This window comes from Microtus pennsylvanicus, chromosome 2 (assembly GCF_037038515.1).
Source record: "Microtus pennsylvanicus isolate mMicPen1 chromosome 2, mMicPen1.hap1, whole genome shotgun sequence".
NCBI lineage: Eukaryota > Metazoa > Chordata > Mammalia > Rodentia > Cricetidae > Microtus > Microtus pennsylvanicus.
Genome location: NC_134580.1, coordinates 126,535,029 through 126,606,058, shown reverse-complemented (window position 1 = coordinate 126,606,058; position 71,030 = coordinate 126,535,029). Strand labels below are relative to the sequence as shown.

Below are 71,030 nucleotides of genomic sequence, written 5' to 3'. Positions count from 1 at the left end.
TTTTTTCTTTTTATTTCTAAAATTCAATTAGTTGAATTTACTTTTCATTTTATGCGAATGTTTTTGTCTGTGTGTGTATCTGTGTCAAATGCATGCAGTGTCCCAGAGGCCAGAAGAGGGCAGCAGATCCCTTGAAGCTGGAGTTGCAGCTACATAGGTGCTAGGAACTGAGCAAGGGAACTGGTGCTGCCAACTATCCAGCCACCTCCCTACCACCTATTAGTTACGTTTCTGTCTTAGTTAGGGTTGCTATGGGGTGAAGAGACACCATGCTCATTTAATTGGGGCTGGATTACAGTGTCATAGGGTTGGGTCCCGTAGCATCATGGTGGGGAGCGTGGCAGTGTGCAGTCAGACACGGTGCTGGAGGAGGAGCTGAGAGTTCTGCATTTTGACCTCAGGCAGCAAAAGGAGACTGTGTACCACACTGGGCATAATCTGAGCATATGAGACCCCGAAGCCTGCTCCCACAGTGACACACTTCCCCCAACAAGGCCACACACTTCCTAATAGTGCCGCTTCATATAGGCCAAGCATGCAAAGACATGAGTCTATGGGAGACATTCCTATTCAAACCACCACAGTTTTAAAGGATAAAAATTATCTAATTGTTACGGGAGGTCCTCCCACTCCTCCAGCCTATCGCCGCTGAGATACCAGCCCCTTGGGGCGTGGTCTCTCTCCCTTTAAAAAAGCGGCCACTTCCCTCTCCTCTCTCTCTTCACTTCCTGCTTCGCCGGTGACTTGACTTCCTTCCTGGTTATGCAGAGGGCTGACAGTGATCTGTAAGTTTTTTCCCCTTTAAATAAATACCACCCTATTAATCATAATTCCAAACTGGTGTGGCATTGTTTGTGACTTACGCCTTCATTTGGCGCCCAACGTTTGGTTTTAGAACCTCTCCCGGCTCGCAGCCGCGAGTTCGGCTTGGCGGCCGCAAGTTCGGCTTGGCGGGCGCTTGTTCAGCTTGGCGGGAGCCCTTGCTTCCTCAGCCGCTGCCTGTGGATTTAAACTCCACAGGCCCGCGTAGTCTCTGCCTGCCTGGTTTGCTCTTTTCTGAGTCGTTTTTAAATCTCCCTTGCAAGCACAGCTCTTAAGTGGCGCGAACCAGAGCACGCGGTTGCTGAAAGCTGCAACCCCTCAGGGTGACTCTGTCACGTGGAGGCATAAGCGGCTTCCAGGTTGCTCTTCTCTACCCCTGGATTCTGGTTTCTGGTTCCATCTCTGGAATTGATTTAATTACATTTACTTTGTTGAGCAACTTACATTTTCCAGTTTTTAACAAATACTAGGCGGACTCTGAAACAGGACCGTGTTTTCGTCGAGACTTGGCAACAGCGCCACCTGCTGGATAATAGGTAATATGGCAGTTCCCGTTTCTAACGCGAATTTTACTGTTCTGGTTACCAATACAATGGGTTATATCATGCAAGGTTTATATGACTATGGGGATAACTTAATTTACTGGTTACTAGGTTTTAGTATTCTTTTGCATATTTTATCATTTAGGAAGATCATGGCACTCCTAAGAACCATACAATCTTTACTAGAAACTCATGCAGGTCAGGAGATTAAGGATTCAAAAGAGACAATAATAAAAAGACTTGAAATGATTGAAGAAATGATTGGAGCTGGTGAACAGAGTAATAAGGCACAAGGACAGGATACAATGCCAACACCAGCTATTAGAACTGGCTTACCAAAGGTTTTAGCAGCATACCCTATACTTAATTCTGACAAAGCGTCAACTGCTAAAGGCTCAAAGGGAGTCAGAGAAGCTAGATGGACGCCAATAGCAATGAATGATCTAAAAGAAATTAAGCAAGCTATTGTTAATTTTGGCTTGCACTCTGCATACGTAAAGGAAATGATAAGGACTTGGGCTTCTAATGCTAGAGCTACCCCCCATGATTTCCATCAGTTAGTGTCTGCAGTTTTAGATAATGGACCTTCCTTGATGTTTGGAATTTATTTCAGAGAAGAATCCAAACATATGGAACAGCAAGGAAGAGCAAAAGGTATTGAGGTTTCCCAAGACCAAATTCTTGGTGCAGGAGAATATGCTGATCCACAGGTCCAAGCTCTTTATGATGATGAAGTACTGTGTCTATGTCACCAAGCAGCTTTAAATGCTTGGAATAGGATACAAGATCCAGCAAAAAGGGTTGAATCATATACCAGAATTAGGCAGGGACAGAGAGAACCCTTTATTGACTTTTTGCAAAGATTAATTAAGGCTCTGGACATAGGGGTAACAGACCCAGAAGCTAGACGAATACTTCTTGAATCTCTAGCTTTTGAGAATGCAAACATAGAATGCAAAAAGATAATTGGGCCTTTAAAGTCTAGATCAGCACCTATGGATGAATGGATTCAGCATACGATGAATGTTGAGACGTTTAGCTATAACGATGAATCTTGGGTAGGAGAAGCGATTTCCACAGCAATGAGGAGACATCAAACTGCCAGGTGTTTTAATTGTGGTAAATTAGGACATCTGAAAAGGGATTGCAGGCACAGAATTTCTAGGAATATTATCTCCTCTGGGAATGACAAAGATAGGAGACCTAGGCCTTCAGGTATATGTAGGAGATGCGGTAAAGGCCGACATTGGTCCAATGAATGCAGGTCAACAACAGACAAACAAGGCAACCCGATACCGTCGGGAAACTCCTTGAGGGGCCTCTCGCAGGCCCCCAAGCCAACAGTGGCCCAGTCATTCCCAGTCACAGTGGAGAACGTGCCTCACCAAGAAAATTAAAAGCTCCAATTTCTGCTGTAAAAAGTAATACTGGTCTAAATGATGAAATCCATGTGGAGGATGAGTCAAAAAACCCAGTTGGACAGAGTAAACGTATATTTTGGCAGACTTCTATTAATGATCAAAGACCAAAGCTAAGAGTCTGTATAAATGGCACTTTTATTGAAGGCTTATTAGACACAGGTGCGGATGTAAGTATCATTACCCCAGAATCTTGGCATCCGAATTGGCCTCTTCAAGAGGTAGATGTTCAGTTCCTGGGAATTGGAACCCTATCTCGTGTAAAACAAAGCACAAGATGGGTTGAATGCATAGGGCCCGAAGGGCAAATAGGAAGACTAAGGCCATATATAGCCAATATTGCCATAAATTTATGGGGCCGTGACCTGCTACAGCAATGGAATACCCAGATTAACATTCCTGTAGTTCCAGGAACTCATAATTCTGGGAAGTATATGATGAGGTATTATGGAAAAAGGTCACTAGCCATTCAGGCTGTACAAGAACATACAGCAAATACCAAACCTTTAGAGGTACCAACAGCCCTACCTTTAAAATGGCTAACTGAGAAGCCAATATGGATCAAACAGTGGCCTCTAGCTGAAGATAAACTACAGGCATTGGAACAGCTGGTGCAGGAGCAACTAGATGCTCACCACATTGAAGAATCAACCAGCCCTTGGAATTCTCCTGTGTTTGTTGTAAAAAAGAAATCTGGTAAATGGAGAATGGTGACAGATCTAAGAGCTGTCAACAAAGTAATTCAACCTATGGGCTCACTACAATCTGGAATTCCTTTGCCTTCTCTGTTACCAAAAGGATGGCCTCTTATAGTTATTGATTTGAAAGATTGTTTTTTCACTATACCGTTACAAGAAAAGGATAGAGAAAAATTTGCCTTCACAGTGCCTACTTATAATAATTCTCAGCCCAATAGGAGATATCAATGGACTGTCCTCCCACAGGGTATGCTCAATAGTCCTACACTGTGCCAATATTTTGTAAGTAAGCCATTGGAAATAATTCGTAAACAATTCCCCAAGTCCATTATTTATCATTACATGGATGACATCTTGTTATCTGATTCAAATAAAGATACTTTAGAAAGGATGTTTGAAGAAGTAAAGAAAGTCTTGCCTAGGTGGGGATTACAAATTGCCCCTGAAAAGATTCAAAGAGGAAATTCTATTAATTACCTAGGTTACAGAATAGGGTTAGAGAAAATTAAAACGCAAAAGGCACAAATTAGGAGAGACCGGTTAAAGACTCTTAATGACTTCCAAAGATTGTTAGGAGACATTTCCAGTCTACGACCAGCTGTTGGGATAACACCTGATCTAATAGTTCATTTAAACAAAACCTTAGATGGTGATAAAGATTTGAATAGTCCAAGAGAACTGACAGCTGAAGCAGAAAAGGAACTGACAATGATTGAGGAAAAATTACAGGAGGCACATGTGGATAGGGTGAACCCAAATCTTAGCTGCATCCTAGTCATATTGCCTTCCAGAATTTCTCCTACAGGGATTCTAATGCAGAGGGAAGATATTATTTTAGAGTGGATATTTATACCTAATAAACCAAGTAAAAAATTAAAAACTTATGTGGAAAAAGTCTCTGAATTAATTATAAAAGGTAAGCTGAGACTTCGTCAACTAGCAGGTATAGACCCAGCAGAAATTATAGTGCCTTTTACTACTGAAGAAATAAAAAAGTTATGGGAAGACAATGAACCGTGGCAAAGAGCTTGTGCTAATTTTTTGGGAGAAATTAATAGCAACTATCCCAAAAGTGGTAGACTTAACCTCATAAAAAGAACTTCTTGGATTCTTCCTAGAATTGTACGTGATGCTCCAATAACTGGAGCCCGTACGTTCTATACTGATGCAAATAAATCAGGGAAAGCAGGTTACAAGTCAGATGAATTGAGTAAGGTGGAACAAAGCCCTTATAATTCTGTCCAGAAGGCAGAGTTATATGCCATTCTTATGGTGCTAAGGGATTTTAAAGAACCTCTTAATATAGTTACAGATTCACAATATGCAGAAAGAGTTATCTTGCATATTGAAACCGCTGAATTTATACCAGATGACACAGAGTTGACTTCATTGTTTATCCAGGTACAAGACATAATCAGGAACAGGCTTTGTCCGATGTACATAACACACATCCGGTCCCATACAGGTCTGCCTGGTCCTCTAGCCCAAGGCAACGCTGAGATTGATCAATTATTGATTGGAAGTGTGTTGCAGGCCTCAGAATTTCATAAGAAGCATCATGTCAATAGTAAAGGCCTAAAGAAAGAATTTTCCATTACTTGGCAACAAGCTAAGGACATTATAAAGAGATGTCCTACTTGTTCTTTCTATAATCAAACACCGTTGCCTGCAGGGAGTAACCCAAAGGGCACTAAGAGAAATGAAATCTGGCAGATGGATGTGTTCCACTTTATAGAATTTGGTAAATTAAAATATGTACACCACACCATAGACACGTATTCAGGTTTTCAATGGGCTACTGCCCTGAGCTCAGAAAAGGCTGATTCAGTAATCACACATTTATTGGAAGTTATGGCCATCATGGGTATACCTGCGCAAATAAAGACAGATAATGGTCCAGCATATGTATCTAAGAAAATGAAACGCTTTTTTGATTATTATAATATAAAACACATTACAGGTATACCAAATAATCCTACAGGTCAGGCAGTTATAGAAAGATCAAATCGTACTATAAAGGATATGCTGAACAAACAGAAAGGGACCGAAAATACCCCCAGAAATAGATTACATAATGCTTTATTAACCTTGAATTTTCTTAACGCTAATGAGAAAGGAACGACAGCAGCAGAGAGACATTGGATAATGGAAAAGTCTGCTGAACTAAATCAACCGATTTATTTCAAAGATGTGCTGACCTCTCAGTGGAAGCCAGGAGATGTGCTACGTTGGGGAAGGGGTTTTGCTCTTGTTTCCACAGGAGAAGAAAAATTGTGGATACCATCAAAATTAATAAAGTTTCGATTTGAAGAAGAGAAACCTCTTGGAAAGGAGAAATGACAACTCATCCACAATGATTATATTCATACAGGTGGTAAGAAAAACATATAGAATGGGGGCAGGGTTCTGTTCTTATCTCCACAGGAAAACACTCATCTTTGAGAAATTCAAGGGACCCTGGATGTTTGGATACTGACAGATGGAAAAATACCTGCCCGATAGGAAATATCAAGAAAACTGAATGGGTTGTGTAAGTAATATTAAACCATATTTCTAAATTTATAAAGCTGGTTTTGAAGTTGGACTCTGGCTCAGTCCCTCTCCAATTCCAAGCCTGTTAGTAAGAGAAAAACCCAGAGTTTCTGGAGTTTCTGTCTCATGTCAAGAGCCATGATGTGGGACAGAAAGAAATATGAGTTTAGAAAACATCTTTGCTTTTCTTCATATCTATCATACTTTTCATTGAATATATCTATCATGTCTTTCATTGAATATATATATATGTCTATATGATTAATGCTTAAGTTTTTCATAATGAACAATGAGTTTTTCCTGAAGTGACATTTGAAGTTTCCAGGAAGAAGATGGGGCCCCATAACAACAACTCCACCTGGTTGATATGACGTCATGATACTGATAGCGCTACAACAAGACCTGCTTTGGGTACCAGCTGCACAAGACAGTTCCAACTTGGTTAGCTGAAATGGTGCACATCTTATACAACATTTTGGCCAGACCTGCACAAAATACTCAGAGACTATTGGCAATATTAAAAGACTTGATCTTGAAATTTAACCATCATTTTACTTTCACAGGATCCCCCAGAAAGAACGTCGCCCCCATGACAGCTGGAAGTAATTCTAGAGGACGACGTCCCCTCTCCCAGTAAAGTTTGCCCTTGGGTTTAGGGACATCATTTAGGGGTTGATTATAATTAGTATACGATTGAGGGTTGGGGGAGGAATTTTATAAGCTCAGGGATCATTTTGAAAAAAAAAAAAAAAAAAAAAGAGGGATGATGGGATAATAGATTTGTAATTGTGAGTTACTGTTTTTAGACAAATATATTGGTATAGATTCTTGTATATTGATACAAAGTTAAATTATATTGACTATTGTATGCATGCATGTTTCTACCTTGTTTAAAACATTTTTATGTCTTGACATATATTGTATTGTATATATTTACCATATTGCTGTGTACATTTCTACCTCTGATTAAGATACTTATATAATGTTTGTGTATTGATATATATTTACCTACTGCAATGTATATTTGTACATTGTTTATATTTGGAGGTCATTGTCCTCATTTGTTTCACAGTTGTTTATTGTCTTAATCTTTAAGTTAGATAGATATTGAGAATTATATAGACTAATAGTCATCTAAGTTTGTCATTTATAATTAGACTAATCAGGTTCTTTAGATATATAGAGATTATACTCAGTATAGATAGATAGTCTTCAACTTCTTCAAAGAGCTGTAGAAAATGGCCTTTAATCTAACTCAGAGTTTTGTGGTAGTGAGACACAATTGCTCCTGGCAACACCACTCTATTCCCGAGAGAATGTTGAGCACCAAAGACACTCCACCTGGAGCCTTTCCTTTTGGCAGAACTGGCCTTGGGGCAAAGAAATGCCCATACCTCAACCACTGACAAAGATACAGAGCATGCATCAATGGATAAAACAGGGCTGTCTTATCCTGCCAAGACAGGGTAAGATAGTTTTGAAAAGTTGCTTGCCTTTGAAAATGGTGTGTCAGTTATGTTAGGCCTTAGCCAAAGTTGGTTGCTTCAACACTGCTAATGTGACTTTGGGTGATTGCCTAGGTAGCTAGTTGTCTCTGTGATTTGTTGCATGTTTTGGAAGTTGTTTTACTAAACTTCCTAATTAACCAGGTAACATTATTTCCCTTCTCAGATCTTCGATGGGGTTGAAGACTATATAGATGTAGTTACTTTTCTCTCATGACTTGGCCAAGTTATTTATTATACAAGACCTAAGCTAGTTAGAATAGGATATTTGTACTTATTGTATATAATTTCATAGTAGGTTTAGAACTCTCTTATTTAAACAAAAGGGGGAGGTGTTACGGGAGGTCCTCCCACTCCTCCAGCCTATCGCCGCTGAGATACCAGCCCCTTGGGGCGTGGTCTCTCTCCCTTTAAAAAAGCGGCCACTTCCCTCTCCTCTCTCTCTTCACTTCCTGCTTCGCCGGTGACTTGACTTCCTTCCTGGTTACGCAGAGGGCTGACAGTGATCTGTAAGTTTTTTCCCCTTTAAATAAATACCACCCTATTAATCATAATTCCAAACTGGTGTGGCATTGTTTGTGACTTACGCCTTCATCTAATCTTGAGAAAGCACGAGGCTTCAAAATATGTACAATGCAGATTGCCTGTAGGGAATAAAGTAATGTAAATTCTGCTTCCAATATTTATCATATTTTATAGTAATGATTTAAAATCCCCATCAGGTCATATAATGGTTAATATTGTCAGTGTGACAAGACCTTAAATCATCTAGTAGACAGCCCTCTGGGCATGTCTGTGAAGGAGTTTCTAAACTGTTTAACTGGTGTGGGGAGACCCACACTAAAGGTGGGTTGGGGTCCCAGGCTAAATAAAATGTAGAAAGTGAGCCATACACCACCACTGATCTCTGCTTCCTGACTGCAGTCAGAATGTGACCTGCTACCTGACACTCCTACCATCATGCCTTCCCCGCCATGATGGCCTGTACCCTCAAACTGCAGCCAGAACAGTAACCAGCAGTGGTCATCTCAAGAGCATGGGTGTTTATTATCTATACTTGCTGTGCTGTGCAATGTGCAGTGGATCTATTGTTACTGCAGCGTAAACAGTTGTGTATCCTTTCACTAGGCACACCGCCACTCTCGTGCCTCCCTCTTCGATATGATTGCTCTTTACACGTGTTTAGTGTGTGTGTGTGCACGCACACGTGGACACCATGGAACACATGATATGGAGGTCAGAGGACAACTTTCCAGAGTTGGTTCTCTCCTTCTTCCATGTGCATCTTGGGACTTGAACTCAGGTCAAACAGGCACCTATATCATTGAGCCATCTCTCCTGGCTCACACCGCCAGTTTTGTGCCAATACATTTAATAACGTGCAAAGGGACCAAGTTACTGGGCAAGGCATTCTGGAAAATCTCTTCGTATCTTTGGTGGGAAGTTCCTATAGGTCCAAAGATTCAGTAACAATTACCAGATAAGTCCAGTTTTGCAGAGGAATTATTGTGTGCATGTTTATGAACATGTACTTGTGCATATATATATGTGTGTGTGTGTACGGGCATTTATGAGCTTGTGCATGTGTATATGTGTGTATGCATGTACCTCTGCTTGCATGTGTATGTGTGTGTTTGTGTGTACATGTACATGTGTGTATATGTATCCTCATTCATTTTATCAGTGAACATGTTGAAGGCTCCTTCACGTGGCTTCTGATTGGAACATTCCTAAGCTTTCTATCACATCTTTATGAATAATTGTCACTCCAGCTACTTCTGCCGTGGTCCACTTTTGCCCCGACTTCTTGGCCTTCAGAGGATGCTAGTATAGAGTGACCTGGAAGAAATTCTTTGAGGAAAGTATGCAGCATGTGAGTGTTGTGTGATAGTTGGTTGCACCGTGACACCTTAAGACTGTGTTAATAAGGTTAACCTTGAATCAGGGGGCAGAGCTAGTGACTGGCTGACTGGAATTAGTCATAGAGAAGCCAGGAATATGGATAGAGAAGACACACAGGAAGGAGTAGGGAGGGACTTAGAGATTTCATGGTCTCTTCAATCTGGAAAGTGTGGCGAGAGGTCAACTGGTTACCCCTCTGCTGCTTCGTTGATCTATCACATTTTCATCCTGATATTGGACTCCCAAGTCTTTACAAAAACAACACACGAGCCGACTGGCGAATCCTGTGGTGAGCGCTCTGGGGATGTCATGGCACACAGCGGGCACGAAGGCTCTGGTGGCACCCAGCTCCAGTTAAGCAGAGAGGTAAGAAGCTGCAGAACAGGGCTTTGCTTGGTGCTCCCTCGTTCCCAGATCACACATCTGTTTCCCATTCTTTTTCTCGAGTCACCTCCTAAGTCACAAGCCACCCATCCTAAAGCAGTCTCGGAAAAAGACGGGGTGAGATTGGGAAGAGGACTACTGTAAAACAGAAGCTGGTTTGTAAGCCAGAGGGATCGTAGAACCTGCTGGGACTATCAGGCCTAACTTCCTACCTGCATGTTGGCTAATTCGAACTAAATCAGTTTTGTCAACCAAGTTTGAACCCACCGAGCCAGCCAATTCTGGAAGGATAGTTGATACTGTCATTGTCTGGCTTCAGCGGCCAGTTTTGGGATTATGCACACATGCTATGAAATGTTGTGAGGGTCAACTTGCAGATCTCTTCTTGAGTTTCTGTCACCTTCTGCTCATTGGTCTCGAGTAGGGTGCTTGTTGGAGGCTCTGGCCTGCCCAGTAAGCATTCACTGTGCCTTGCTTCCAAGCCTCTCTCCTCTTAGGTTTTCTCTTACAGAGCGGATATTTAACTTTGTTTAATATACGCTCTCCATCTATCTTAGCTACTGTTCCATTGCTGTGAAGAGGCACCATGACCAAGCCAACTTATAAAAGGGAAACTTTAACTGGGGCTTGCTCACAGCTTCCGAAGGTTAGTCCATGATCGTCATGGTGGGCAGCTTGGTAGCAGGCAGGCGTGGTCCTTGGAGCAGTACCTGAGCGCTTGCATCCTAATTCACAGGCAGACAGGAGATCGAGAGTAGAGGTGTGTGGGGGGAGGAACTTTTGAAACCTCAAAGCTCACCTCCAGAGACACACTTTCTCCGGCAAGGCCACACTTCCCAGTCCTTCCAAAGCAGTCGACTAACTTGGTGTCAGGCATTCACGTGAATCTCTAATGGCTCCTCTCATTCAAACTACCGCACCATCTTTATGCTAACACCTCTTTTCTTCTCCTTCTCCTTCTTGTTTTTTATTTGGTTGTTCTAGATAGGGTTGTAGGGCCCACAGACTACCCCTCCTCCAGGGGTTCATCTGGAGAACAGTTTCTGCCCGAATGTCTTGTTGAAGTTTTCGGCTAAACATCCCATTTGTTCTTGGGTTCCCTCTGCCCTCACTGGTGGTTAGCTTAGAAGTTTTGTTTACTCTTGAGCCTGGTAATTTCCCACCTGCCTGGGGGGATTTCCATTGTGCAGCAGCTAGGTATATAAGTTTTTTTTTTCTAAGTTTGAATAAATGGCATTCGACATTCTCTTCTCACGAATGGCCCACGTCTCTTGTGTGTTACTTTAATCTCCAGCCACTTGCCCGGCTCGTGCACAGCATAGTAGCATGAACTGTACGGTAGAGAGTAACACAGGCATTACAAGGCTTTCTCTGTGTAGCCCTGACTATCCTGGAACTCACTCTGTAGACCTGGCTGGCCTCAAAGTCAGAGATCTGCCTGGCTCTGCCTCTTGAGTACTGGGATTAAAGATGTGCACCACCATTGTCCAACCCCACTAACATTTCATAATAGGCCTTAAATTAGTTATAAAGTATACAGTTAGGACTTAAAAAAAAAACTATTAGAAGCCGGGAGGTGGTGGCGCACGCCTTTAATCCCAGCACTCGGGAGGCAGAGGCAGGCGGATCTCTGTGAGTTCGAGACCAGCCTGGTTTACAAGAGCTAGTTCCAGAGAAACCCTGTCTCAAAAAACCAAAAAAAAAAAAGAAAGAAAGAAAAAAGAAAAAAACTATTATAATAACTTCACCTTGAAAAGGGAACCTAGTCCAGTCATGTAAATTATAAGTGTTGATATTTAAACATTTGTTTTTCTCAACTTGTGTGTGTGCGTGCGCGTGTGTGCACATGCATACTTTACTTTCCTGCCTTTCTTTGTTTCTTTTACATTTATCTCTTCCTCTTTCCACTCTACAGCCTCCTTCATTTCCATCTCTGCTAGATTAGAATTCATTCATTCCATATTAGATGTGGCTGATCTCACAGAACTATAAAGTGTAGATCGGTACTCCCCAAATTGTAAAAGGATTCTAGGAAGCTCGCTCTGACCTGTCACCTTCTATGCTTGGGTTGCCCAGGGTTTTGCTGTGTTTTGGTTTACTTAGCCCGGTGGCTATGACAGGTGTTTCCTGTCACTAATGTTGGTTTATGTTCATCCACTAGTGAAGCAATGTCCTCGCTCATCACCCCCACGTATTTCAGGCCCTCCTTCCTTTTGTTTCTTCTTGTTCTTGTTCTCCCCTCTCCTCTTCCTCTCCCTCCTTCTCCCCCTCCTTTTCCTCCTCCCTTTTCTTCTTATTCTCCGAAGACAGGGTTTCTCTGTGCAGTGCTGGCCCTCAGGGAACTTGCTCTGTAGACCAGGCTGACTTTGAACTCAGAGATCCAGCTGTTTCTGCCTTCCAGGTTGTGGGATTTAAGGTGTATGCCACTACCACCCGGCATATTTTTCTTATTTTTGAAGTAATTCATTGTTAGGGTCTAGACTGGGAAACTTCATTAATTTTTATTTGGCTGGAAATGTGCCTCATAGATATTCTGGAGAAATGAAATTATTCTGTATATAAGATACGGTTATGCTTCTAAGGTTGACAGCCAGTTCCCATTTCTGGGTTGAAAGTCTCTATGTCTACACCCTCATCAGATACTTTGACCAGGCTGTGTGTAGGCTATGGTTCCCGTTGTGTCTAACCTGCTTGCACTCTACGTATGCCCATGATTTCTGAAGTCTTTTGTTGATAGCAGAAATTTTGTAGTTTTTAACTCAGCCTCTCTGTGTTCTCTCTTTTGGAAACTCTAAATGTGTGTGTGTGTGTGTGTGTGTGCACGCGCACGCGTGTGCATGTGTATGTCCCACATTCTACGTCTTGTGTCCTCTTTCTCAAAGTTTCTATCATTTTGACTCTGCTATATTTTTGACTTTGATGGGGAAATTTATTTTGTTCATAGTTACTACTAGGCTAGAGCTAGGATGTGTTTCTTAATCCTGTTTTGTATTTTCTAACTTACTATCCTTATTTCTTCTCGGTCCCATTACACCTACTCTTTTGTGTTGTTATTGCTGTTTTGAGGCCAGGACTGATACGTGACTGATATGTAGATCAGGCTGATTTCAAACTCACAGAGATCCACCTGCTTCTGCCTCCCAAGTGCTGGGAGTAAAAGTGTGTAACACCATATCTGGCCACTCTTGGGTTTCTTGTTTGGTGTTTGAGACAGAGTCTTGCTGTGAAGCGTAGGCTGGGCTTCAACTCCTGGGCTCAAGGTCCCCTTTGACCTCAGCCCCCTGCACAGTTGGCTCTGACTAGTCGTTGTTATTGCTTACAAACTATTGCTGCTATCCTTTCACTGGCAGCTCGGAAGTTGTGAACTGGTTTCAGTTTTCTAGGAGTTATGCATATATTTTCACCTACAAACCTGCTCCTCCCACCATCTAGAGCTGCAAGGGAGTCACACCATGCCTTCATCCGGTAATTTGGCATGCTTCTTCTCCCAGACTTTCAGCTAAAAGCCTGAAGGTTTCCCCAAGCCCTCTGCTGCTCTTCACCTCTGTCCTTTTGTAACCACTTCTCCATGTAGCTTCTCCATGCATCTCGAGATGCACTTTTTTCTTTCTTTCCACCAAATATATCTGTCACCCACTGGGGATTTCTCCCCAGTTTCTTTTCAACCTCAGAGTCCATATGTCCCAATTTATCATGTTTTAAAGTAAATCCAATTATTCATGCATAAAATGAACTATTTATTAACCATATACATTTCAGATACTCACTCGACTGTATTAACTATGTGTCTTGAGCATTCGAGAAGCGATCCCTCATCTGCTACCCACAGTCACAATTCTTGAGGTCAGAACTGCCAAGCTGCCTTCTCTCAGGGCATCTAGTATTAAGGTAGTTCTCCAGGACTCCTTTTGATGGTGGCATCCTTTAAGGAATGCCTTATGTTCTGGTTGTTTTGTCTAGCGGACACAGCTAGTTTTGAAGGCAAGGGTGGACGTCTACCACCTGGGGGCAGTGTTGGTCATTTTTACAATTCCTTGGTGGCTGGAAATGTCAACTTGTTTAGCTCCTGATAGGCAAACATACATCCTCTAGGGATTTCCAGCTGAGGTCGTTAGGGTTCGGCCATGTTTAATCTCTTGCTGGGACTGCCCAGAAAACCGGCAGGCATTTCCTGGCTCATCCATGTCTGTGGTCTGTCTTCAAGTCATGCCCACACTATATAAATCTTCCTACTTGGGTTTTGGCTGAAAGACTAGGAGGCCCAAAGGTTCTGAGGCTGCAAGATGACGGCGGTTCCAGCTTCCTTTACCACTTGGGGCAAGACTTTGACCTGGTAGCTCAGATCTGTCAAAATTTCATTCTCTGGGTCAACTCTTTCCCTTTATAGTCTTTTGTCACAGAGGAGCCCAGGAACCTTGGAATTTGTTGTAAAAAAAAAATCTTCAAGAAGAATCTACCAGAGAGTTGAGTAGTGTACCTGGGGGGCAGGTGAGGGGTTGGGGTGCAGTGAGTATTAGAACCTTTGACTCAGAAAAAAATCATGTGTTCAGGCTGCTGCATAAGCGTACCCCCAGTACAAAACTATGAAGGTCTCGACTTCTGGAGACATTCAGGTCTTCAGAATAAGGGAGTGACATTTTAGTTTGACACGGGACCTCAGGAGGCAGAGGCAGGTGGATCTCTGTGAGTCTGAGGCCAGCCTGGTCTACAAATGGAATTCCAGGACAGCCAGGCTGTTACACAGAAACAAAACAAAGAGAATAGATTGATGTGGGATGCTAGTGAGCTAATGTGTTCCCATGCACAGGTGTAGCTCAGTGGGAGAGTATGTGCTTAGCGTGTGTAATGCCTGGGTTCCACCACACACCACCCCTCCCCCGCCCCAGTGCTAACAGAGTTAGCATGTTTTGGTGTTGTCCAGCTTCGGTGAGCATGTGACTGGAGCTGGGGCTGATTCACCATGGAATGTCTCATGCAATACTCTCCGAGCCTCAGGGGCAGAAGTGCATGAAGACGAGGAATTCAGGCCCCAGAGAGGCATCACTCAGTCACACTCCCTGAAGTTGTTTCTGCTCTTTACCTCCTGCTTCCTCCTGCTCTGGATGTTCAGCTCTCTTGTCCTGTGTGTATCTGAGCATTGTTGGGCTAACCTGCAGAGTGTAGACAGCTTATATACTCCCACAGTGTTGTACGCTGAGACCCTGGGGCTGCTACCATTGGGTGGAGACCATCAGGCCTCCAGTACCATAGGGCACATGTATATAAGGTGACCTCACACCTTCACATCATCACGGAGCTTGTGAGAAACTGGAAGCCGCCCAGAATGCTGGCTTCTGGCTCTCTCCTTCCCTTGACACCTTCCCATGGTCTGTCATGAACTCCTTGCTTTGGTTTTGCTTTGCACCCCTATGATCTGAACATGAATTATGACCTCATCTAGTGGAGGACCTTTGCCTGGTGGGTGCCCCTCAGCTCTGGGTGCTGTGTACAGGAGTGCCCCATAGATGTCCTATGAGTGTTGATTGAAAGAAACGTGGGCTGGGAGTAGGGGGTGAATAAGATGGAGGACATGCAGGAAAGAAGAGGTAGGAACTTTAGAGGTTCTTTGCGGGTCACTGACTCGAGAGTGAGCATATTTGGTGACTCCATGCTAGGCCTTAATAATGGAGGGGGATCATAACGAATCCATGAGTAACCAAAATGGTTGATCATTTCTTTAGTTTTGCAAGGTGCTGGAATTCGGGACTTCTTGTGTGCCAGCAAGTATTTCGCCACTGTGCTATATCCTTAGCCTAGGATTGATTCTGACATTGCATAAACAGCACAGGAAGCCATTCTTTTGCACTGGCACAGTAGATTAGCTAAAATTCCCAAAGAGCCGCACATATGACTCAGCCCCTAAAGCATTTGCTTTGCGAACGCAAAGACATGTGCTTGGTTCCTAGACTCCCATATAGAAATGCCATGCATGGTGGTGTGTGCTTATCATGTCGGAGCTGGGGAGACAGGAGAAGTCCTTGGGCTTGCTGGCCAGCTAGTCTAGCCTAACTCCTAAGTCCTAGGCCAATGAAGGACCCTGTCTCAAAGGGGATGAATGATGCTCTGGAAGATGACAGAAGTTACGCTCTGGGCCTCCACGTGCAGACTTGTACACATATGCATCACTCCTGCCTGACCGTGCACACGCACACACCCACGGCCCTACACACGCTTAAATGGAGTTACTCATGCTAAAGTTCATGTCACAAAGATGAAACGGGGCTGCTAATCTGATCTTCAGAGGAAGCAGCCAGCAAACAACCATGTGTCCCACCCCAGGCTATTCTTAGCGGGGTTGGTGGTGAAGCTCCATCCACATTCTTCCTTGCACACAACAGGAAGCTGAAGGGGCTTGGGGTACACCACTGTTGTCATTTACCCATTGTTCTCTATTCCTGTCCCTATTTTACAAGAAAAGGGATTTTGAAAAGATTCTACCTTTTGAATTTTGTCTTTGCTTTTCTCCAGCTCTTCTCTGTCCATATAACCTACTTTCTTTGCCTGGCCCATTGGGAAAACTGGTGTATTTCAAGGAAAGAGAGATCAAGAATTGAAAATAAAGCTGGTTGAGATCTTTACGTTATTGTGATTTTGTTCTTTCATATCTAAGTGGATTGGAATTCTTCGCCTCTCTTTATGATGTGGAGTGGGAGCCAAGATAGATAAGCACACCTCTGAAAACTACCCAATGAGCCCTGGAGGCCTAGAGTTGCCAGTGACCCCTGCCTCCTTTCTGGCTTTGTTGCCGCCAGGCAGAGTGAGAACAAGTGCATCTAGCTCCAGGGCTCGAAGGTTAGGGAATAATGCTGCTGGAAGAACCAGTGCTGAGAAGCAAAACAAGCCCCAGGTTCCCTTCCTGCAGCTCGTGGCCTGCACCATGAGGCTTCCAGGCCTGGATTCTGCTGACTTCAAAGCCAGACTCTGGAAGGGGAAAAGTGTGGCCAACACTGCCTGAATGACCCACGTTCTCACAAGTGAGAGCCCCGGGAAAGAAACTTGTGGACACAGGGTGGGTAAGGCTCACCCTTCTTCCAGTTCCAGAAGGACAACCTAGGCCTTAGGCTGTCTTCTGGAGGAAGGGCCCCACGTGGCCTCTCACTTGGGCAGTAGAAAGTGCAATTTCGCCCCATCTGGCTGATTCTGCTTCATGTGCACATCCAATCAAAAGAGGAAACAGGGGCCGTGTGGTGTTTCTTTATTTGGAAATAAAGCCAGAGGCCAGATTGTAGCTCAGTGTTACAGTGCATGGTAAGCATACAGAAGAACTTGGGTTTCCTCCCTAGTGAAAATTAGAGAGAGAGAGAGAGAGAGAGAGAGAGAGAGAGAGAGAGAGAGTCATACTTTTATTATCGTTAAAAGACATTTCTTAGGAAGCAAAGATGGTAGAGGGTCCCGTGGCACATGGTACAGAAGCCGTCTGTACTGTCTCATTTATTTGTTCGACAAATATCTACTGACTGCGCAGTATGTGCCGGAAGATTCTGGGTGCTGGAAGCACAGAAACTGGCATCTTTTTTCCTTAGCTCTCCCACTTCCAAGAAGAGAGAGAGAAACACACAAAAAGCTCCTATCCACATGCTACAGAACAAAGTGAGGTCAGAGGTTGGACGTGGGTGAAAGTGTTGAGTCCATGGAGGTGACAGAAAAGACCTGTGGCTAAAGGGCATTTGAAGAGGTCTGAAGGAAATGGAGGGAGGTAGTCTGCGTGGATTGTGGATTTCTAGGACAAAGTGACCCTGGCAGGACAGCTAGTACATGTAAAGGTCCTGAGGCAGCAGTGTGCCTGCTGCTTGGAGGACAGGAGCCCAGTGTGGCTGCAGCCTGAGAAGAATGAGGGTAGAGAAAACACATCCGGGAGGAGGCAAGGCTGGAGCAGGTAGACCCTTTCCCCCTTTCTCTTACACTCCTTCCCTTTCTCCTTCTCTTCTCTTTTCCGTTTCGAGACAAGGTCTTGCTACATTGTCCAGCTGGCAAGAGGTCCTTCTTCCTCAGATTTCCAAATAGTTGGAATTATAAGCATAACCCTCTGTCCCTGGCCAGCATGGCGTTTTTCATAATGGACTGTGCACATATGTCTTCTGGGAATGTGGAAACGTGCCGGGTGTAAACCTCAAGCCTGTGACGGGGTCTGGCATTCCGCATGTCTCAGACTTCACAGAAACGGACCATGCTGTTATGAGTTAGGGGAGGAGACGCTGGCGTGTTCAGAGTTCAGATAGACCTCATCTGACCCTTGCTTTCCTTTTCCATCCTACTTTTCTTTCTTTTTTAAAATCCCTGATAATGGGGATGGAACCCAGGGCCTTGCACATGCTAGGCAGTAGCTCTACCACTGAGCCACAGCTCCAGACAGCTCCAGCCCTTAGCTTCTATTTTAAACAAGCTGCATTAGGTGACTAGGCCATAGAGGGAAGGAGTGAACACAGCTAGAAGTCCACTGAATGATAATTAGAAACAATGTTGAGACAGGCAGAGCTCTGTGAGTTCAAGGCCAGCCTGGTGAGTTCCAGGACAGGCTCCAAAGCTACAGAGAAATCCTGTCTCAAACAAACAAACAAACAAAAAATGTTGAGCATGGTTCATGTGGGGGATGAGTGAGGTAGGGGGTGAGGGAGGGTGAGGGGTATTATTCTGAAGTTGATCCCCTGAGCAGGGTGGGTGGGGATGCTTGCTGCCATGGTACTACTGCTGTGTATGAGAGAGGAGCCCAGGATAACAAGGGGATAAGCCACTTGAAGAATGAGAAAATATATTCTCCTTCCAGATCAAAATCTGGAAGCCCAGTATTTGAGAAAGAGTCTTCAGGATGTTGTATATCCAAGAAGTTGATTAGACATTTGAATAGGGGCTGCGGATGCACTCAGTTGGTAGAACATTTGTCAAGCATGCTTGAAGCCCTAGCTTTGGTTGCCAATATCCCGTTAACAAAGTATGGTGACATATACCTGTGATATTCAAGAAATACAGGTAGGGAGGAAGGCTAGAAGTTCAAGGTCATTCAAGTCTGAGGCTGACTCTACCCCCAAACACCAAAACCAAAACCTAACATCTGAATACGAACTGAAATTGGAGGAAAAGTTCTGGTTCCAGGTTCCAGCTTAAAAGTCAGAGAATGAGAGTTAATTCTTGTCTCCAGGGACCTGGAGGGAAAGCTGGCAGTTGGAAATTGACATGCTAGCACTTTGAGGGTGAGGAGAGAAAATGCAACCAGTGCAGGAATGAGATGTAGAAGCTGGTTTAAAAAAAAAAAGAGCTTCACATTTTAGGAGTATCTCTATGTCAGCTAGCAATGGCTGCGTTAGAAAGCGAAGGCTGTTTGAGATTTCTTCCAACTGTGCAAATTGCCTGGAAGATCTTTTGTGCTGAGGGCAAGGCCCTCAGACCTGGTATAGAGCCTCAAAGGGGATGCATCTCTGTGCAGAGCTGGTCCTGGCTATGAGCTAGCGCTATCCCTCCTCTCTGTGGACTCGCTGCTTCCGGAAGGCATGGCAGCTTGGAAACAAAAAAGTGGTACTCAGGGCTGCTGAGGCTTCAGGGTCTATCCAAAGACTGTCAAAGCATCACTTTTGCCAGGTCCTATGGAGTAAAGCTAGGTCAACCCAGACTTAGGGGGAGGAAGGCTTGATCCTCATCTTTTTAGACGGTTAGGTGCATGGGGGATTGAATTCATGCTAAGCACAAGTTCTGTAACTGGGCCACACCCCTAACTCAGCCTCCTTGTCCCGATGGAAGAGGAAAATTTCAAGTACACACTAGAAGGGGAAGTGTTGGCGGGCATCTCTCAGACTGCCTGGCTGAGCCAGATCTTTCTCCAGCTTATAATTCTATATGTCCATTTCAAAAGAGGATTTGATGGTGTAGTTGGGGGTGCTGGGTGTTACCTTCTTCTTCCACTAGTCAGCCACGTGTTCTTTTGTAAGTCTCTTTTATTAGTTTGGACTGTTTCCTTATTTATTTCAGCACTGTATAACCTTTTGTTCTACTATGTTTTGTTTTTGGCCCTCGCCAGTTTTAGTTTTGTTTTGCCTCTTAAGGCGGAGTCTCTCAATACTGTCCAGGCTACTCTCAAACTCATGGTCTCCAGTGAGTGAATTCTGCCTCAGCTTCATGAATAGCTGGCACCCCACGGGTGCTCCACTGTGCCCAACTAGTTAGCGACAAGTGCTTGACTGAGGTCAGGCAGGGCAAGTGCCTGCCCTCCTCTCTCCGCAGCTCATCCACAGTATCCCCCTCCAAGGGAATGACCTATCCACAGCTGTCAGCCAACAGGAAGGAGTCTTTGCCAGCCCAAAGAACTCAACAAACCAGTTTTTGAAAATCCCCTACCCCTAGTGTTTGTTTTTGTTATGTATTCATTTCTTGGTTGGTTCTTTGAGAAAAATCAACAAGATAGACAAGCCCTTATCCAAACTAACTAAAAGGCAGAGTGAGAATATTCAAACTAGCAAAATCAGAAATGAAAAGAGGGCTATAACAACAGACACCGAGAAAATCCAGAAAATCATTAAGCCATACTTCAAAAACCCGTACTCCACAGAATTGGAAAACCACTTCTTAAGTACTTAGTAGAGACACATTTCTTTTTAGTCTTGATTCTTCAATAGTAAAACCTTCCTCTCCATGACAGAGCTGATGGCGCATAGTGTTAACCAGGCCAGCCGTGTTGTGGACATTGATTTTAGTCTTCACCATAGCTTCCCACCAACCCCAAGCACCAAAAGTTTCCAGAGTGAAAAGCTACACCTGCCAGGACAGGGGTCGGCAGCTGGGTAACGTGAGTAACTGTCACCGGACTCTGGCCATCTTAGCACTTTCTTCCCGACTTGAAAGCCAGCAGGCTGGTTCAGCAGCCCTTTAGCCCTCCAGGGGTCAGTTCTGTGTGAGTGGCGTGGTGGTACAGGCCCACACCATTGGGAGAGGGGTTTGGTCTCAGGAGATCACCCAGGGAGGAAAGATTTGACTTCAGTTTCTGGAATGCTGAGCCACACCATCTGTGCTCTTGGCTCTCCTTAGTCGCTTTTCCAATCCGGTCCTTCCTAGCTCTGAGCGCAGCCGACGTCCCAGGTCGGGAGCCTGGGCAAACCAAGTACTTGCCTCTGCTGCAGCGAGCGGGGAAAGTTCTCTGATTTGCACAAAGCGATCGCAGAAACCCAGGAACCTGAAGTCGAGAGCGAGGGCTGGCCTGACAGTGGGAGCACAGCAACCCCACCCCCAATCCCTACCCCCACACTGCGCGCACCCCTCTCCAGGCCGGAGAAGAGGTGGGGCCGGGGCAGGCTCAAGGAAACGCTTCCCTGAAGCCGGGGAGTAGTGGGTGGTGGCCGGGGGGGCGGAGCCTGGGCGGGGCGGTGGAGACTCTTAGGGGCGCCCAGGCTCCCGCACCCGCGTGGGGCGTCGGGCGAGATGGCGGCGCGCAGCTTGGGCAGCGGTGTGGGGCTACTGCTGCGTGGCCTGCACGGGCGCTCCGGACAATCGGGGTGGTTGCTGAACTTGTCCCGATCGACCGCCACTCGGCTTCTAGGCAGCGTTACCCCGGCAGCGCAGCCAGGCTCGTACCCTGCATTGAGCGCTCAGGCGGCCCAGGAGCCAGCCGCTTTCTGGGGGCCTCTGGCCCGTGACACACTAGTTTGGGACACCCCCTACCACACTGTCTGGGACTGCGACTTTAGGACGGGCAAGATCGGCTGGTTCCTGGGAGGCCAGTTGAATGTATCTGGTGAGTGGGTTGCTGGGGACCAACTCTGTCCCGCCGAGACTCGGGAGGCCCCCTGTCAATAGCAGCTGTCCCTAGGCCGTGGTCCCTTTCTCCAGTATGCTTCACCACCCACTCTAATCCTTGTGCCACGTCACCGTGTTCTGCATCCCACCCGGCTAGAGATTGCTGCCTGCGGAGCACCAGCTACGCGCCCAAACCTGCAGGGCTGGCTCAAGCGGGAAAACTTGAGGATAGCAGGTTGGAGGTCAGAGTGGCCTACTCAAGCGCAGATTCTGGGGGCACTTTCTTCAGATTTTAACCTCAAAGATCTCCAGCGCGGTGGGCACACAGTTCACGACCAGAGATAGGCCTCGGTAGAGAGAACACATGCTCCAAGAGGCCAGACTTTTCTGCTCAGGAGCCCCTAGGTCAGCGGGATAAATGCACTGTGTAGGTTGTTACCATCAGCTACGGTGCTAGGGTGCTAGCTAACGTTAGCGGCTCCCCTGGGGACAAGCCCTGCAGTGTAAACAGTGCCCTGGTGGGTGCAGGAAGAAGAAAGCGCCGGCCGCTGGGAGGGAACTGCTTATCTCCTCCCTTAGGGGTGCGTGGGCAGGAAGTTCTGGGTCTCAGAACTGCACCCCAAAGACAAACGTCTGCAGTGTCAAAGGCAAGTAACCCCAGCATGCTGGAGGTTGAGTCGGGAGGAGCAGAGCTAAGTTGACTGAAGGCCAGTTTGGGCCATGTAGGCTCCTCCTCGTTCTCCAAGAGACACACCAGTCTCTAGGTGTCTGTTTCCTGATGAACCTGGATTCCCTACTACCAAGGTTGGAGGCAGGGGCGTACACAGCTCACTGAAACACTGAGTGAGCCAAGAACTGAAGGAGGGGCTGGAGAGACAAGCTGAGCGGGGTTCAGGGACCTCCGAAGCGGTGGGAGTGAGGGTTGGGTGGGTCAGAGACGCTTCAGAAAGGAATCGAAGGTCATCAGGCAAGGTGATGCTTTGTTCAAGGACCAGAGTTAGAGGTGGAATCTGCTGTCTGCTGGGTTCACTTGAATTAAATTTGGCGCATCTCAAGGTCCCCATTTGTAATTAGAGTACTACTCACTTGTTAAGCTGGCTGTACTAACAGAGCTGGGAGATACTGAACCTTGTCCAGGCTTAATGGTAATCAATAAGCCGTATCAATTCTGATTTACTATATTCATAAGTTATAGGTAGTGTCTGTTTTCTTTTCTTTTTTGTTTCAAAGCACAACACCTTAAAGAAACTTTGGACCAGTCCTTTTTTTTTTTCATATTCTATTTTACTTGACAAGTTTAATTTAAATGAGTCTCTTGCTAGATAAGCGTTGCTTTTAGACTTGAGTCAGCAACATCTTGAACTTGGGGGAAGAAGTTCTTGGGTCTGCAGAACTGATGGAATGTGCCTTTTAAGTGAGAAAAGTAGCCTGCTGCAGGGGAGGCCAGAAAGCTACAGCTTCTTTGGGAACCTCCCAGGGCTAAGAGGCCAAGGGCACTGGGACACCCAAGCTTGCAGCTGATAAGGATTGCTATCGACCTTCTGGTGAGGCTTGGGTGTGGTCTTCAAGGGATTCTTTGGCCTCTGTTCTTCCACCTTTAGAGCTGTGTGAGCCAGAGGCTGAGCTTCAGTGAGCTGACCTGCGGGAAGGCAGCTTCTCCACCTGCCCAACGGCCTGTCTGTCAGCAGCATCTTTGTCCTTTACCAGTCTGCAAAGCCCAGAGGTCACGGTGTGAAAAGGGGACAGACTGCAGCTGCCTTGGGAGTCACCTAGAAAGTTGTGAAGTGGTTGAACTGTTTGGGCCTGATCTGGTTGTCACATGCGATAGTGCCAACTTCTTCCAAAAAGTCTGGAGTGACACTATTATCCTTTCAGGGATCTCCAGACTGATGAATGCTTCTCAAAGCCTGGTACTAGATCAGTAGCCTTCTTGGGGAGCTTTTAGAAATGCAAATTCTGGGGCCCCTTAGGTTTAGAAACCATGTGGCTGGGCATCTTCCAGCTGCAGGTGCTGGAAGTAGATTTTGGAGGTTTCAGCTATTTTTCAGCCTTTTGTGCTACATTGACCTCTCAATTCTTACTGTGCTGGGCTTCCCATGTTTCCTTATATGTGAACTAAAGAGAGGAGTGTGTTCTGGACCCCGGTGATAGTTATCACTGCTTCATACTTTCTCTTTAGTGGTGCTGCAGGCTACAAGACCATCTCTTACCCTCGGAGGTCCTAGGTCAGGACTCTGGACAGGGCCCTTGGGGTCAACTCTCCCTGATGGCTCTAGCTGGAGCCATCTGCCTGCCTGCTTCTCGCTTCCTACCCAGGCCTGAGTTGGTGCTATGCTTAGAACGTAGTTCATTCCCTGAACTCCGCAGTAAAGTCCCTTTGTCAGGTCTTATGAGGGAGGTAACCAGGATTAGGGAGGTAATCAGGGCAGAGGCATAAGGTTCAGATCATGGTGTTTAATAAGAGGGAGAGGCCTGAAGAAAAATTGATGTCTCATGCTGTATGAAGCATTGGCTTAGAACTCCCTCGGTCGGCAGAAAAAAAAACATCAGATGCAGGCCTTTGAACTGTGATGTAAATAATTGTTTCTCTTTGTAAAGGTAGTCAGCCCCTGTTCTCGCAGCTTCAGGGAATGGACTCCTACAGATGTGATAGGTGAAATTTCAGGCTGGGCTCAACTAAATCTTGTTCCCCTAATCACACAAGGCTTTTCATAGTTTACTGGCTAGGTTCTGCATCCAGAGGGCTAAGAGAACCATGCAGAAGCTAAGGCTTCTTCTGAGCAGCCTTTTGAAGGCGGGGAGGGAACTTGTTTGCACTTGTTCCCTATCAGACATGGTTCTCAGTGCACCCAGCTGGGGCTTTTGGTCGGATTAGATGAGATGAAGCCTGTAAATCCCTTGACACTGTCCTTAGCACATTGCAACCCTAGTCACCCATTGCTGTTAATCATTAATGAAGCCCTTGGTGGAAGCAGTGACCTTGAGTTTGTCCTTCAGGAATGCAGCTGAGTACTGTGTTGGACCCCGTGTGTTTGAGCCCCATAGCCTGGGGTGAGTGGGGAGCAGGAGGCTGGAGGATGCACGGGTGCCTGAATGGCTCTCAAGGAGCCACAGGCTGCGTCCACCCCAAGCTGTGACAGTGAGCTGTGATGTTGAAAGCCCCTTGGCTTGGGGGATGGTACAGTCTCCAGGCCCTTCCTTGACTTGCCTCTAATGCTTTATAAAGTGTTTCACAGTAGGGTCTTTGGAAAGTCACACTGTAAAGGGGATTCTTTCTGGCCTTGATCATTTGGCTCTGCTCTCTGTGGGGCTCCACAGTTATTTTTGCTCTGTGTGTGTACACCTAGGATGCCAGGAAACTGCAAATTCAAAACCAGAGGTCATGGTGTCTATGGTTGCTTTCACCACACACATCTTAGCTCTGTTTTGTAAATCCCAGACCTTGAGTCTGACTTATTTCAAGGTGTGCCTTCTTACTCTAGCAAGAGTATGCACATGAACTTTTTGGAGACAATGTCTCATATGTAGATCAAGCTGGCCTGGAATTCCTGGAGATCCACCTGCCTTTGTCTCTGAAGTACTTAGATAAAGGCATATCACCACCACACCTGGCTTAAATAAACTATTTTTAACTAACCATTGAATACCGAGACTTCTTGAGTGTTCTTTTTTCTTCTTCTATGCTGGAACTGGAACATAGGGTCTCAGGCAGGCTAGGCTGGTGCTCTGCCACTTAGTGCTATCCACAGCCCTCTCAATGCTTTAGGAACACTGCACAAATAGAAGTCACGTTGCTGAGGTTCTTTCCTCGATGGCAGTGACTCAGACTTCATGCTGATGCTGAGATGTTGCGATGGCAGACAAAGCTTGTCTAAGTTTTTTAAGGAACTCCAAGTGAAAATGTAGCTCCAATCTCATGGAGGTGGAGCTTCTGGAAGAATCCGAATTCTTCTCGCTTGTCAGAAGCAGGACTTGCTTTAAATAGCAGTTGCTTCTGGAAAGTTGGCAAACGCAACATTCAGAACGAGAGTTCTCAAAATGTGCCAGGGAAGCTCGCTATTTAAAGAAAGCCATTGTGAATTCTCAGTGTGGCAATAACTCCAGTTTCTTTTCATGACGATTGAAGCTTTGTGTTCTGGGGCCACTTAAATTTGAGCTGGGCGTGAGGGGGATATATTTAAACAACCAATCAGAGCCTTTGGATTAGGGGTGTGGTTTAGGAGTTTAGTACTTCGGTAGCACTAAGAAACCCTGCATTCCATTCCTAGCCCTGTAGAGTCAGGGGTGGGAGTCTGAAAATTCCTACGTTATTGTGTGTCATCTTTCTAAAGGCGGTAACAGCACTCCTGCAATTTTTGAGTTGCTAATGGAAATTTTTAATAAATAAATAAAAGAAAGAAAAAAGAACTGCCAGGAAACTAGAGGGTCAGTGTTAAGCAAATTATTTCAAAAGAGAACAAGAAATAAAATATAAACATCCAAATGAAAAAAAAATAAAAATAAAATGTCTGAGTCATTAACAAGTATTAACAGCTTAGAGATTGTGTTAGGATCTGGCCTGGGCCATGTGCTGCAGTGACTGAGACAGTCCATGGCTGAGTAGTAGGGTGCTTCTCCTACTTTCAAGGACTATATTCCATTCTTGATGGTGCAAACATGGAATGGTTGGTGTCCTGTTATATAGATGGAGACACAAAGGCCCAACCTCAGAAACAGTGGAAAATGCCCATTGTCATAGCTCCTGAGCTGAAACAGATTACAAATCGATGGCTGGAAGGTGGAATTACAATGATGTGGTTTAACATTCTCAGTTGGACAACACTTTGTCTCGTAAAATGTATCAAATGAGAGCTGGCTTTTTTTTTGTTTTTTTTTTTTTTTTGTTTTTTGTTTTTCGAGACAGGGTTTCTCTGTAGCTTTGGAGCCTGTCCTGGAACTCCCTTTGTAGACCAGGCTGGCCTCGAACTCACAGAGATCCGCCTGCCTCTGTCTCCCGAGTGCTGGGATTACAGGCTGCACCACCACCGCCCGGCGAGAGCTGGCTTTTATAGATAGAGAAGGGCTGAGAAAAGCCCAACAGAGATCAGAAAACTGATTGGCTCTTTCAGCCACTTCCCTTGAAAGGCAGAACCAGGCAGATAGGATAATATAAAAATAATGAACAGCTCACCTAGGCTCTGTCGGCTTCCCTTTTGTGTATAAGCGTATAGGTGGGGGAACTTCACAACCAGGCACACTGAAAGTTTGGCTCCAATTTTTGTGTCTCCCATCTTGAATTCTTCAGCAGGCTAATAAGCGGTCATGTTTTAGCTTGGTGATGTGAACTTTAGCATGAACAACTCTATTTTGATTTCTAGTCTGGTTTATGCTGGAGTTTAGACCAAAATAGTGGTCTCCTGTAATTTTTATTTAATACAGTAAGCAAGTAAATCTGTATTGGGATGATGTGCTCAAGATTTCCACAGGACTGGGGAGAACTGTGGCCTTCAACAAGTCCCCATGAGAAAGGAACCTCATGGCCCTTGTGACCCACATGGTGGGAGGAGGAATGGGCATTCCTGGGCAGAAGAAGGAAGTGTTACATGGTGTGGGCCACGGAGAAGTGGGAGGACAGGGGCTCACTGTGTGCTGGGGACTTGAAAGGCTCAAAGTAGGAGGTGGGGTTTGAGTTCTGCCTTCAGTTGTGCTAGTCCTGGCCAATCTTCCTGTAAATGCTTGAAGGTGAAATTTTCTTGTCTGACTGCCCAGTTCTTTGGATTGTTACTTTTTTTAAACATAGAGATTTGGTAAATCCTTCATGTCTTCCTTCACTCCTCCAGCTCCCTTCCCCATGAGTTCCCTCCTACCTCTTTCCCCATTTCTCTTCTCTCTCCTCCTCCTTTGCTTCCTCCCTCCCCTTTACCTTCCTCTCTCCTATTTTTCCTCTCTGCTTCTTATCTTTTCTCTCTGCCCCTTCCCTCCCTTCTTTCTTCTCCCTTGTAACTGAGGAAGCAGAGGGAATTGTAACTGTGTACTAAAACCCATCATAAACATGGCATTTTAGGGCTATGGTTCTGCCAGATCCATACTGTGGTGGCTCTAAGGAATGGGATTATTCTGTTGGTACATTCCTCGGGAATACTGTGACTTCCTCAGACCCAATCTTAAGACACACTTGGGGGCAACTAATTCTTAGGCTCTCTTAGAGTCAGGGGTTTCTATATCACCTGGATTAAAATATAATCCAGGCTTGATATAAATGACAAGGACATTGTCCATAGTTAGTGAGTGGCTGGCCAGGGGCCAAACTTACGGATTTTTTTTTCAGGCAGCTCCAAGGCTGCCAGGCAGTAAGGCATGGCCAGGTGTCACACAGGGCTAGCAAGGACCTTTGCTTACACCCCACCCCCAACCAGGAAGAGAAAGAAATGGAATCCCCATTGATTCTGGAAGCTACATATGTAGTGGGTGTACATGTAAACACACAGGCAGCTGCCCCTGTGTGGTCCTAAGACAGGCTAGAGCAAGACTGTTTGCTTAAAATGCACAGACTCTGCTAAAGCTGGTGTGCTTCACGGGGCCTAGGCCCTTACGTGGGACCAAGCTCTTTGGGGAGTCTGATGCCACTCAAGTGTGAGAAGCGTGGGGTGCATAAACTGGGACAGGCTAATGTTCCTGTGTTTCCTCTGGGGGAACATTGGATTTGGGGATCTATTCTGAGCTGCCTAGATTTGTGCCATCCATCAGCCCCAGGAATGGGTATAGGGGACCACCCAGCTATACCACCTGTGCTAGGCCTTCTTCATCCCCTTTCTCAACCTGCCTTCCTTCTTGGTATAAAACAGGTGGGATAACTTGTTGGGCTTTGCAATGCTGAGTGAGGGTCTCAATTCAGAGTCAGTCACTCTCTGGGGAGGAAGGACGCGTAGTACCCTGACTGTCCTGGGAGCAGGCAATGTTCTGTGGTGTCAGAGCCCCTACCTTTGGGCAGGTTCACTAGGACACCAGAACCTCTGAAAGGTTGCTTCCTGTTGCATCTGACCACTCCACTCCTCAGGGTGACAAAAGTCAGGGTGGGTTAGAGCAGAGGTTCCCTGGAGAGAATATGGGCACACATCTCCTGTGGCTTCTCAACACAGCTAGGAGGGTGAAGAACTTCAATTTGTCGCTAGCTTCCTGGTGTCTAGAGCAGTGCAGACTTCCTGCTCTTAACCAGTCCTGTCCAGATTTTCTCTCAGGACTTTCTGTGGCATTGATTCTCAGGTGACCCTTTCCAACTTGTCAAGACCAGCTCAGAGTCACCTCTATGGCCAGGCAGCTGAGGACGTGGCCCTGTACCAAACGGTAACCTCTTTGCTGGCTGCTTAGAAACCATAAAACCCTGAGTTTAGAATGAAAACTCTTGGTGTTTGGGCATTCGTGTACACACAGATACACATACACACAGACAGACAGACAGACACGCACCACACACACACACACACGCACGCACGCGTGTACACACACACAACACACTGATAAGCTAGACTCAGCCTGGGGCACTGTCAGCACACACGCACGCACGCAAGCACGCACACAAGCACACACGCACGCACTCAACGCACCACACTGGTAAGCTAGACTCAGCCTGGAAGCACAGTCAGCTGCCCTCTGAAGCTAGCTTGCTAATTTCTTCCCCAACAGCTTTGCACCTGTTCTCATCTGCCCATTGTTTCGCTGTTCTCCACAGTTCTAAGGTTCATCTGTCTGTGGAATCATACCTCTTCACATCCCCGCTTTGCCACAGGCTGGGCTCAGCTTGCTTCTATCTGCTGCCTAGAACAGTTCTTGACTGTCTGTTTGAGCCATTACAAGGAGACTGTGGAGGGCAGTGTGAAGGACCCTGGAACTAGTCTGAGTCAAATCCAGATGTGACTGTGTGACCTTGGACAGGCTGCTCAATCTGTACTTGTCACATTGGTGATGAGAAATATTGGCAATGGGTCCCCGAGAGCGCTGTCTACATCCAGGTGCTGACTGGTGCAGTTACTGTTGCTAGTTGCTCTTAGCTTCTGTGAGTGGGTTTGTCTAGTCTGGGTAACTTCAGCCCCAGAGTTCTGTTGGAAAAAGTTATGTGACACCTGCCAAAGTCCACCTCAGACGATTGGAGGCCACTGGTGGGAATGTGGCTGGGGAGAAGGGGCCACTGTTTGAACCAGCTTGGATTAGCTCACCTTTACAATCAAATAATCAGTGAACTGGACGTCAGCAGAACTGAGCCCACTAATCCTCAGGTTTACGGTAAACCAGCCCACTGACCTTGTGTTTTTTCCAGTAAGTCATGTGAACTGAGTTTGGGTAACAGAGGGGGAGGGGATCAGAACTTTCTTGCCAGGCGTGTTTAGGTTAGTACCTACCACACAGAGAGTCTTGGGTGGTGATGGCACGTGCAGCCAATATGGTGACCGTTGGAATGACATGATGACCTTAGAGTCTGTGGGGAAGGTCACTTTGTAGAACAGATCTTGATTGTGTCCGTTTTTTGCTGTTGTGGCAATCACCCTATCTGAGGGAGGAGATCCCCGCTCTGCAGGAATAGTAAACCACAGCAGACCAAATCCCACTCCATCCTCTTCTAAAGCATGGGGAATAACATCTGTTAACTTTTCTTTGCGTAGTCAACTGCCTGGATCAGCATGTGCGGAAGTCCCCTGAGAACGTAGCTTTGATTTGGGAGAGAGATGAGCCTGGGACTGAAGTGAGGATCACTTACAGGTACTGTGTGTCATCTGGAACTCTCAGCACTCTAGGGGGGTCCTGGACCTTTCTATAATTTTGTTTTGGGGAAGGTATGTGACCCCTGCTGCAGCCGTTAACTCAAAGGGTTCCCAGTCTGGAAGGACCCTGACTTGGTGTTTGCTTGGTGTTATCTGATGTCTGAAGACTCCTGTAGCAATGTTAGGGACTGGGGAGGCATGGGCCCAATTCCGTTGCTGTGTCTGTCTCAGGACGTGAGATTGTCTAAACAATGAAAGATGTTTCAGCTTTGGGGATGTTCTGTTATCCCAGGAAAACGAGATGTGGGCAAGGCAGGCTGTGGCAGGAATCAAAGCACACAGAGCATCTGCCCAACAGAATCCCTGGGCTGAAGATACCCAGAAGAGACTAGGCAAATTCATCCTTGGGAGCCTGGGTGTGGGCGGAAGCCTTGGGGCACTCACTATCAGTATCTCTTATCACAGGGGTGAAAAACACAGAGATTAAGTGGCTTGCCCAAGGTAGCAGACCTGGATTTGACTCAGTTTAACTCCTGGATCCCTCCCACCATCCTGCCCTTTTTTGTTATCTTGTAATGGTCTAAACTGGAAGCCAAGAACTACTCTGTCAGCAATGCCAGCTACTGACCTTTCTCTATATACCTTATGATGGGGGTGGTGACTGGGATGATAATTAGTACAAGTTTTCAAAGGCAGATATTGCTCCTTGGTTTTGTAAGTGGAGCCTATTCACTATCTGGGCACCGAGTACCAAGAATGTGATGAAGTATCAAGGTTTTTGATGAAGTAGGGATCATTCAGGAAGTATGACCACTGACTGATGGTGATTTAGATGGGCCTATGGGAAGCTGCTGCCACTCCTGGGTTGTCTTGCTCACAGGTGCCGTGGCACAGCAGGGAGGAGATTGCCTTTTCACTGATGTCTCATTAGCTGAAGATGGTGTAACTCAACGAGAGCATGCTTGCCTAGCAGATATGAGACCTCAGGTTCTATCCCTAGCACTGAAGAAAATATCCTTTTGGCTAAAGACACAGTTTAATTGTTTGGTGATGTGCCTCAAGTCATGGGTTCTGTGTCTTTCCCTCATCAGGTCTTCTGGGTATGATTATTCTCCTCCAGGTAGCTTCAGACTTTCTAAATCCAGTCAGCCATCTAGCACGAATTTGTTTCATGCCTTTAGTCAGTTACTGCTGGCTAGAGTAGCCTGCAATAACAACCAAAGCATGGCAGACTACCCGGGCTGCAGAGTGAGGTTGTTTAGGTTGAGATTCAACTGATGTGTGAGGAGAAGGCCATGTCTTGGGGGCTGGGGCAGGGAGGTGGGCTGGTAGAGGGGGGACACAGAAGGAGCGTTCATAGACATAGTGTCAGGCCAGGGTTCTGAGCATCGCAGTTACTTGTGGATGCTCAGGTGACCGAGGGGCAACCAGACACTCATTTTCCACTTGCTTCTGAAATTCTAGTTTTATTCCAGACCATATTCAATCCTGGTATAAGTGCTCAGGCTGCCTTTTGTAGAAAGCAAGGTGACTTAAAAAAATTGGCACTTTAATTATTTTTAAATTATGTATATATGTGTGTGGGTATATGCATGAGAATACAGGTCCCCAGAAGAGGACATTGGATCCCCTGCAGCCAGAAGCAGAGGTGGTTGGGGGCCACCTGATGTGATGTTAGGAGCTGAACGCTTCTGCAAGAACAGTGCCCACTCTTAAGCACCGAGCCAACTCTCCAGTCCCAAGGTGACAGTTTCAATCCCGTGTAGCCCCTGGTGGTGTTACTGGCCCACTCATTCCTTATCCACTGATCCCACCAGTCCTCAGGCATATTGTAGCCTTCATAGCTACAGGGCTGTAGCAGACGTTGGTGCTCTCTCCCTTGCTGGGCTGAGTTCGGGGCCTGTGTTGTTTCTATCCTCTGGTACCTGGCTTCAGCCTCCTTGTGGCCCACTAACCAATAGCATTTTACTACCAGGAGCCTGGTATGAAAAGATTCCTGGGTGGCTCCTGTACAGGGGCTCCTTGGGAACGCTGCTTGTGGGAACTGGCTAGTTCAGCTGCTGCTTCGTGAGGATTTTGGGTCCACTCCATTTGCATATCCACATACATCCTTCTAATAAAGGTCAGAGGCAGCCGCTTGGGCGCTGTCATGTGTGGCAGGCCAGAGGCACTAACTAGAGAGCTGGGGTCCTGCCCCGAGGCTGGCTGAAGGACTAGTGTTTCCCTGCCTCTCCATCCCAGGTATGCTTAGAGTGGTGGTGGATAGGCAGGCCACGAAGAATGCCCTGTGACCAGATGCAGCGGTACTTGGCAGTCTGTGAGCTGCTGAAATTTGTGGTTGAAAGTTAAAGGTAAACCACCTGGAATGCTCAGGATTGCAGCCAGCTCATTAAAGTCAAGAGAGACTTGAGGTTGACGGGAATGAAGCAGCTCCCAGCCAGCCAGCCAGACACATTACTAGGTACGAGTGAAGTGTTTGCTAAGCTGCCCCTCTATAAACATGCGGAGTTTGTTCACGGTGCTTTGGTTGGTCTCTGATGGCTTAGAACTAGAAGGCTGTGTGTGTCGTTAGGACAAAGTGCTACACACACTGTAATTGCAGCAAGTGTGTGCAGGCCATCAATTAGTGCTTTCCAGGGACGTTTTAGGCGTTTGACTTGCTTCTGGTTGTCATGCCAGTAGACAGACAGACACACGTGCTAACCATATTCCGTTGGAAATAATGTGATTTCCTTCCAGATGTCCCTGTGGCGTTGGCACTCAAGGTGCTTCAGGATAGTCACAAGCCCCGTAGACTCAAAGGTCAAGCTCCAGACTCTTAGACTTTGCGTGTGTGTGTTTTATTCTGCTAGGGATCAAATTCAGGACATTGGTTATGCCAGGCCAGGCAAGTGCCCTGTCACTGAGCTACACTCTATCCCTGGCCATTTAAAGATATGCCATGCGGCTAGGGATGGTGGTGCACACCGCAACCGCAACACATAGGAACCGGAAAACAGCAAGTGTGAGGCCAGGCTGTGTTACCCGGAAAGCCACTGTCTACACACACACACACACACACACACACACACACACACACACCCCACCCCAAAATAATACACAAAGAAAACACAAGGGTTGCAGATGCAGCTAAGTGGTGGAGCAGCTTGCCCTGAATTTAATATCTGCTACTGCCAAGAAAACAGGAGAGAACCCAGAGGGGTTGTAGTTGTTACAGGTAATGGTGATGGAAACATGTTTTTCTGGTTCCACAAATCTTCTAGGTGGTTTAGACGGCTGCATACAAACAGAACCTGGGAGTCTCGGGTGATCTGTAGAGAGAATCTCCCTGACTGGCACCGGTGGTCTTTGTCATGTTTTTATCTTGGTCCTTTTTGGTTCAAAATATCCTCCTGGCCAATGATCTGACAAAGCTGTGTGGTCTCCCAGGGCACACTACCTCTCTCTCTCTGTAAACTGGAGTGAAAATGACTTTACAAGGTTGACCCACGGAAGCTGGCCCGAGCATATGCATAGCGCTGCAGAAATACCCATGGTAGCTAGCCATGGTTACGCGCAACAGCTGGCCAGTGAGTATCCTTCAAAACACCATGACAGGATTGCTTTAAAGACTATGATTTGATTAGATAAGAATAATCATGCCACTTTTTATTATTTTCAACATTTTGTTATGGAAAAGCTTCAGACAGGGCAGCCATCTACTTGTCATTCAGATTTTGCAGTTGTGTCGTGGTGCGGAATCTCTATCCCTTGTCTGTTACCCATCCTCTTTTCTGGCGCTTTCCAGAGTGAGTTGTGAACATCGGTACTGCATTAGCCACTCCCCCCCCATCACTACCACCAAATATATGACAAGAAACAAAGGAGGGGAGGAGGGGCTTAGTTTTGGCTCACAATTTGAGGGCATACAGTCTCGTGCTGGTGAAGGAATAGCGGTGGGCTGTTGTCTGGGGGCTGGAACTTGAGACAGTCACATTGTGTGGAAGTCAGGAGGCCGGAGAGAGAGTTCAGGAAGGAAGTGGGGCCAGACTATAACCCTTAGGACCTGCTCCCGAGTGACCCACTTACCCCAGCAAGGTTCTGCCTTCTAATGTTTCTAAACAGCACCCGTTGCTGGGAAACAAGGGTCCAAACACACAAGTCTCTGAGGGGGATGCCATAGTCACTCGAGCCTGTCGGGTGCTCTCCTCTCAAACTCTCCAACTCCGCATGTGATTAACCAGAGGATAGCCAGGACACGTTTATTTTTCTCTTTTGATATGAAATTTACTGGCAATGAACCCATTTGCTGGATTTTGACTCAGGAAAATGCCAAGGAAAATGCTGTGTAACCCAAACCTCTATTTTAAATTATTCCTCAGGGATTATTAGTTCTTCTATCTAGCTCCCCAAATACTGTTGATCAGGTTTTTTTTTTTCTGACATAGTTTTTATTCCAACCCCATAGATAAGAGGGAGATTCAGAGAGATATTGTTTGTTTATGGGCAAATGCCTGGTGTGGGTGGGGAGCCACAGTTAGGCCCTGCATCAGCAAGTTCAGTGCCATGAACCCACATCAAGTGCTAAGGGCCACGTCAGCAGATGTTTCTGAGGCTTGATGGATCCTGGGATGAAGCCCGTCAGAATGAGCCGTGTCAGCATCTGGTCTGGGATCAAGCTTGCCAAGGATGGACACCGATGTGTTGCCTTCTTCAGGTGCCCAGGGTCTCTCACCACTGGTTCTAATGAGTCCTCTCGACAAGTGTAATTCTGAGGAATCTGGTTTGGTGAACTAGCAGCTCCTTTACCCAGGTGGTGGGATTCGACACTGAATCCCACCACCATCCTGGGAACTCACACGTGCACACACTCCCACCCACCACCTTTTAGACCCACCCCCACAGCATAGCTCCAGAGCTGCTTTGTGCTTTGTGTGGGCTGTGTCACCATCCTGGGAGAAGACACACCCTGCGTGCCTTATTAGCCTTGGCCTATGGAACACACCTGTGCCCTTCAGGAATATGTATTCTGCACCCTGGCCTATAATAACCCACTTCACGTGGCCTTTTGTATGTGGCCATAAACTCAGAGCTGGGAGTAGTGAGGCAGATGGAGCCAGTTCCTTGGCACATTCTGCCACAGGGCACCTGAGCCTGGAGCTCAGCTTGGATGTCCTGGGTCCACCTCCCAGCAAGTTGGCAGTGTGACCATAGGGAAACAACAGGCTGAGTTCCCCTTATGTTTGTGAATAGCGGTTGAAAGACGTCACCAGGCAGAGTGTGGATAATCTGGTCCTTCCTGAGGCAGGTGGCCAGATGGCATTTGAACAATGCCCCTTCTCACCCCCCTGGGTGTTTCTCATATGACAACCCTAAACACCTCAGGTGGGCATTGCCGAGACTCAGGGTACATGTGGAGAAGCCCCATGGGACTGTGCCATGGTTTTCATGGTGCTGATGTTTGTGGTCCTATATTGGGCCTTTGTAGCAGGTAGGACACACTCTGAGGAGACAGCAGGGTCCAAACTTGCAATGGGGCCAATAGGATGCTGCCTGCCTGCCTCCAAGGCCTCAGTGAGCATCTAGGGGAGGGTGTCCTTCTGGCATGCTGGCCTGGGCATTGGGCATTACTGTAGAGGCTCGTAGGGAAGTGCGGAATGGTGTCTGGGCCGTGGGGGGACCTCCCTTTATCCAGATGGCAGGACTGACAGATAGCACATACTGGAGTCAGAATGGAGATGGGGGAACCTTCATCTTGGAGCCACTTTCCTAAGAACTTGTTAAGTCTTGGACCAGAGTGTTTTCCAATGTGACCAGAAGAGACTGGTCTCTTTGGATTGAAATGATAGGAAACAGGAAGTCATTCCTTGGACATCAATCGGGGAGGTTCTGGTAGGGCTTGGGTTGAAAGACAGAGGAAGGCAAACTGTGAAGGGGTCTGTACAGGTAATCTGGTGCCAGGGTCTTCAGAGAGCCAGGTCCAGGCTCTGCCTTTTCCCCAACTATGTGTGACCCAAGGCACATCAGTCCCCTGACTCTCAGTTTTCTCAGTAGCAAAGTGGGATCATGCTTCTGTCTGATGGAGCTGAGTGCTGAGTGTGCTGGTTTAGTGTGTGTGTTTATGTGTGTGTTTGTGTGTGTGTATGTGTGTATACCTACACTATGTGTGCATGAGTCCATGGAAGTCACGAAGTCATTGGATCCCCCGGAACTGGAGTTACAATTAGTTGTGAGCTGCCATGTGGGTGCTGGGAATGGAACCTTGTTCCTCTGCAAGAGCAGTGTGCAATCCTAACCTCTGAGCCAACTCTGAGCCAACTCTTCAGTCTTGAATATACTGATTTCAAACTTTTCTTCCATAACTTGGTTTCTTATGTTGAAGCTGGAAGATGTTTTGAATCTTATATGTGACTACTGCTGTATTTTGTTTGTCGTTCTTTTGGACACGAAGGGTCTCAGAAGTTTATGTTTTAGATGGAAGGATCTTTGGACCACTAAGAAAGTTTATTTATGTCTTAGGAAACCTCTTTGAGGGAGCCCTTTTGAGGTTTCTCTGGGGCAGGCCTGACCAAAGTTCAGTTTGGAGAGCACACAGAAGCAAAGAGCTCCCTTGCAGCTGGGTCTCCACGCTGCAAGCTCCCTTCTGCTAGGTGGCGGCAGCCGGCTTGCAGGAGATGGACAAGCTTCTGCTGGGGGAGAGAAGAGGGACTCAGTTCTCAAGGGGAGGGGCATGGCCTCTGCCCTTGCTTGAGAAGCCTGTGGTGGAGAGCTTCCTTGTTCCTGTTTTGTGTTTTTCTTCCTTTTTCTGCAGCCGCTATAGACGATAGCTATAGACGATAGCTTACGAGTTAACCGACTGGCAGGTTTGCTGTGTGCAGCTGTGGCTTCCTGTGACTCTGCCAGCGGGGTTCCCTTTAGGCCAGCAGATGAGTGGATGAGGCAAACTCTTGCTTGTCGAGAAGTGTGAAACTGTTCCTCCTCCTGCGCTGCATTCTCTGTTCCACCTCCAGGGCCATTTTTTCATCCCCCTCGCTCTTGTCTTCCTCATACGTGGGGTACACAGCATGCCACGCCGTAGGGTGCAGCTTTGGGAAGGTGAGGGCAGTTTGTGAGAGTTCTGCCACCTGGCCCTCTGGCCTCCAGAAGTCTCTTATCATCTCTTTTGTGTCCAGTCTCTAGCCTTGCTCTCCTCCGGTTGCTTGTAACCTATGATCTCTATGCCCCCACTGTGGGATGACCTCAGGTCACTATTCAAGGTTCCAGCCCGGACTCCCAGCGAGCTTCTGGGGCTGGTTGGAGTGCCAGACAGCTGGAAAAGCCATTATTCGGTTTGTGCTCAGCTTGACCTCTGCAAGGCATAGAGAACTCTTCTGGTGTCCCTTGCCTTTCTCAGGGCAGCTCTGCAGCCCAGGGACGTACTGCCTGTGTTGCTTAGTGTTGGCTGTCAACGTGACAGGATCCAGAATTGCCTAGTAGATGCACCTCTGGGTTTGTCTGTAAGGAAGTTTGGAGATTAGGTTAATCAGAGTGGGAAGACCCACCCTAACTACAGCAGACCTGTTGCCCAGGCTGGGGACCCAGACTGGGTATAAAGAGAATAGGAGCCGAACACCACATTCCTCTCTGCTTTCTGGTTGCAGGCGCAGTGCCTCTCTAGCTTCCTCTCCTCCCGCCTTGTGCCTTCCCTGCTAGGACTGTAATCTCCTGACCTGTAAGGCAAAACCATCTCTTCCATCCCTGAGTTGCTTCTTGTCATGTATTCAGCCACAGCAATGAGAAAAACAGTTAGCATACTGGCCATACCCCTCGGCCAGCGTCCTGTGTGCACATAGTGTCCTGCTCACCCACTGTCTGGAGAAGAAGCAGGCACTGAGGGCAGTTGGTGCAAGCAGGGTTGATGGCACCAGAGGACTTGAGAGACATCGGAAAAGGACAGAGAGCTAGCTGGAGAAGGAATGGGAGGTGGGAGAGGGCAAAGGTCACTCTACCAATGGAGTGATAGAGGGTTTTGTAAGTCAGGAAGAACAGAGCTCATAGTGTCCGGGCAGAAGCGGGCCTTGTCAGGTGGCTTTCTCTTAGAATAGGGGCCTGTCTTTGCCTGGCACTGCCTTGATTTGGTGAGGAGACATTTCGCATCTGCTAAGCTAGCTGAGCTTCCTGGAGAAGCCTGGAAAAGAGATCTGGGTCTTTAGTTGGTGAGGTGGATGATTTTGTTGTTTTGTGTGAGGTTGTTGGAGCCTTCCTCACCGGTGCAAGTGGAGATGCTTTTGTGGAACTGCAAGGAAGCCTTGAGCCCACAGAAAGGGTACCAGATCTGATAAAGTTTCCAGCATTCAGGGGCTAGCTAGTGCCTCTCATCAGGGATGAGCTGCTTGACAAAAGTAACAGGGCTTCCCAAGGGAACCGTGTGAGTGTGCTTTCTGCCCTTGAACCTATGTCCTCAATGCAGTGGGTCCAAACTCTCAGCATCTACAGAACTCATTGGTATCTGAAAGCCGGGGTGAGGAGGCATGTGGAAACGGAGTTAACATGGCTGGAATAAATACAGTTACTCTTCCCCACATTCCAGGCATTAAACAGAAAGTACGACATGATTGACAGTTTCTAGGGAAGGGAAAGAAAAACCAGCTTAAGTTAATTTTAAACACATTCTCAGGAAGGTCGGAGGGCACAGGCTGTTCTGAGGGGCTGCCCGCTGCCGCAAGGCAAGTTTGCTTGAGTTCCCACGCCATTCATGCCATGCTCAGCCTTCAACACCTCGTTTAGGGAGTCATGTCGGAGGTTTGAAATCAGCCAGAGAGGCAAGACTTAACGCTGTGAGCACTGGCACAGGCTACAGGACTGTTTTCCCAAGGAAGCTGGTTTTTGAACACTTGCCAACCTGATGGGGTCACGGGAGCTGTCTCTCCTTCTCACAGTAAAATGCTTTACCAAGCTGCTCCCAGAAGCAGGGAAAAGCACCCCAGTCTGTGGCTCCTGGGGTGGCATCCTGGTGACCATGTCTGCTGGAATGTCATTCTCTAAGTGTCAAACTGCAGTGTTCCGCGGAGTTCACCGAAAAGCCTCGAAAGAGGGTGGCTCCCAGCTTGTGTCTAGTCTGGAACTTTCTGTGGGAACTCAGCTTCTTTGTTTTGCCACATGGACCGGTGCAGAGTGAGTGCTGGAAATCTACCAGGTGGCACAGGAGCCATGCAAACCGGGAACAGGACCCGAGACATGTCCTGGGGTGATTTATTTATTTATTTATTCGTTACCACAGGGAAAGTGAACGTTTTTCAGAAAGTTAATAGCTACATCCCTCTTCACGTCTCACCAGGAAGAGGACTCCCTGCATGGCTTTGGAGCAGGAAACATGTCTGTAGGCCAGGGTAAAGTGTTCTGCCAGGCCCAGCTGTTTTTGCTGGCTTCCATGCTGGGATTCTACCAGCTCTTTGGGCCTCCGGCCAGTGAGAGCCTTCAGAGTGCTCACTGCTTTGGCACTTGCCTGCTCTGGGTTGTGAGCTGCGCTTTGTGCCTGGAAGAGAGAGAACTTCCTCTCCAGAGGCAAGAGGTAGGCCAAAGGGAAACCAGGCGTTAATGAGAACAGAGTCCTTCTCAGGTCTGACTAGTTACTTCTATCCTGCAGGGGGATATTTTTGGCTGGCAGGCTGCTGACTTTGGTCAGGGCTGCTGTGGGATTTGACCCGGACATGGCTGGGGCAACACCAGGGGTAGAAGGCGCTGAGTATGGTGTTTTACATCCCCCCACCCCAGCACCTCTTCTCCATTCTGTAGATACAAAGAAAGGCTTCTTTTAACATTCAAGTTAGTGGATTTTGATCTGTTCTTTTGCTACTTTCCCCGTTTTCAAAAAGGTTTATTTTTAAATTATGTGTGTTGCGTGTATCTCTGTGTACGTATGTGCCCCTAGGCGGAGATGACCCAAGGGTCAAGAGACTTTGAATCCTGTCTGGAGCTGGTGTCACAGGCTGTTGTGAGCTGTCTGGTGGAGGTAGCGGTACCTGAACTTGGGTTCTCTGCAGTGTGAGCAGTGTGTTCTTTTAACTGCTGAGCCGTTTTTCCGGTCCCTTAATCCCCTTTTGAACAAGTCAGTCTCTGGTTCCCTCCCGTCCCCATCTCCTGTGCTGGGAATGGAACCCAGAGCCTCACACATGCCGAGCACAGGCTGTTGCTGAGCTGGCCTCTCAGCTAGTCCTCTTCAAAACTAACAGGTATTTAAAGGCAAACTAACACAAGGGGATGGCGAGCACATTAACATGGCCGATGGGGGAAATCACGACTTTGGGGAAGCTTTATATTAGAAAGAAAAGAAGTTATTGGGATACTGGGGTTCATGAGAAGAGCTGGGTAAGAGCTGGACCTTTGGAACTCATTCTTGGCTTTACATCCTGCCCTGGTTAATTTAATTGAATAGCCTTGAGGAAAATGTGGCTTAGCGTTCATGTGCCTCACTTCCCCATACATAACATAGCAGAACTTTCTTGGTGGACTATCTTTGGATTGCCAGCCTACACATAATGCCCTGGAGACGTATTAATTATGACATCTTGGCTTTAGCTTCGGCTTTCCCCCAACTAGCTATTGTTAATTAGTAGCTTAATTAACCCATATTTTTTTAAAATCTACTTTCTACCATGTGGCTCTTCTTAGCATGGTGTATCCAACTTTCTCTGATGGCAAAATCATGGACTTAGATCCTCCCCGCCCCCCCATTCTCTCTTTCTGCCCGGAAGTCCCGCCTATTCTCTCCTGCCTAGCAATTGGCCATCCAGCTTTTTTTTTTAAATAGCAATCACAGCGACACATCTTCACACAGTGTGCAAATATTCCACAACACTCATATGAAGAAACAGAGCTCATAGATTGGCAGTTGAAGTTTAGGTCTTGACTGTCCTGCCCCCACCACCACCCTGAGAGACTCGTATGTTGACGGTGCTGTGTCTAGCCTGTGGCACTAGAAGGTGGTAGAGCCTTTAAGAAGTACAGTCTACTGGGAGGTCTTTGGGTCATTGTGGGTGTGCTCTTGCAGGAGATATTGGGATTTTAGTGTGCCCCCCACCCATCCCCACCCATCCTTTCCCCTCTCTCCCCGTCGCCCTGAGGTGAGAAGATTTTGCTGCATACTGTCACCATGAAGTACTGAGCTTCCACTACAGGTTCAAAGCAGTAGAAATAACCACGAGATAATAAATTAGTGTGAGGGGCTGGAGAGATGACTCAGTGGTTAAGAGTATTGCCTGCTCTTCCAAAGGTCCTGAGTTAAATTCCCAGCAACCACATAGTGGCTCACAACCATCTGTAAAGAGGTCTGGTGCCCTCTTCTGGCCTGCAGACATGCACACAGACAGAATATTGTATACATAATAAATAAAAATTAGTGTGAAACCATGAGCCCCAAACAAACCTTGTCTTTTATTACGATGATTGTCTCAGGTGTTTTGTTTCAGCGACAGAAAGCTATTGCAAAAGCTCCTCCATCTGAAGGATTCGGAGCAATCTTGGGCTCACTACAGTTGTTAGCTACTGCTGCTACCACATAGGAGGGAAATGAGAATTTGTGGAAGGGCGCCAGCCACTTCAGCCTGAGGCGATAAGAGACGACGGGCCTGAAGGTGGTTGTGGCTAGCAGGTGTGGCTGGAGCAGGAGGGGCGGCACACGGCAGGTGGCTGGTGGTTGTACAGATGGTATAGGGTGGGCCGGCCTTCCTCTAGGTTTCTCTAAACCTCAGGCCCCAGTGAGTGCCTGACCCCCCAGAGGGCAGCAGCTGTGCTTGTGGGTGATCTTGTAGCCTTCTTAGACCGGCTGTTGTACTGGCCGCTGGTCACGTAGCAGGTGGACGACTCAAGTGAACTGTCATGGGTCACATTTGTTCAGAGCCAAGGATCAGACCCTGCAACTTACATAGGACACACTGGCATTTTATGTTCTTTTTCCTGGGAATAGACACATGAGGTGCCTGTCTCTGCTAAAGAATCAGAGAATTAAGGGTGTGTGTCAGTGTTAGAATGCTGCCTAGAAGGTGTAAGGCTCTGATTTCTCTCTCCAGAACAGTGTAAAAATATATCTTTAAAATAGTCTGTCTCAAAAAGTAAAGTTTTATTCCACTGGGTATGTGTAAGTCAGTGATAGCGTGATTGCCTTTCATGTGTGAGGTCCTGGGTGCAGTATGCAGTGCAGAAAAGAAAAGGGCAATTAAGGAGCTGTGTTCACACTCCTTTCTTAGCTCATTTTCTGTAATGATTATAGTTGCCATCTGTAGGATACCCTTGAAGGTGCCTGGGACATCATAGCTAGGTCCTGTAGTTCCTTTAGTAGTGGGCTCTTTTATAAAGTCATTATATTCCTAGTGAGATCTCTCTCTCTCTCTCTCTCTCTCTCTCTCTCTCTCTCTCTCTCTCTTCTCTTCTCTTCTCTTGGGTAGATATGTCTACTCAGGCAGATGGGCAGAACAATAGTTCCACGCCAGGCTAGCATGGTCAACCAGTAAGTCTATCAGAGTTATTTTCAGAAGCATGGGAGAGGGGTTGGTTACAGCCTCCCCCACACCCCCAAACAGTTGCATAGTTGAAAAGTACCCCCTGATATCATCCTCTTCTATGAGAAAGCATTGGGACCAAGTCTTGAGGGTGTTCTTCAGGTATCCACAGCTGCTCCAGTTAACAGGGCAATGGTGGCTACGCTCAGAGGACATTGTTCCACAACAGAGCCTCATCTTTGCTCAGACATGACTGGGTGTCCAGGGAGACACCCTTCTGGGGGATAAAGCCTGAGGTCAGTCTCTCTGCCAGAGTGTAGTGCACCGCAAGGAAGGCACATCTGTTTTCTGAGAGAATTTAGAAGACATGGCTGGAGTGGCCCAGTGAGCAGACGTCCTGGTATCCCTCACAGCCGCCCAGCTGCTGTCTCGTGGGATCCCTGATGGTGTCTCAGGCTTTCCCTGGCAAATGGCAGCAGCTTTGGGAGCTTTCCACATTGAAGTATGGTGCTCAATATCTTCGTCAAAGCTCTGTGCTGAAGGTCGCGGTCACAAGAGCCCCTGATAGCACAGCTGGTTTCTGAGCCTGTCCAGCCCATTTCTGTGGCTTCAGTTCTCTGGGGGTTGTGAGCAGCAGAGTGAGCTAATCTCTTCTCCACGAGACCAGGCTTTATGGCTCAGCAACTGTTCTACTGGGCTGGTTCCTCAAGATGGGATGCGGGACCTGCTGCGCCTTGCTGGGAGAGGAAGGCAGGTCTTGCCCCATACTGTTGGTAGAGGCTGTTTGTTCATATCCCGGCTGCCCAGACTCCAGAAATAATCACACTGAAATCTGTATTACTTGCAATATTGTTTGGCCAATAACTTAAACATATTTATAGCTTGCTCTTATATCCTCAACTAAGCCATCTCCATTAATCTGTTCATCAGCATGAGGTTGCGGCCTACCAGCAAAGTTTTGGCAGGATCCAGCGGATGCATCTGTCCCCAGCGGCTACATGGCATCTCCTTGACTCCGCCCACTCTCTATAATAATCTCTTCCTGGTTATATTCTGTTAAGCCATAGGCCAAAAGCAGCTTGTTTATTAATCAATAAAAACAACATGTATACAGAAGGACTTTCCACACCACAATTCTACATCACTAAAAGTTGCCCTTTCTTCTCTCAAGTGCACTGAATGGAATACTATATTCTAGAGATTGTAGCAGAGTCCTCTGCATCTGCTTAGGTCATGGATGTGGCCCTCCAAGGATTGGCATGTGTAGAGATACTGCCGGTAGGCTGCAGGGAGCGTAGCTTATCGCCTTGGACCAGTACGGCTCTCACTTCATGCTCACTTGCTGTACTCATTTATACAGTCATCTAATAGATATTTACTGGCCATCTTTTATGACCCAGCCTTATTAGAAAATGCTGAGCAGAAGGCAGTGAGTAAGACTCAATGCTATGTCTAAGCGGTCTTTGTACTCTAGTGGGACAGATACTGAAGAGAATGAGCTTGTGTTTATTTCATGAACGTGGATAGGCAAAGTCAGTGTGGAAAATAGACAAGCCATCCATTGTCAGTTTGTTGTTTCCTAAACACAACATGCACCAACCAATACCTTCCTTCCTTGGGCTGACATCAGGAAATAAGTAGGAGGGAAAGAAACTTTCAATATCACACACGAACAAAAACAGCTTTGGGCTGGGCTTGGCAGCACACACGAGGTGAGACAGGAGGTGGAGAGTTCCAGACCAACCTAAGCTATATAGAGAGTTTCCGGTTAGCCTGGGCTATGTGGCCCCATCTCAAAGCAACAACGACACCCGACTTTGATTGAAAGAAAATTGAATACATAGATACAGCTGCTTCTCCTCCTCCTTCCACTGAACTCTCTTTCTAGCTGTTTCTGTTAGAACTCAACTCAGACTCTCTTGCTGGGGGTGAAGGGTGCGCTTACTTTGTGTGTCTTTAGGCAAGTGTCAGGTTGATTACAGAACGTATAGTAGGGCTGTGTCTGCTATAGAAAGGTCTTGCTATAAGGACAGGCCACAGTCCTTTCTTTAAACTGCTGCCTCAGGCTGGCTGCAGGGTAAAGGCTGGCTTTCAATACCATTGGTGACCAGGCTTGGCTCTTTAGATTCTCCTCTCTCAGCATTGCCCAGGGCATAAGCCTCAGGGCTGTGAAAGCAGAGTTGATGGGAGGGCCCTGGTTTGCTCACGCATTACTGATAACAATTGCTTTTTTAGCACTGGGCGGGCATCTCAGAGGCGTAGGGGTGTTTCTGGGCCCTAGATTCTGTGGCTTTGGCCTTGGAGTGTTCTTTCATTGTTAACTTAGGGAAAGGGTGGGCAGAATACCACTGAATGCTGCCTTTGTCCTCTTTAGAGCTTCAGGGAGAAAAGATGGAAGCCGTCAAGGGGCCCTGGACTGAGCAGGCCAGGAGTGGCCGGCAGCTGGGCCAATAGCAGGGTGGCCGGGCTTAGGCTCATTTGGGCGCCTGTGCAGGGTGGTTTCAGAAGAAACAAAGGGCCCCTTGAACACTGCCTGAGATGGGGGCTGCATTTTCACTGAGAGGCCTCTTGTTGAGCTCAGCCTTTCTTGAAGTTCCATGGATAGGGAATTATGCTTTTCAGGGGCTTTGAGGGGCTTGTAGTAGGGTTCCCCCTTGGGCCTACTTGCAGGCCTGGCTGTGCCTTGTTTGGAGTGTCTTCGTGAGATTCAGAGGGCAGGAATGTGGCCCACGCTTAGCTTCCCTCAACCCAGAAAAGGGGGTCTTTGTTTTCCTGCTTACTCTAGCTTTCTGTGTTAGTTCTTTTTATTGTAAATAGCTAATTAATATCAAACAATGTACAGAAAAAGAGGAAAAATGATTGGGGTATCCATTTTCCAAGTCCAAGTTTGATGAGAAAAGGTGTTAGAACAGCCTCAAGCTTATTTCTGTCCCCTACTCTGCTTTTCTCCTCTTCTGCCTTCCCAGTGAGACAACTTTCCTATGCTATACTCCTGGCTTTCTTTTCTTCCTTCCTTTAATTTTCCCCCTTGCATCCATCTATCTATCTATCTATCTATCTATCTATCTATCTATCTATCTATCTATCTATCTTTGAGACAAGGTTTCTCTATGCAGCACTGACTCTCCTGGAACAAACTCGGTGGGCCAGGGTAATCTCAACTCAGAGATTCACCTGCCTCTGCCTCTCAAGCGCTGGGATTCAAAGCATTCGCCGCCATCTGGCTACTCCTGGTTTTCTTGGAGTTTAGTATCATGGGCTATGATTAGTCAAGGGCTATGATTATGAAAGAATCATTACTTAACTCTGAGTCAACCAACTTGTTATCTTCTGATTAGCTGGCTAAGTGTTATGACCTGGTGAGGAACTCATAAATCATGTAGATGTAGGTGTGTGTGTATGTGTGTATATGCGTGTGTGCGCGTGTGTGTATATGCGTGTGCGTGCGTGTGTGTGTATGTGTATACGTGTGTGTTGCTAATTTGTCATTTGTGCCCAGTCAGTGCTTGATACAGTTCTCTGCCTGTCAACTCTGCCCAGGGGGTTGGTTACTAGCAGGGTAGTCATCTTTCTGTTGCTTTCTCTTCCCAGTCTCTATGGCTTCACCAATTTGGTACCTGTCCCACCAAGGTCTAGGCTGGAAGAAGAGTTTCTTGGTGCTTTGGCTTCTGTTGATATAGAAAACTGGGAGTCTCCTTTTCTCTTGCCAAAACTCTGACTTTTTTTGGAAGCCAACATTTTAAGAAGTCTTGGGAACATGACCTCTCAGAAATTGAAATGGCTGTGAGGTCAGCCTTAGCGATGCAGCTGATCATGAACAAATGTTGACCGCTTGCCATCTTGCCACGCTGCAAGTTCAGCTGTTCTCCTCGGCACTGGGCTGGAAGACAGTGCCTGTAGTCTGTGACTTGTCCCGCTCTGTGTTGTGCTGTACTGTGGCTCTTTCTTGTTCCTAACGGTCTTCTCTTCTCTATGCTGTAGGGAGCTTCTGGAGACCACATGCCGCCTGGCCAACACGCTGAAGAGGCATGGAGTGCACCGAGGGGACCGTGTGGCCATATATATGCCTGTGTCCCCACTGGCCGTGGCAGCAATGCTGGCCTGTGCCAGGATTGGGGCTGTCCACACAGTGGTATTCGCTGGTTTTAGTGCAGACTCCTTGGCTGGGAGGATCAATGATGGTGAGCATGGGTGGGCATGGGAGGAACTCAGGAGTCCCCAGGTCTCGTGTGATGAATCAACACAGCCCCACATGTGGTTCAGGAAAGACAGTCTTCTCCCTGGCCCTGAACTTGAAATTTAGTAACCTCAGTCTCTTCAGATGGGACTCTAGGTGAACACCATTTTGCCCATCAAACTAACTGAAATTTTATTCTTATTTCCTGTAAGTTTATTTAATGTTTATTAACGTCCATAGCTTTCAAATGGATTTCATGTGATTTCCTACCTACAGTCCTTGCCTTTTGTGGGTAGAGATAGCCTTACCTCTTCCTTTCCACTCTTGATGGTTTGTGTGTAGTTCTCTAATGGACTGGTTGGAAGTCCTGTGACCATGTTGACTAGGGGTGGGGGAAGCTAGCATGCTCATCTTGGTCCTGATCCTAGAGAGAACACTGTAGCTTTATTTTTTCAGTCTGAGGATGCTGTCAGCTGTGGCATTGCATGGATGCTCTTTACTGGGCTGAGGACCTTTCATCCGATTCCCTCCTCGTTGTTTCATGTTTCTAGCATGAAAGGTGCTGGATTTTTCAAATGCTTTTCCATTCACTCATTGAAACATAGGTTTTCCTTTATTCTGTTAATATTGTGTCTGACATTGTTGGGCTCTGCTTGCTGAGCTGTCCTTGCCTCCTTGCCGGGTAAACTCTTGTTACTAACAGCACTGAGGGTTCTGCAACACTGTTCAGGAGGGAAATTTATCCAGCGAGTGCTTTTGTCTGACATTGGCATTAAGATAATGCTGTCCTCATAAAATGAAATTGGAAGCATACCTTCCTTCCATTTCTGAAAGAATTTGAGGATTGGTGCTAGTTGTCCAAGGTTCAAGGTCTTCTTAAATGTCAGCTCTTCACTTGCCAGTGCACCTGTCTGATCCTGGTCTTTTCTCTATGAAGGGGTTACTATCACCCCCGCTTTTTTTTTTTTTTTTGAGTTAGCGTCTTACTATGTAGCTCTGGCTATCCTGGAACTCACTATGTAGACCACACTGGCCTCAATTCTCAAAGATCAGTCTGCCTCTCCTTCTTGAGTTTCTAGAACCTCTCAAAAATATCACCCCCAGCTTGGGAAACTGTGGGAGGCACTCGAGAAATTCAATCCATAACAGTCAGGGTGTGGGGGAACCCCTGCAGGCAGCATCACTGCCAAGTATTCGTTCTAGACTCTTACACAATGGCAGACTGAAAATTCACCCATATACAGGTTGTCCCTTAATGTTGTGTGAAGGGAATGCCCTCAGAAGTTGTGTCTCTCACACTCTGCCCTGGGCCTCAGCTCGGCTGTAGAAGTGTGGGCTTCCAGGGAGAGTCCTGAGAGAAGCCTAGCTGGGACTTTGAAGAGAGGAATGTGACAGGGAGGGGAGTGCCCTCGTGAAGGCAAGGACACCCACTTGGAGGTGTTGGCTCTGTACTCCAGACAGCAAAGGGCCTTTGCCTACAGAAGTCACTAGCAGGGCTGGCTACGTGGAAGCCTTGGGATTTGGTCTCCATCTCTTGCTGTTTCTCTTCCATGGTGGTTACTCTAGGCAATGTGACCCTCCCTCACTCGGGGAAAGCCACTCCCGCTCTCTCTGGGACAGGCGAGAGGATCGAAAGCCTGGCTGGGAAACTGCCTTTATATTGCTGACTTGTGCAAGAAGAGTTTATTTCCAGGTTGCTTGTTTCTGGTTCTTTCCCACTCACCTTCAGAGTTTGAGAAAGATGGGTCACTAATCTGTGACACCCCGAGCTTCCACCGCAAACAGACCTTTTCTTTTCCTGTGGGTTCTTTTTACTTGGTTGGACTTCATCTGTCACACACTCTTAGGCCTGGATTATCCAGCTACAAAAGTCAGCTCGGGCTCTGAGGTTCTACACTGACCAGACAGTCTGTGTTGTGTTCCTTAGCCAAGTGCAAGGTCGTTATCACCTTCAACCAAGGACTCCGGGGAGGGCGTGTGGTGGAGCTGAAGAAAATAGTGGATGAAGCTGTGAAGAACTGCCCGACGGTCCAGCACGTCCTGGTGGCTCACAGGACAGATGCTAAGGTTCACATGGGAAAGCTGGACATCCCTCTTGAGCAGGTGGGTTTACCTCATGTGATACAGATTATTATTAGATCACCTGTGTCTGGGAATTGTTAGGCTCTCGGTCTGGGTTTCCTGGATGTGCCCCCCCCCCCCCCGCCACTCCTTACACCACAGTGGGAGTAGAATCTAGTGTTTTGTATGTTAAGTAGGAGCTCAAACACCAAGCTACACTACCAGCCTCAATCCGTATCTTTTTGAGTTGTAACTTGAATTGTAGTGTCCTGACTTCAGCTAGGGAAACGGTACTCTCCAGGGGCCTGCTGGAAGGGAGTGGCTAAATGCCTTGACCCAGTGACGTGCTCTGTCCTTTCCAGGAGATGGCCAGTGAGGCCCCTGTGTGCGCTCCTGAAAGCATGAGCAGCGAGGACATGCTGTTCATGCTCTACACCTCTGGGAGCACCGGGTCACCCAAGGGACTCGTTCATACGCAGGCAGGCTATCTACTGTACGCTGCCACGACGCACAAGGTAGGAACCCAGGGGAAAGGGGTGGAAGATGGCTGGCGCTACGCCTCTGGCAGATTCTGGGTAGGGCAAGGAGGAACCATAGTGATCTCGCAGATGCAGGCTTGTGGTGCTGATGTGAGTTATGGTGCAGTAGGGTGGATGTGGGAAAGAGAGAAGAAACCTGCGCCTGCTGTGGCCCTTCAACCCCTCTCTCCTGCTCCAGCTCCTTCTGCTCGAGGTGTGGGGGATGGGGCCCTTGTGGGCTCCCTTTCATTTCTGACTTCTTGAGCTCCTACACATATACCTTACAGCTGCACTGTAAAAAGAAAGGATCTGAACAGCATAACTTACCAGGGCTGGGATGGTAGAATACAGGCTTGGTATACATGAAGCCCTGGCTTCCAGCTCCAGGACTGCAGAAAATCAAAGCCAAGCCAAACCCAGTCCTGTCCTGGTATAACGATGAATACATTCACTATTATATATTAAAATACGCATTTTCTTCCACTCAGAAGTTTATAGTTCATCCTTTCCTCCTGATTTTTACTTTCTGTTTGCTTGAGGGCTTTTTTGTTTGTTTTTATATTATTTAAAATTTTTTTGTACAATATAGTCTGATCATGTTTTCCCTCCCCCAATTCTCATGATATCTTCTTCACCCTCCAGCCAACCAACTTTATGTTCTCTCTTTTAAAAAAGAAACAAAAACAACCCGCCCCCACAAAAACAAAAATCAAAACAAAAAACAAAACTAAAAAGCACAAAACCCCCACAAAAATAAAAATCAGAACAAAAAAGTGTAATACCAATGAGACAAAGAAGAAACTACAAAACCAAAATGAACAATCCACAAAAATATCATTGAGTTCATATTATTTCATCAGCTATGCTTGGGCATGGGGCCTGCCCCGGACTATGGTTGATATACTGAGTGATACTCTGTTGGAAAAAACTGATTTTCCCTTTGCCAGTGAGTATCAATTGCAGATAATGTCTTTGTTGAGGGTGAGAGACCCCGTGGTGGTTTGAATAGTAATGGCCCCCATGGACTCATGCATCTGAATACTTGATCTATAAGAGGTGTCACCTTGTAGTAGAAGTGATTTTGGAGGAAGTGTGTCACTAGGGTGGGCTTCAGGTCTCAGAAGCTCAAGCTAGTTCTCTTCCTGCTGCCTGCAGATCTAGAGGTAGAACTCTCAGCTACCTCTGCGGCACCAGGGCTGCCTGCACGCCACCAAGCTTCCCGCCAGGACGATAAGGAACTAAACCTCTGAACTGTAAGTCAGTCCCAGTGAAATGCTTTCTTTTATAAGAGTTGCTGTGGTCATGGTGTCTCTTCACAGCAATAGAACCCCGACTAAGACAGACCTCGTGTCTGCTTTTCCTCCTGGTGCTGGGAACCCATGCAGGCCTTGTTCATGCTGCCACAGTCAGAGTTCATATCATTCCCAGTCTTTCGTCTGGAAGGCACTGTCTCCTTGGAGTCACCCGTCCCCCTTGGCACTTACAATCTTTGCCTTATTTTTGAAGACAGAATCTACCCTGTAGCCTAGACTGGCCTCATACTTGTGTCCTCCTCCTGCTTCAGCTTCCCAAGAGTTGGGATCATAGACCTGTATCAGCAAGCCTTGCTTCCCACTGACCCTAAAAAGAAAAGGAAAAAAAAATTGAGTCTCTGAAGCAATTGAAAATTCATTCTGAGTACTACTCATTTCAAAAGTAAAAATAAACTTAAAACACTTTTATAAAGAAATTTGAATTAGTAAGTGGAAATTGGACACCAGAGGGACACCCTTTAGGCATGTGGAATGACAGATCATGCTTTATTCCAATAAACGTGTATAAAGTGTTGATGGGTAGAGGGCTGGGATTTAACATGGGTCCCTGGTTGCCTCAGTGAGTAGCTGACACTTCCCAGCTAGGGTTGAGTTTCTGGGTTCCGTTGGTGGACTGGATGCCCTATTCCTATGGAAACTCAGCTAGGACTAGTGGCAATAACAAAGGGAACTCTCTGGCCAGGTGACCTGGAAGCCCATGTCTCTGTGAGCAGGCTTAGACACTGTTCTGGCTGACAGCAACTTTCCTTGCTTGTTCTGTCCTCATGAGGCCAGAGTTCCAGCCAGGCTTCCAGAAAGAACCTTGAGTCCCAGAATCTTGGCTGGTGTTTTCGTCATCACTGCTCTATTGCTGTGAAGACATCATGACCAAGGCAACTCTTGTAAAGGAAAGCATTTCATTGCGTGCTTACTTACAGAGTATAGTTCATGATCATGGTGGCGAGAAGGCAGGTATGGTGCTGGAGAAGTAACCAAGAGTTCTAAACCCTGATCCACTGGCAGAGAGAGAGAGAGAGAGAGAGAGAGAGAGAGAGAGAGAGAGAGAGAGAGAGAGAGAGTGAGAGAGAGAGAGAGAGAGAGAGAGAGAGTGAGAGAGAGAGAGAGAGAGAGACTGGATCTGGCAAGGGCTTATGAAACCTTAAAGCCCACCCCCAATGATACGCTTTCTCCATTAAGGCCACACCTCCTAATCCTTCTAATCCTATCAAAGAGTTCTACTCCCTGGTTACTAAGTATTCAAATATATGAGCCTATGGGGGCCATTTTCATTCTAACCACCACGTTCCATTCCCTGGTCCTCACAGGCACCATAACGCAAAAGTGAGTTCAGTCCAGCTTCTAAGGTCCCCATAGTCTATCATAGTCTCAACACTGTTTAAAAGTCCAAAGTCTCTGAGACACATGGCAATATCTTTATCATAAATCCCCAAAAAATAAAACTCAAAAAGCAGATCACATATATCCAACTTACGGCAGCACAGAATACACATTACCATTCCAAAAAGGAGGAAAGGGAGCATAGTGAGGAAATACTGGACCGAAGCAAGACTGAAACCCAGTAGGGCAAACTCTAAATTCTGTATATTCCCCTGCTCGTTGTCAAAGCACTTTTCAGATCTCCAAATCCTTTCAGCTTTGTTGACTACAATACACTTCTCTCTTTTGAGCTGGTTCCGTTTCCTGTTAGCAGCTCTCTTTGGCAAGTGTCCCATCTCCAGCAGCTCCCACATCTTGGAAGCTCTAACACAAGGCAGGCTACACTTTCACAGCTTCAAGCAATGGCCACTCTGGATCTCCATGCAGGGAAACCCCTGAGACACCTCTGGCCTCAGCAGTTTTTTTTAGCTGGAGGGAGATTCCACAACCCCTTTCTTGGTGTCCCTGACTCTAAAACCAACACCATGTGGGTGTCTGATGCTGCTAAACTTTGCTGCTTGCTGGCACTGGAACTTGGCCTCCTCTTTCAATTATATTTGCATCAGCTCTCTATTGTTGATGGCTCCCTTTGCTGCTTAATTCCTTTTCACAGATGGGAAGCTTATCTGGATGGGGTCTTCCCTAAGGTCCCCACTCTGTTCTATTTAGCACCAGGCTTTTCTTTTAGCTTTTTATCTCCTTGAGCATCGGACTTAGCACAACATCACCTTTCCGGTGCTTTTCCCCCTCAGACTGTACATTTTGTATTTCTCTTCATTCAGCTTACTTCTTTTCATTACACACACGTATATACACACACACACACACGATTAAGAAACACAACAGAGTCAATAATAGGCTGTCTTGAAATCTCCTCCGCCAAAGCCACTAATCTGAAACTCTAATTTAGCTTCAGGTAGATTTTCAGGACAAAAGTGAAAAGCAGCCACGTTCTTTGCCAAAATATCACAAAAATGGTCTGTCTCTAGGCCACTTACTAATGCTCTTCCCCCCTGAAACTTCTTGAGCTGGGCCCATCACAGTCCTCCATGCTTCTGCTTGAATGTTCCACTAAACTCTGCTTGAAGCATTCAAGTGCTTTTCTAGTCCAAAGTCCCAAAGTCTTCCATATTTCTCCAACAAACAGCATGGTGAGGCTTTTCATAGCCATAGCCCAGTGTCTGGTACCAGTTTCTGTCTTAGTCACTGTTCTATCGTTATAAAGAGACACCACAACCAAGGCAACTCTTGTATATATAAAAAGGCTTAGTCCATTATCATCACTATGGCAGTGAGCATGGTGGCAGGGTGGCTTTCATGACACTGGAGAAGTAGTTAAGAGACTTACATCCTGATCCAAAGTCAGAGTAAGAGTGAGTGAGCAAGAGGGAGGAGAGAGAGAGAAGGAGAGAAAGAGAGAGAGAGGTGTTGGGCTTGGTGTAGGCTTTTTGAAATCTTCAAATCTCCAAGCTCACCCCCAATGACATGTTTCCTCCAACAAGGTCACATCTCCCAATTCTTCTCAAATAGTGCCACTCCCTGGTAACTACACATTCCAATATATAGGCTATTCTTATCCAAAGTACCCAAAGGGGTACAAAGATAGGGAAGGGGCATCTTTTTCAATAATTAAGAGATTTTTTTTTTGTGTATTGGGTGTAGAGACCTTCAGACTTCTATGGCTAGGAAACTCAGGCCTTTTTCGAAAATATACAAATCTTAACAAAACCCAGTCTGTGTTCCATGAGTTACTCTAAAATGAGCATCACAGTAGTGAGGGAATGGAGTGTCTATTAGTCCTGCGGAAGCCCCTTCTATAGTCCCATCCTCTATGGCGTGATCATCACTGCCCCATGTTCCTTTCAAGGTTCACCCCCAAACCGCATCCCTAGACATACGTATTCCTGCTCATCGCAGTATTTGGATGTTTTCCTTACCCATGGGCTCTCTTTTATCCCCTTTCTCCCTTTCATTTCCTTGGAGTCTGTCTATGGCTGCTAGCCATTTGTCACTGGGTCCCTCTAAGCTTTATTTTCCTCAAATGGCCAACAGGAGCCCAAATCAGTGAGGGAAGTTGATGGTGTTTAGTGGGTGCTTGCATTTGACTTTTTAAAAATTTTTAAATGTTTTTTAAAAAACAGTGGTATAAGGTTGTTCAGAAATATGCCATATTTTTTTTCTTCTCTTGAGGTCTATGACAAGCCTGTACTCAACTGCCAACATACGTTCCCACTTCAAGTTGCCACACCTTAACTATCTAACGGGATGAAATGGCACCACCGGCTGCATGCTTGTTTCAGGACATGGGCCATCTTTAGCTCACAGATAAACACCTGAGCAAATTTCTTCTGTAGCTCAGCATTATTTGGTTTGGAGTATATTTTCTAGGCACGTGTTCCATGTACTGTTTGGTACTTGGGATGGCCATATTGCTGTCTGTGTTGGTGGCTCTGTCTCCTGCTGGGCTCTGTGGGAAAACCCTGCAGCCGTCACACACTGCACTCCTGGCATCTGTGGTGGCTGTGTCACAGTTACAGGTGGCTGTGCAAATGACCATGTCTTGGTGGTGGGTAGGAAAAAGGTGACTTGGGTCAGGCAAGTCCTTGAGGGTCCGTCCTTTCCTGTGTCCGTAGCTCGTGTTTGACTACCAGCCAGGTGATGTCTTTGGCTGTGTGGCTGACATTGGTTGGATCACAGGACACAGCTATGTGGTGTATGGACCCCTCTGCAACGGAGCTACCACGGTGCTTTTTGAGAGCACCCCAGTTTACCCTGATGCTGGTGAGGACCAAGAATTCTGGTGAGACCTGCTCTGGGTAGTGTGGGAGGGATCTCGAGGCTGGAGGAAAGAGTCACAGAAGCCTGGATCTGGCAAGGGAACTAACTGTTCTTGGGTTCCATTGACCAGATGCCAAGTGGACATTTGAGATTCCAGGCCCTGAGCCCCGCTAGGGGAACTGGAGCCTAGGGCTGTGTGCAGAAAGATCAGAAGGAGTTGGTCAGGGAACAGTTTTATCTCAAAACCACCCATTTCACTCTAACATTCTCCATCTCATATCTGGACCACCCCATTTGGCTACATCTAGCCTTTCCTTGAAGCCGGGGCCAGCTCCCGTCTTTCCTACCCTCCTCAGTCTCACTGCCCAAGCCTTGGGACCATACATGGCTTGCAGCCACCCTTGTTAGGTTTCATTCACTTTGAGGATATGGCCTCATGCTACTCTCTTTGGTATTTCTCTCACACAGCACACTATCCCCAAATGTTTGCTTTAATGTAGTCAAATTGCAGCAGCTCTGCAGCTGGCTCTCGCTCCAGTGTTGGGGCATGAACTTCCTCTTTGATGCCTCTTGATCCTGCCAGCAGCACTCAAGGGAGCATAACGGGGTGATAGCAGGGATTGAGGGTCATTGCCTAAATGCAGCTTCAGGGAATGGTGTGAGCTACGGAGTTATGAGTATTAGGTGTGTGTTTTCTGGAGACATGGCTGCACACTTTCGAGTGGCTATGTTTTTACCCAGGGAAGATGAGTCATTTAAATATCACCGATCAAAGTTCCATGTCAGTTTTTGAAACTTGCAGCAAATACGTCTCAAGCTGATCTCTGGCTGGCTCACGTGGAACAAGCACCTTATATGAGGCTGCCATCCACAGTTGGGTCTAGAAGCTTCCTTTTCTGTGATCACACACAGAGACCCAGCCCTTAGTTACTCTGAGCTTAGCACGAATGTGTGTAAAATAGGCTGTGCTTAGTGGGATCTTTGACTGACTGTAACCCTTTTGTAGGTCGCTACTGGGAGACCGTGCAGAGGTTAAAGATCAACCAGTTCTATGGTGCCCCAACAGCTGTCCGGCTGCTACTGAAGTATGGAGATGCCTGGGTGAAAAAGTATGACCGCTCTTCCCTGCGCACACTGGGGTCAGGTGAGCATAGCGCTGTGTGGCTCAGAGGGCCAGGCTGTGCTGGCTGGGGAGGAGGAACACCCCGCTGTCTCAGCAGTGGTGGCTCTAACCTGATGGGCAAGGCTTGCGTGCTAGGCCTGGGAGCTTTCCAGATGGACACTGAGAAATCAGGCTACGGGATGCAAGGGCAGAGTACCTCTTTTCAGAGGCTTAACAGATATCTACTCAAATGTACAGCTGCCAAGGGGCCAGGGTGATAAAGACTTCCTTCCATACATAGCACAGCCAAGCACTACCTAGATGAACTAGAGAAGAATATAGACTAGAAGGTAGGAGAGGATATGACGGCTCCCTCTGTAGGAGTTCTTGCAGTATGCATTCTTATGTTCTGAGCTTCATGTGGATGGGGCCGCACAGTGTGTTGTCGCGGGTAGCAATGGCTTGCTAATGTCATGGCTGTAAGATAATCCACTGTATAGATATATCACACCTTATCCATTCTACCCTTAAAGGCAGTCTCTCTCTGGCTGTTATGAGCAAGACTGGCCCAGATGGATCCTTGCTACATGTGTTTTTTTTTTTTTTTGGTGTCTACTCTCAGTTCTGTGGAATAAATGTCAGGAGACAGAATTTCAGGCAGTGGGGTAAAAACATCTTTAGCTTTAATAGGTTCTGCCCCTGACAATTGTTGAGAGTGGTTTATGGGATGTCTACTCCCTTAAATAATACATCAAAAGTGCCAGTTGCTCCTCAGAAGCCCTGTGCCAGATTTCAGTCCTGCACTGTGGGTGATATTCTGTTTACCCCACTCTTAAATTTTGGGTTTTTTTTTTTTGCTTCATGGGCCGTCATGGTGACTACCTCATCATAGTGTACATTACTCTGATGACTATGGACACAGGAACACAGGCTTTTCCAGGTCTTTCGATGTAACCTTTAGCAAGGTCACAGAGCTTTTCCTCTCTAATAATTTATCCCTATTGGCTTTAGGTTTTCCTGAAGACTGTTAGTTTTTAATTTTAAAGTAATTTTTGCTTTTGTGTGGTTTCAGTGGGAGAGCCAATCAACCATGAGGCCTGGGAGTGGCTGCACAAGGTTGTGGGTGATGGGAGATGTACGCTGGTGGACACTTGGTGGCAGACTGGTGAGTGTCCCTGAGGGGTGGTTGGAACAGGCCTGGGGACCAGCCAGGGGCTGGAGGAGGGGCTCTTCATGTTCTCAGGGGACTGTCTTGGCACTCACCAGGCCCGTGCCCCTTCAGCATGCAGCTGGAGAGGAGAAGGCTCAGAGGTGCAATCAGGCTCTAGGGGACATGTGATGCTTTCCTGGGCCTTGGTTTCAAGTGCGTCTTACAGCCTCTGTGTGAGCCCCAGAGTGAGGACACTGTGTGGTGACCCACTAGGCCACGTGGCCTAAGGCCAGTGGACTGACAAGTTCTTGGAGTTCGCTCTCCTTTGCAGGCGGGGGCCCTTTCCTGGCTTTCTTCCGTCCTTTTTAATTTTGGTGCAGGGCTGGGAGTCAAGCCCAGGATCTCATAGACGCTCGATAGTTTCCTGCCACTGAGCTCAGCCATTTCTGAGGGGGACAAGTCCTTTTGTTCGAGGGATTCAGAGTCTGAATTTAAATGTTAGCAGGAAAAGGAAGTTTTCCTGTGGTTGTTTTGTTTTAATTTGTCATTTTTTGAGTATTTGGCTGCTTGGGATGTTCAGGGGAAGAGGCCACCACTACACAGTAACACCGTCATCGTTAGTCTTGTGTTGCAAGTAGCCATCAGGAGACAGGCTCAACGAGTAGCTCTTGCCTGTGCTGGAAGACTTGGGACAGAGATCTTTTCACAGTGGACCTCATGAGATGCCACCATACATGCAGATAGATGCCGGTCCCAGAGAAACGCCCCACGGGCTGCACTATTCATTGTTGTGTGTCAAATAGTCCTGGCTTCAAGCAGTTCATTTCTTCCGCCTTCCTAGGCAAGCTGGTGGCTTCCCCCCCCCTTCCCTATCTTAAACACAGGCCTGACCCAGTGAGAGTCTGTTAAACAGAGGGTATCCCCTTGCCCGTCTGCAGAATGCACAGCTGAGGGTCTCTGCTTGTGCCCACACTGGAGGAGACTGCAGTCTAAGCCTAGATAGACATATTCTGGAACCTACCCGTCCCTGGTTCTCGCGTCAACTGGTGTTTCTTCATCCTTTCTGCAGAAACCGGCGGCATCTGCATCGCACCACGGCCCTCGGAAGATGGGGCGGAGATCCTCCCGGGTATGGCCATGAGGCCCTTTTTCGGCATCGTCCCAGTACTCATGGATGAGAAGGTGTGTGGGATCCTGCACATCTGCCTTGCTACTCATCTGACAAGCCTTCCACATGCCCTGCCTTCTGTCCTTTGCTAAGTAAGATGCAGGGTCTGGTTCCTAGCGTAAAGGCCAGGTCCTCGCATGCTCTCTGGAGCCCCTTCTCAAGCAGCACTGCTGATGTCTGCTGCAAGTCAGGGCCCTCATCGGACTTTGCCAGAAGGAAAGCTCTGGCCAGTTCCAGTCAGTGCTTCCTAGTTTCTGCCTCAGGCCAAGCAGTCAGGACTGTGCTGATGGTCAGTTCTTTGCTTTTCTCCCAGAGCTAGCCAGGTTTCTAACGAATGTCTCCCTTCATCCTTAGGGCAATGTTGTGGAGGGTGGTGATGTCTCCGGGGCCTTGTGTATTTCTCAAGCTTGGCCAGGCATGGCAAGGACCATCTATGGTGACCACCAGAGATTCATAGATGCCTACTTCAGAGCATATCCAGGTGAGAAGCTAGGGCGGACCCCCATACCTTCTCCATGGATTCCTGGAATCATGTTTCCATAAATAGGGGAACCCGTTAAATTCATGGCAACTGAGTGTAATGTGATGATTCTATGGAAGCGAGCCTGGCTCTGAGCCCCCCTCCACTTCCCAGACCTTCCTTAGCTTGACTGGGGGGCAGGGTGACCATGCCGAGCCTCTGTAGGGACCTCGGTGGACATGAGTACATTTGTTCACTCATGGCTCTGGTCTGGGATGGACATGTTGGTGTACACTGGGAGAGTCGAGGGAAGAAACACGCTTGGAAACGGTCACACAGGCTGGGCGCTCTCACGGTATATATCCCTGTTCTCAGTTTTCTCTTGGGTCCTGGGTTGGAGGTTGGTGTGACCGCTATCATCTCTGCCTACCTGGAGCTAGCAGCTTCCAGTCTCCAGGTTACAGCGGACACTCATCTTGAGGGGCATCCCAGCTGTGCTACTGTCTGTTTTCTGCTCTCTGGACATTGCCACCTTGGTATCATTGTGGGACGTAGTCTCAGTGCCACTTGCCCTCTCATTAGAGCACAGCCTGGCATCCCCTAGAGAGGTGTTTTTACATTAGTTGCTGGAGGGAGTTCACAGACCAAGAATAACTCAGTCACTTTCAGAGTTAGCTTCCAGAGTGGGGCTGGGACCTGGACTGTGCTGGGGCAGGGTCAGAGTCCCTGGCACTGAATGCCCCACTATGGTATAGGCTATTACTTCACTGGAGATGGAGCTCACCGGACTGAGGGTGGCTATTACCAGATCACAGGGCGCATGGATGATGTCATCAACATCAGTGGTCACCGCCTGGGGACTGCCGAGATTGAGGATGCAATGGTAAACTCAACTTGCCTTTTACTTTGCCTGGTACTCTAAGGATACACTCAGAGTCAGGGCGAGATTATACACCCCAAGTCACCCCAGGGCCTTTTGCCCTCTGTTTTGCATAGGCTGACCACCCTGCTGTTCCAGAAACGGCTGTCATTGGGTACCCACATGACATCAAGGGAGAAGGTAAGTGTCCCCTTCTCCCTCCTGTGGAGGTTCGTTCTTAGCAGGATGCCTCAGTAGAAGGAACAACAGGTCTCTGAGGATGCAGTGACAGGCCCTAGGGGCCACACTCTTGCCTTCCTGGTGAGAAAACTGAGCAAGGTAAGGATTAAGGGTCTGAGCTATGAAATGCCCAGATTTGCTGACCTTTAAGGATACTAGACCCCAAGAAGTCATGACCTATTCTGCCCCCGACTAAGCCTGGAAAGTTACCTCTGTTCCTGATATCTCGGGGCACTTTCTAAGCCACATGCACGTTTTCCTGCCTACCTCCCTGCTTGGTTTTGGCACTAATGTCAGCTCTGCTGCAGCCGTACCTGTGCACTGGGCTACAGCAGGCTGTGTGCTGCCCTGCTGCCCTGAGACACTGGGGAAACTTGTCCTGGGACTCTAGTGCATTTTGACATAACGAGGGAGGGCAGAGTAGGTATCAGAATGGTCTTAAACTAGTGATACCCCTCCCCGAGCCAGCCAGTTCCTAAGGGGCTGTGTCTGGAAAGGACACTTGAGTGTTGCAACGGCAGGCCCTCAGCACTCACGCTGGTGTGACCTGGCCACTTCCTAAGCCTGTGTAAGGTCATTTCCCCACAAAATGACCTTGTCTGCCCTGCCCAGTGGCCTGGGATTGAATGTTCTCTCTCCTCTTGGGGACATTCCATGTTACAGCTTGCTCCAACTGTCACCTGCTTCTTGTCTACACGTGTGTGCTCCTGTCCCAGTATTCACTCAAACATTTGAACTCTATTCATGTCCTAGCCAGAACCCAAGCCCTCAGTCGTGCCAAGTTTGCAGTCTTCTACCGTGCCATATCCCCTCAGACATTGCCTTTTCTTTTCTTTTTATATTTTTATTTTACATCTGTGGATGTTTTAGCTGCGTGTGTGTCTGTGCACCATGTGTGTGCAGTGCCCACGGAGGATAGGGATGCACTGGGGTGGGACATTGGAGTTCCTGGGCTTGGACTTACAAATGGTTATTAGCTGCCATAGGGAATAGGATCTAGGTCCTCTGGAAGAGTGGCTGGTGTTCTTAACTGCCGAGATAAGACGTATCTCTAGCCCCATCAAATACTTTCTTTGAATTGGCATCTCGCAAAATTTAAAAGCCAACTAAGTGCTTTAAGAACAGTGTCCTTCATTCCCAGAGAACCAATCTGCTGATGTGACCGTGGCTCTGTTAGGGGGACTCAGGCATGTGGGAGAGCTGTTGGGATAGCCTCCAGCAGAGGCAGTGTCTAGATATCAGCAGGGTGGGAGGTGGTTAGCAGTGAGAACGGTTCCTCATGGGTGGCTGGGAAGGTACCTTACTTGGATAGGGACCTGGACCACTTTTGGGGCCCTAGCATTTTACATCTCTGTGGTATAGGGATCTGCAGTGCACTGGCGTGCTGTGAAGGTTCAGTTTGCATTTCCAGACAGTGTCAATGATTAAGTCTTGAACTTGAGAGGGCACGGAACTGCTGAAAGCAGCCCGTGACCAAGACACCTTCTGCCTTGCCTTTGGGGGCTTATCAGTAGTACCCGGATGAACCCTAGAAAATATGAACAAGGTCAAAGAAACTGCATTGCAGAGGGAGAGCTTTAGATTGGGCAGGCTATGCTGGGCTGTGCTCTGCCTCAGCTGCTCCACCTACATGTGGGTTCTTCAGGGGCATTTCCAGTGTGATGCCTGATGGTGCTTGACACGCTCCCGGGGTCCTCTGGCCTCTTCCTGCTCTGGCAGCCGCTCTCAGCATAGGTAGTATCGGTCCTTCAGTGCTTACAGGGCTGTGAGGAAAATTTACATAGAGTATGTTTGATGCTAGGTAGGTGTTTCATTGGCTTCTAACAGATTTGGAATTCACAGGTAACCCATTCACAGTTTGAAGTTAATGTCAAACTGCTTGAATATACTTGCATGCTTGTACCGACTCCCTCTGAACGATGAAGCCCTTCGGTCTAGTTTGCCTAGGGCCTGAACATTGTGGGCTTTGGCCAGTCTCTTGCCTTGCTGGCTTATGACTTCTTGGACCTTGCACAGTTCCGTCTGGGTCTTAATTTGCTCCTCCACCACCCTTTATCCCTCCTCTGGAATCAATAATCCAGGTCTCTCTCCAATGTCACGTCAACTGCCAAGATGAAACAATGCAATTCTTTCCTCTGAAGACATCACAACCTGAAAGGGTGGGGATAGTGAAGCTATCAGCCATTCTCAGAGACCAAAGACTCTAACTGATGGACAGAGTCAGGAAAAGGGTCACAGAGTTTAAATTAACCAAGCAGGGCTTTGAGGGATGAATAAGAGCTTTTCAGGTGGAGACGGGGAGCCTCTCTAGTAGCAGCTTAGTTCTCTACACGGAGATCAAACATAGTGTGTGCAGGAAGCAACCTTTAGTCAACATACTTAACACGCAGCTAACATACTCCAGGCGTGATTTTCGGTGCTAAAGACACACCAGTGAATGTGAAGAAGGTGAGGCCTCTGCCATCATGGGCTCACCGGATGGGACGGGCAGGGAACAGAAAGGAGAGACAAGCATTGAACCGTAAGCACGGTCACTAAGGACTTTCCACAGTGCAGCAGGTTCAAGAAGCCCAGGGGAAGGAAATGTTTGGGAGATGGGACCCGGTGTAGAGCTGACAAATGAGTGGCTGGAAGAGCTGCACAGTATGCAAACACTTAGTGAGGGGAGGGGCATTGCAGGGCAGCAGGAGGACAGGCGAGGGGAAACAGTAAAGTTAGATCTTTGTGTGGCAGTAGGACCCAGGGTGCATCCTTTCTAGACCTCTCCAGGAGCCTGAAAAGTGTTGTCTAGTGTGTGTGCTGACACATGCGTTCGCCTTGCAGCCTGGCAGAACTTTCTTCCATGATGGGGTCTTTCAAGCTTGACGTTTGATACTGTCTAACACAGTAGCCCCAGCATGCTCAACAAGAGGTGCAACGGGGGAATGTGTGTGTGTGTGTGTGTGCACGTGTGCGTGCCATGCTCGTGAATGTTTGTACAGTGCACATGCATGTGAGGCATGTTTGTACAGTGCACATGCATGTGAGGCCAGAGGTCAGAGTCAAATGTCTTGCTCAGTTGTCTTCCACTGAAGTTTTTGAGACATGGTCTTTCACTGAACCTGAAGCTCACTGATTGGCTAGGCTGGCTGGCCAGCAAGCTCCAGGGAGCCACCATCTCTGTTTCCCCAGGGCTGGAACCACAGGCATGCCCCACCTTGCCTGTTCAGCCTTTTTATCCAGGTGCTGTGGATTTGAACTCAGGGTATTATCCTTGTGTGGCACCTATTTTACTGAGTGAGCCATTTTCCCCTGCCTCAGGGAGCACATTTTTAAGTTGTTCCCTTTTCCCCACAACCTCTCCAGGATAAGTTGTCACCAGTGTTTTTGATCTTGACCATTTTTAAAGGTGTAAGATGGAGCCTCACAGTTGTTTTGATTTGCATTTCTCTGATGACTAAGGATGTTGAGCATTTCCTTAAGTGTCTTTCAGCCATTTTAGATTCCTCTGTTGAGAGTTCTCTGTTTAGGTTTGTACTCCATTTTTTTATTGGATTATTTTTTCTTTTCATTACCAATTTCTTGAGTTCTTTGTATATTTTGGAGATCAGCACTCTGTCTGATGTGGGGTTGGTGAAGATCTTTTCCCATTCTGTAGGCTGTCATTTTGTCTTGTTGACCATGTCCTTTGCTTTACAGAAGCTTTTCAGTTTCAGGAGGTCCCATTTATTAGTTGTTTCTCTCAGTGTCTCTGCTGCTGAGGTCATATTTTGGAAGTGGTCTCCTGTGCCAATGCGTTCAAGTGTACTTCCCATTTTCTCTTTTATAAGGTTCAGTGTGGCTGGCTTTATGTTGAGGTCTTTGAACCATTTGGACTTGAGTTTTGTGCATGGTGATAGATAGGGATCTATTTTCGTTCTTCTACATGTTGATATCCAGTTTTGCCAGCACCACTTGTTAAATATGCTTTCTTTTTTCCATTTGATATTTTTTGCTTCTTTGTCAAAAATCAGGTGTTTGAAGATGTGTGGATTAATATCCGGGTCCTCCATTCGGAACACCATGCCTTCTTTCGCAGTGGAGGGAAAGGACGTCAGGTCACATGTTTGAGGTCACACACAGCCATCAGCTCTGTTGCTGTGTCACGCTCTCAAGCATGCATGACTACCCATGCAGGACGCAGGCGGAGCTACTCTTGGGGCTGCTTTCACTTGCTGTGCTGTGGCATGCTTCTTCAGGGTTGCAGGAAGGGAAGCCGTTGCTACTCTGTAACGGTCTCAGGACTTGGCAACCCTTTAGGTTACAGCAGCGGTGAGCACAGATTCAAACCGGACTCAGGACCTAGCACGCTGAGTCTTTGCTCTCTTTCCAGCTGCGTTCGCCTTCATCGTGCTGAAAGACGACACCAGTGACACAAACGTGGTAGTAAACGAACTCAAGTTGGCGGTGGCCAACAAGATCGCTAAGTATGCAGTGCCTGACCAGATCCTGGTGAGTCAACCCCCTGGGGGGCGGATAGCATGGCTCTCTTCAAGTCTCCTCTGCTTTCCACAAATGGCAAACAATGCTGAACTTTTACAAGCCTAGGGCTCCTTTTCCACCAATGTCAAAACTGTCCCCAGTGGTTCGGGTTTCCTGCATGTTTTTCCCGAGACTGGAAAGGGTCATAGCATTTGAAGTTTACAGCACACACCTGTTTAGGGCACAGCCCTAAGCGAGGCTAGATTCTTTTTGTATGTCAGCCTTTGAAGGCTGGCTTCAGGTACAGGGCTTAAAGGTAAGGAGAACTGAATTTTATTCTTTTTTTCTTTTCGTGGGGCTAGGTGTGTATTTCCTTTCTATCTCTATGACAGAATGCCTGGGATAATTTACTTAAATGGTAGAAGGTTTTATTTTGGTTCACAGTGACAGCTTGTGGTTGGTTGGTTGGGCTGTGTTTTGGCCTGTGCCCACATTGCTTGTTTTGGTGTGAAACATGGGGCAAAATGAAGCTGCTTAAATCAGGGCAGCTGAGAGGGAGGGAGGAGCTGTGATACTAATGTGTCCTTCAAAGGCTCTCTCCTGAATGAGCTTTCTTTCATTTGGCCCCACCTGCTAAAAGTTCCACCGTCTCCCAATAACAGCATGAACTGGCAATCATACCTTTAACATATTCTTTGGAGGGCACTTGAGATTCAAATCCTGAGAGTATTGAGCCCAGAAACTTACGAATGCTGAGCATGCGCTCCACTGCTGAGCTATGCTCACCCGATTTCCAGATTTGAAAGATTCCAGAGACATGGGAAGCACCAGAGTCCCCCAACCCCATGTGGTTTCCTTTTCCCAGCAAGAGGTCAGTTCCTGCAGGAAGGCCCGGGCCACCCCTTAGTCTCTTCAGGTTTTTCCTTCCTTCCCTGACACCTCTCCATAGTGATTTCTGGGTTTGGGATCCTCCGAGGCAAGAAGAGTGAGGTGCCCCTTCATATTGCCCACACTGCTGGCCTACCAGCTGGACTTGTGACATGGACTATCTTTAAAGACAGTCATTATTAAAAAACTTATATACTCGAAGCCCTGGATTTAGTCTCCAGCTAGTACTGCCATCACCACACACACACACATCCTCCCAAACACAGCTCTTGAAGTATTACCATTTGCATCAAACTGTAAGACAAAATTTACTGCTTAGTGGCTTTTACCCAAACTAAGTCCCAGGCTCGGGATGAGGAGGAACCCACTCAAGTATAGTGGTAGGCAAAGGAGGTCCAGCAGTCAGACCTGGAGTGGGGGGCGGGTCAGCAAAGCTTTGTCACAGGTTAGATCATGTCCTTTGGGTTTATTTCCGCTTCAGCATCAGGTTGCAGGGGGATTAAGACCTTGTTTGGCTCATATATCAGGCAGCTGCTGCGGAGTTCTCATTGAGAAGTGTCAGCCTCCGCGGGAGAACTCTTATCTCTGTACAGGGAGACACCGGCACAGGGGACGCTGTCCAAATCCTAATAACACCACCTATCTTTGCCAGGTGGTGAAGCGTCTCCCCAAAACCAGATCTGGGAAGGTGATGAGGAGGCTGCTAAGGAAGATCATCACCAGTAAGGGGCAGGATCTAGGTGACACCACCACCCTGGAGGACCCCAGTGTCATCTCAGAAATCCTGAGCGCCTTCCAGAAGTATGAAGACAAGCGGGCTGCCACCAAGTGAGGTGTGCCTGTGTCTCTGCTCAGACAAGGCTGCGCCAGACCCCTGGCAGTCCTCAGGGAAAGGACCTGTGAAGGCGTCTTGTTCCATCTGAGCACATGACCTCTCTATGATCCCTCTGCTGTCCCTATGTGGGGCCAAAGCCCCTGTTTTCCTTTTGCAGCCCAGAGGGCCACTTCTGTAGGGGAGGCCTTTGTTCTACATCTGGTTTCCAGAGTGAAGTCACAACGGGCAGTGAGCCAGCACAGGGCCACCAGAGGACTATTCACTGCTTAGCTCCAAAGCTCTTATGCCTTCTCCAGATGTGTCGAGATATAAAATGCAGATGTTTTATTTTTTTGTACTTTTCTATTTGGGGAGAATAGCAGGACACTCGAGTGTAATGTGAACATTAACATTTAGTCTCTCTCTCTCTCTCTCTCTCTCTCTCTCTCTCTCTCTCTCTCTCTCTCATACACACACAGAGGAATTGGGAAAATTCTCCCTTCTTGTCTCCCCAGGGAAACGTGAAGATAACAGAGTGTACTTTTTATTAGAATTTGGTGTGCTTGAAGTCCAAATCGGAGATGTTTGTGCCTCTGTCTTACACAAAATTGCTAGTCCTAGTTGCCACGTTCGCTTCCAGTGTCTGTTTCATATTCGGTTCATTTGGTTTATGCCATAGAACAAACTCGACAGTTCTTCTGTTTCGCATGTTAGGGTTTGCACTCAGGGCCTTCTGCACACTAGGCAAGCACTCTACCTCTGAGCCACACACCAGCTCCTCTCACTCCCAAGCGACAGGGCGAATGTCCTCCCTTTCACTTGTGAAATCATTTGGGTTTGTTTCTCTAAGCTGTGATCTGGAAGGAGCTTCTTTCCCCAAGGTGCCTCTTAGTAGGAGATTGCCTTTGCTTCAACTATGTGAGGTTGTTCGTGGGAGTCAGCTAAAACTCAGGTGTCTTACTAAGGTTCTGGGCTCCTGAAGACTCTGCCTGACCACTATCTTTTATGGTTGGGGCAGCAAGAACCACTGTGGTCCAATGACGACACTTGATGCTCCCTAGCAAGTCCTCTCTCAATGTGCCTTACGTCCCCTGGACGTTGGTGGGTGATCCAGATTGTGAAGTCATGGAAAGCTTATTCTGTAGCTAGGTGTGGCTAAGCGTGGGAGGCCTGAGCGTGTGACAGCTCTGTGAGCAGGGCCCCTGGGGGTGGAGGAAGACTATTCTATCTGGTCCATAGCACTTAGCTCTGTGGGTATTTCAGGGGTATTTTAGTTACTGCACACCTACTGTGAGTTTAACCTGTGTTGACTTGGGTAACGGGGTAAATACGCTGACACTTCCGGGAGGTGGAGCGGTTGTAGTATGTATAAATATCGAATAAATAGACCTCTGTTACAATCAGCAATAAAAAATGTCTTGTGATGGACTTGGTTGGCTGTAGTTACTATACCCTTTGGGAAATGGCCTAGCTTTCCAGGTGGCTGATACAAGCTGTCAGAATGATCTACAGAAACACTCAAATAAAGCTTTATTTTGTTCACTCTCTTCTTATAGGGACTTCTTTTGTTGTTGTTGTTTTTGTTTTGTTTTTTTTAGCTGATGCTGTTCTATTTTGTTTCTTCCTGATGTTGGAGATGGACACTAGCGAATGTTAGGCCAGCACTCACCTCAGACTTCCGTGTCTCCTTTCCTCCCTGAATACAATCCTAAGGGAAAAACTATAAGGGGTCTATTCACTCAAAAGATAGCACACAAAAAAGTGTGGGTTGCTTAAGTGTGTTCATGTGGGTGTGTGTTTGTTTATGTGTGTGCAGGTGCACTTGTGTGTGTGGATGTGCAAACGTGCATGCGTGGATGCACCTGGAGGCCGGAAAACAACCTTGTGATACCATCTACCTTTCGTTTTTAAGACAGCGTCTTTCGTTGGGGCCAGGACTCACCAAGTGACTAGTCTAGGGCAGTGAACCCTAGAGAATCTGTTTCCACCCCGTCACTGCTGGTGTTACAAGTGAAAACTATCGACTCTATTCATGCCTGCCTATTTACTATGGGTTCTGGGGCTTGAACTCATGTCCCCATGCTTGCAAGGCAAACAATTTAGGAAGTCAAGCTATCATCACGCTGCTTCTGGAAAAGCCACCATTTCTGCGGGGAAACCACCCTCTGACTTTGTTAAGTGGCCAAATCTGTCTGTAGGAGTGAGGTTATAATGCTCATTCCCGAGTATCACGGGACCCAGCCTTAGGGACAAGCTCAAGTATGGCCATGTGACACTGTCAGGGCCACCAAGAAACGCATAAAGACAGCATGGAAGCTGCCTGTTATCTACCACTTGCTTGACAAGAAATGATGTGGCCTGTCTGAAGGAGAATAAAGACCCAGGGATTAGTGAAGACCTTAGAAAGCTACCTGCCTGTTTCTCTGAGAACTCCCTCTCTTGGGTTTTTGTCTCCTTGAAATTCCTAACAAAGATCCAAGTTCTTGGTTCTGCGGTGCAGAGAGACGAGCAGGCAGCTGGTAGAGGTGGGTACACTGATATTGGTCAGTCTCAACAGGTTCTCTCAGAAGTGTAAAAGAGCATGTGTTTGATGTTCATACCGATAAAGGCAAATTAAAGTCAGACTCGGGTTGGGTAGTGGTGGTGCATGCCTTCAATCCCAACATTCCGGAGGTAGCTGGATCTCTGTGAGTTCGAGGCCATCCTGGTCTACAGAGCAAGTTCTAGGACAGGCTCCAAAGCTACACATGAAAACCCTGTCTCAAAAAAAAAAAAAAGCCAGACCCAGGAAACAGCTGTGCCTTCTGAGATGTTTCATTTAAAGTCACTAAAACGAAAGCTACTACACTCAGGAAATACAGCTTTTTAAGCATGACTAACAGTCCTAGTTAATCTTTAATAATGTATGGCTTTATTTAATAAAGGAGGCTGAAGAGATGGCTTAGTAGGCAAGGTGCTTGCTATCAACCCTGGTGACCTGAGTTCAAGTCCCAGGGCCCATATGGTGGAAGAAGAAAGCAGACCTCTGCGGGTTGTCTTCTGACCTCCACATGCGCACTGTGGTGCACACACAGAGACACACATATGCAAATGGACAGAAATGTCAAAAACGTATGGCGATGAAATGGCTCTCACTTATGCCTTGACTGCCAGAGGTACACGAAAGGAAATTACAGGAAATGCCGGGGAGCCTCCATCCCTGGCATATTCACAGCAGCTGAAGTCAAAAAAGAAGTGAAAAAGAGGTTTGTGGTTCCTGCAGTTCCTCCCTTGAAGATTCTATTGGCCATAACACATAGAGAGTGGGCTACCTTGTAGTCCTGGTTCTGGGCCTGCATGGCAGCCGGGGTGGTCAGCCTGCCAGCTTTCCCTCGTCCTCAGCACCCAGGCGAGCTCTCCAGCACCCAGTGTAGCAGACAGCAAGGAGCAGGGCCGGTTCTCCTGCTCTCTTGCCTTCAGGGCCAGCTCACAGCACTCACACCACCAGGGCCAGCTCTACTGTTTTGCCCAAGCAGGGTCCCTGACCCTTGTCATCTCATGGCATACCAGGGAGGAGGCAGGGGAGCTCTCCTGCTCTCACACCCACAGGCCTGGCTCACCTGCACCCCCGCCAACAGGGTCATTTTTAATGTGCTACCCAAGCGAGGTGCCATGCCTTCTCCTCCGTGTGCTGAAACTGGGGGGAGGTGAGGGAGCAGGGCCAGTTCTCCCACCCTGGTGGCCAGCTCTCTCACCTTGCCACAGGTGATGAGGGCCCAGGGGAGGGGTCATTGTTTCCTTACCCATGGCACCACGTGGCAGATGAGGGGTGGGCAGGGTCAGTCCTCCTGCTCTCACGGCCACCCCCGCACCTGTCTCCCCCTCGACAACAGATTCAGCTCTATTGTGCTGCCCAGGCGAGGGGCAGGGCCTGCTCTCCTTAGTGCTGATGCCAGGAGCGGGCAGTGCCAATTCTTCCACTCTCATAACCTCAGGGCCAGCTCTCCCACCCACCGCAGGCAGCGAGGGGCGGGGCGGGGGAGGCCACCTCTCCCTCTTCTACTCCCCCCTTATGGTAGATGAAGGGTGGGGCCGGATCGCCCACTCGCGAGATCACCTGTGCCAGCAGGGTCAGCTCTTTGATGCTGCCTGCGCTAGGTGCAGCGCCCACTCTCCCACAGCTGGTGAGGGACAGGATCAGCTCTCCCACTCTCGTGACTCTGGGGACCAACTTTTCCCGCCTGTGGTAGGTGGCAAGGGGTGAGCCAGGAGGAGCAGGGTGGTATCGCTCTCCCTCTCCCATACCACCGTGTGACAGTCTGTGGGCTTAGCTCTTCCACCCTTGTGTATTCTGGGCTGGCTCACTAGCACCCCTACCAGCAGGGACAGTTCCACTGGGCTGCCCTGGGGGAGGTGCAGGGCCCACTCTCCAGAGTGGCGCAGTTGGTGGGGGTCAGGGCCAGTTCTCCCTAGTAATAGCTTGATTTTTAAAGGTATCTTGTTATGAACTTTGAGGTTCTTTCTGAATGGGTTAATTTGGATAGGAAAGTAGCCTAGATCTAGACGAAAGGGAACAGTTTTTAGGTCCAGACCGAGGGAGTATTTTCTAGGTCTAGACTGGAGGGAGTATTTTCTAGGTCTAGACTGGAGGGAGTATTTTCTAGGTCTAGACTGAGGGGCTGTCCTTTATCTCTGGACCAAAGGAATGCAGTCTAGCTCTAGACCAAAAGGCCACATTAGAGATGTAGGCCAAGAGGATGCCTCCCACACATGGTGATTTTTCTTTTAGTTGGTTAGTTAATTAATTAATTATTTTTTGAGAAAATGTGCCAGTGAGCATCAGCTACCTCTAATCTAATGTATAGAATCCCCACTGTCATCTTGTTCAAATATTTTGTTGGGTAACAGGATTAAACC

At 47.4% G+C, this 71,030-nt stretch overlaps 1 protein-coding gene across 1 annotated transcript; it reads left to right on the top strand.

Moving 5' to 3' along the window:
- The first annotated feature begins 21,191 nt into the window (after positions 1-21,191).
- Positions 21,192-67,693, top strand: Acss1 (acyl-CoA synthetase short chain family member 1). Its single transcript, XM_075962417.1, has 14 exons — positions 21,192-21,558; positions 30,197-30,293; positions 46,732-46,931; positions 48,855-49,030; positions 49,351-49,503; positions 54,869-55,016; positions 56,020-56,157; positions 57,188-57,280; positions 58,335-58,447; positions 58,788-58,914; positions 59,649-59,776; positions 59,890-59,953; positions 64,344-64,462; positions 65,973-67,693. The coding sequence occupies exons 1-14, from the start codon at positions 21,246-21,248 to the stop codon at positions 66,150-66,152; spliced, it is 2,049 nt and encodes a 682-aa protein (XP_075818532.1). The 5' UTR covers positions 21,192-21,245; the 3' UTR covers positions 66,153-67,693.
- The last annotated feature ends 3,337 nt before the right edge of the window (positions 67,694-71,030 follow it).

What these genes read in the sequence shown, in the direction of transcription:
- Acss1 (XM_075962417.1), top strand. Translation starts at nt 21,246, where the DNA reads ATGGCGGCGCGCAGCTTGGGCAGCGGTGTGGGGCTACTGCTGCGTGGC. An exon ending in TGGACATCCCTCTTGAGCAG is followed by an intron (nt 49,031 to 49,350) that starts GTGGGTTTACCT and finishes TGTCCTTTCCAG; the next exon opens with GAGATGGCCAGTGAGGCCCC. An exon ending in CAGTGCCTGACCAGATCCTG is followed by an intron (nt 64,463 to 65,972) that starts GTGAGTCAACCC and finishes TATCTTTGCCAG; the next exon opens with GTGGTGAAGCGTCTCCCCAA.